Source organism: Chelonia mydas, chromosome 13, assembly GCF_015237465.2.
Source record: "Chelonia mydas isolate rCheMyd1 chromosome 13, rCheMyd1.pri.v2, whole genome shotgun sequence".
In the NCBI taxonomy this organism is placed as follows: domain Eukaryota; kingdom Metazoa; phylum Chordata; order Testudines; family Cheloniidae; genus Chelonia; species Chelonia mydas.
Genome location: NC_051253.2, coordinates 4985895 through 5056038, shown reverse-complemented (window position 1 = coordinate 5056038; position 70144 = coordinate 4985895). Strand labels below are relative to the sequence as shown.

Here is a 70144-nt window from a genome sequence, read left to right as displayed (position 1 = left end):
ATAGAGAAGGGGTGAAAATGAAGATTATAATGGAACCTCAGTTGCAATCTTAACAATGGAGATATGGCTATTTCTCCATAGTGCCTTCTCTAAGAGGGTTTGTCTACACTGGGGCTGGAGATTTAATTTCCAGCTCAGGTAGACATACCCCTGCTAGATTGATCAGCAGAAGCAGTGGCATGGGCTAGCCATGCTGAGTACAGTGGCCACCTGAGATGCTAAATACACAGTCAGACAGCTGGCCTATCCCACTGCTTGTGCCATTGTGGCTACACTGCTGATTTTATCGTGCTAGCTCAATTAGAAATTACACCTCCAGCTCCAGTGTAGACATAACCCATATACAGCTTTAACCACTAAAATGAGCCTGTTTTCTCTTCTGTGGTCCCTGTGATGCTCCATTACATTCAAGTGCAGGAGAACATACATTTAGGATCCATTTGCAAAATGAAAACAATCCTTTTGCTGAATTTTTGACCAGGACCTCTAGAATTGTGCGTGCATGTGTTTGCGTGCCGAGTTTTAAAATAAACCTACCACAGTTGTGTGTGAAGTCATGACAACTGTGAATGCAAATAACCAGCTGTTCCTCTAGCTGATTATTTGCTTGTGTAGTTTCCACTTGTGCATGCAACCATGAAATTTGTCTGCACAATTGTCTTTCTAATTGTCATTAGAAGATTCTAACTCTTAGAAGGAGGAGGTTTTATGTGTTGCTCCATATAGCAAACTGGTGTTGGAAAAGATCATGTCAGCACACGGTCATTCATTAAGGATGGCATTTGCGAAGTGCCCAAGTGATTTAGGAGCACACGCACCATTGAAAGTCAATAAGGCTTTTTGCGCCTAACTCACTTGGGTGCTTTTGAAAATCCTGTCCTAAAAGCTCAGCATACCAGCCAACACATCTCATCTTATCAAGTGCACTAAAGTAACCCTTCCAGTTTACAACTGCAGACTGGAGTTTCTCTGTTTATTCCCTATGAGAAAACCAATTCTGGAAAAGTTGCTTATTTTAGACCCTACAGCCTCAAGGAAGATATTTTCCCCTAATCCCAAACTAAATGATATCATACTTGGCTAGCACTGTAACCATGGTATTAAAGTTATTTATGACTCTGAAATTAATATATGCTATAGTTAGCAACAGTGGAACAGGGTTTCTTCTATACTACTGTCCAACTGCCTCTCTCCCCCAACCCCAGGCTACTCTGGAAAGCAAGACAGACTGTCTCCAGAGGCTCTTTAGTTTGCAGTAACCGATGTAAGTTTTTGCTGATTTCCAAAACTTGGCAACACACGACTGAATATGTGCAAAGATCAATCTTCTAAAATAAGACAGTGCTTTGCCGTCTTTTTATTGATCTTCATTCTGCTGGGAGATTTGTTTGCTTTAGTTTAGATTTTTTTTTAAAGTGAATTTTAGTGTCCATGAATGACCCGGGAATGATGGGACACAACAAGGACTGGCAGCAGCTGGGCAAGCTTTCCTACACACTGCTCTTCTACCCTGACCTGGAGGGACCTCCAGCAGGGTGGAAAATGGAGTTCAATCTTTGTATCTGGGACACTCTGCTAAAGCTGCCTACAAGGGATCCATTCGGAGTGAGGTCATCTGAGAACTGGACCAATATTTCCCAAATTGATTCCTCTGCAGAGGCACCAGACAAGTCCAAAGAGAACACAGCAAAGTGGAGAGGAGCAGAGAAAGCTGCACGATCCTAAATCCCCCTCTGGACATATGCTACTGATGGAGGTCAGGCAGCTCCCTGCTTCCACTGTGACCCCTACAGCAGACAGCCAGGAGAACAGCTCATGTTCAGATCTGCAATATTCAGGCACAGCCCATTGGCCCAAGCCACTTCACTCTGCTCCTATGGCTCTCAGCTCAGCAGGAGTAGCTCATAGGGTGTGCAGCCTTCTCCTGGGGGAGAGAATGAGGAGGGGGGGTCACAAAATGAGGAGGAATATCAAACAATGGAAAGAGCAACAGAAGGGAAAGTCAAGGAAAAAGAGAGAAGGAAAACAAGATTCGAGGGAAAAACAAAAGAGAGAGAGAGAAAAGGAAAGGGCAGAGAAATTGGGCAGCACAAAGGAGCCATGATGGAACACTTTGCTGGGGTACATTATGTGGGGCACAAGGGCTGCCCAGTTCCTCTGTCCTCTCCTTATGGGGCAGTTTGAGCAGTCTTAGGGGTTACCTGTAACAAAGTGGGCAAGACACCCACTGTTCTCAAGGACAGTTTTTGGATCATGATCTGATTGGACGTAGCTGATCATTTTTCAATACGCACTCCATGTACACACTTTCATTCGTCGTAGCACTCTCATTTCATTGCAGTTCCATAGCACGATAAACCTTTTAATGCCTTTCATTGTAATTTCTAAAAGCCTGTCTATAGAGCAGTAGGATTCTGCTAGCCAAAGTAAATCACTTCCCATATTTTGGGGCTTTTCAACCAGGCTGGTTTTGGGCCCAGACCTACTTCCACTTGAAGTCAATAGAAAGACTCTCTGAGACTTCAATGGGAGTTAGATCAGGCTTTCTAAAAAACCAGAACCATAAAAAGATTTTTTGAGGGGGGATATGGCAGGTATTGTGAGGTTTATTTGTTTGTTTGTTTAATTTAGATTTGTTTTACAGTCTGAAGATCAGTTTTCTTAACCCCCAGGGACAGATTCATCCCGTTGACTTCACAGCAATTACCCCACAGATTTATTTGGCCCATTTTGGTCTAACGTGATTGCTTTCTTTATCCTTTGGTCTTTTGGGCTTTATTTGTTTTTCACCATAGGCTCAGGAAATAAACCATCTGATATCCTGCCAGAAAACTGCCAGAGGCGCTGTGAGACTGGAGGTGTTTCTCCCACCCCGAAAGAACATTCAGAAACTAGCAGATAACTTGGACAGAGTTCAGGTATGTCTGAGCACATACCAGCAGTTAAACTGATTTCTTTTACTATCTTATCTGCCCATTTCTAGTTTTAAAGGAGAGGAGGGCTTAGCAGGCAAGTTACTCTTGGAATGTGCTCAGTAACCCATGGCCAGTTGAACTGTAGATCATAAACAGCAATAGCCAGAGGCATATACATATTATTTAACTAAATTTAGCACCAAATAAATTATATTGGTTAGAGCAGGGAACTTGGAGTCAGGATATCTGGGTTCTGTTCTTAGCTTTACAAATGTCTTAATATGTGACCCAGGGTAAGTCACTTAACCGCTCTTTGTCTCAGTTTCCCCACATGCAAAATGCCTATTTCACAGCTGTCCCAGGCACATGAACTGAGTTCCATGGAACTCTCCATCTCAAAGTCTCTCGGATGAAAATTTAAAACTTAGGTCCTGTCTGCTCTCTTTAACACCAGTGATCTCTGTGCACGTTTCATAGAACTCAGCAGGCTTTGGTTCGCTGTCCTTGGCTAGAATGCTCTCTCTGATCTCCCACACAACTGGTTTTCCGTGCACTAAGCACCACTTGTTTGCCTGACTACACATTCCACCCTAGGGATGGGTGCAGCTTAGGTGGGTATATATAGGTCATGAAACACTTTGGGATCCCCGGGGAGGCAAGGTGCTATATTAATGTTACTCATGGCAATATATATAATACATTACAGTTCTGCATAAAAATAGCTATCGGACACATTAATGATAAATGATCTTTGCCCAGTTCCCGACTAATAATTGTGGCAAAGGCATTGGAAAACTGAGCAAAGTGGATTTGCTGCTTGCTGTCTGTGGCTGTTTATTAAAGACCATTTCCTTTAGAGTGACAGCTAAAATACAGGCTCTTACACTGGATTTGCCTCTGACTTTCCTGCCTGCACTCCCCTCCCCCCTCCGCCAGCATGTGTAAACATGTCTTTCTGCTTTACTCCTGACTGCCTTGAGCAGATTCCTGGGATGTTAATGCCAGATACAGCAGAGGCCTTGGAGTGCTGAGAAGGGCAGATAGTCCCACAGCTGTAGCAAGATGGAACTGGATTACAGCACAGAGAGCATGTGAACCTAATGGAATAGTCTGCTAGAAAAGCCCACCCCAACCTTTCCAGGCAACTGTACCAATTCATTAGGCTGACCTTAGCCATCCCGGATAGTACCTACCACCTCTCATTCAATTAGGAGCAGCAGCCTGCAGTAATAAGACTGAGTTTTTTTTAAAAACCCCGGCTCCCTTGCAGGCTGGAGTAGACACAACTGAACGGGAGATTGGTAGCATTGATGCACTGGGGTCAAGTACAAAAGGGAATTAATGCTGGGAGGAGAAACCTGGAGTAACAAACACAAAAGCATGAAGTACTGTACAGAGCTAGAATTTGTATGTGTACCAGGGAACCACAGTCTGAGAGCATTCTGGATCAATGTAACTGCTGCATAAAAACAGGAAACTGCCCCTCCCTTCGTCAGAATAGAGGAAGAGGCTGCATGCCCACATCTGTGTCAGAACTGTGTCTGAAACTGGGTTCCAAGCACCAAGCAAAGGGGCTGGGGTAAGAGCAAATTAGTCATTTCACCTTCACCTGAAACATGCAGCTGAAGAAGTGATAGTATGGTTCTGACAGTTTTTACAAGAGCACCATCTCTAGGAACATTTAAAACTAGCCCGGACAAAGCTCTCAAAAAATAGATTGCTAAGAGATTCCTGCACTGGCAGAGGGATGGACCACATCACCTAAAACATTTTTTCCATCTCTAATTTCTGAGTGTGAGGTCCTGGCCCCACTGAAGTCAATGGGAATTTTGCCATTGGCTTCAAAGGGGGCCACGATTTCACCCTATGATTCTATGGAATGCAGGCACTTCCACTCTAGGTCAGTGGTCTGAATTCAGCTCAGGCTGGTAGCAACTGACACTAGTTGCCATCTCATAGCCATTCAGTGATCGACAGGAAATGAGTTCCCACACACCTCTCCTCCACATTCACTCCTTCATTGGCAGTGGCAGCAGGGAAGCCTAGGATTAAAACTGTTGAGATTGAACAACTTTGGGCTAGAAATGGTTCCTCCAGAAAAGGGTTGAGGCACTTTGGTGGGATAGTGAAGGGAGCATTCATTGTTATTGTCTCAATTTGACTTTTTCTGTGGATATAGAGAGGACGTCTACTGACAGAATAACCCCTTCTAAGCATTACATCCATTACAAATAGATAGAAATGAAGTGTCTGTATTTTTCTATTAGCTTCTCTCCTCGCCACCCCAATCTGGCATTTCTCTCGCTTGCAGGTGTAACTTTTGAAATAGCATTTGATCACATATTTCTGCAGTGGACAGCTTTATGCTATTGTTCAGTCTTTCAGCTTCTTTTTGTCTTTGTTTTACAGAGGAGTAGAGTTGAAGCGATACTAGAAGATGAAAATGGCGAAATATTCATTAGAAGAACCTGAAACCTTGGAGGAGCTAGTTAGAAAAATGTACCATAGTGACTGAACCGGGAGTGAGCCCCTAGGAGAGCCATAGGTTGTCTCAGCTACTGATAATTACTGTTAAATAAACTACTCCAGTTTCTTCTCATGGGCATCCAAAGATGTGCAACAATTTAACCTATGACAGGCAGATCCACAGAACTTACCAAGGAATGGAAGATTCAGCATGGTGGGCCAGATTCTAACTTCTCTTACACAGATATAAATCCAGAATTACTTGATTGACTTCATTCTGCTTACTCTGGATTTACCCCAGCATTTCTGAGGTCAGAATTTGACCCTGCAGCCTTCCTCAGTAAGGTACTCACTTGATTAGTTGGAAATAGGGACCCTTTAGTGTTAAGCCAAATTGTATGTATAACAATGACTTTCAGCCTTTACTATACATGGGTGAGAAACATCAGTGCCATTACCAACATTTTCTTGTGGTCTGTCCTTGGCCTTGTAATATTAAAACTGTGAAGTATTGAAATGCTTGCTTGCTTACATAGTCATGCCTGTAATGTCCTTTAGTCTGATGCCTCCACAACTTATAGACAGCAGGACACCCCTGCATGTTTTGAGGTGTGTCAAATATTACCCTGTAAAAACCCTGCAATAAAGGTAACAATGGATGCAACAAAGGAGATGTGATTTCATAATTACTGCTGTAAACTGAGATCCATGTGTGAAAAGTAATGCTAGCTTAGAAAAAGCCTCATTTCAATACAAGTGAAGGAATGAAAAGACTGCAGTTAGTAACATTTACCATCAAACAGGGATGGATTTTTTTAGAGAAATAAAAGTCATCAGATTGAACAAAGTGACTAAAGATGAGGAAGTGATGGACAGAGATTTTCTTTTCATTGAAGTAGAATAAAAATCAAAGCATATTGCAATAAGTTATGTGTTAGCTGATTTATACAACCAGGCCTTTCTGCTCCCTCCCTGCTTGTGCCGGAGAATTCCCTCTCTCGAAATCTTTGATGGGCTCCTTTCTCTGATTCCTCAGAAGACCTTCACCCAAGATAGATCCCCCCCACACCAATATTTCATGTGATTGCTTCCTCCCACTGAGACCTTTGATACTCTCCTTTTCCCTCCTACATACCCACTGGGGCCATTTCACCTGCAGGGAGACACTAGCTGAAGATACCATACCTTACTTCAGAAACCAAACCAAAAATCCCCTCATCTGTATGAGTGATACAACTCCCAGAGCAGCTTTCCTCTCTTCATCCAGTTGTGCGGGTCAGCAAGGTGATTTCGGGCCAGCAGGGAGCTGTTACAGCTGACATAGGTTAGAGCAGCTGTGAAGTCTCCCCATATTTTGCCAGGGGTTGAACTGGTCCCTATCTGCTTCAAAGATTGGAGAAGCACAAAAAGTTGTCTTTAAGCCACCTCCCCTGGCTGGGGTCCCGCTCAAAGAGCAGCTTCGCCACACTCAAAGATCTGGCCCCTGCGTTCTATCCCCACCTCTGCGATTCCCAGCCTCATTTATTCCCCATTCCCTGTGTCATCTTGGTTCAATCACTTAAACTCTGTGCTTTGATCGCTCCAGCTGTAAAACCATGCTAAGAACACCTACCTTTGTAAATTCCTTTGAGATCCTCAGGTGAAAGATACTGTGGACGTGCAGAGCATTATTCACTACTGCCATTGCTAGCAATAAAATCAATTAAATTCTGAAAAGTAATACTGTGATCTGGAAGAAGGCTTTTGCCCTGCTTCTTTTTCTGACTTGCACTGACCAGTGTTATTTCGGTTTGATTTTGTTTTGCAAACAGAATACATTTTGGAAGCTCCCCAACACAGAAAGCAATTCTTAGGCAAGTCACAATATATAAATAATTCTCTTGAGAACATAGCATGGGCTTGATTGTGCTACTGCTCAGCAGAGCCGATAATCTTGTTTCTGCCATGCCAAACACAGGACTTTGGGGCCACAGCCCTACAGTCTGTTCTTAACCCCATTCCTGGCACACAATGACCAGCCCTTTCTTCTCTCTGCAACTTTTGCTATACGTATTTTTTGCAAGACTCAGAAAAAATCGGAGAAAAAAAAATCTTGTCACTGTTTGTAAGTCTCCACTGGACTTATTAGAGGCCCCCAGAGACAAAGCCCGCATTTAATCCTCTTTCTTCTATGGCCTATGTGAGATCTGCACTCCAGAGCTCCAAACTGTGGCATTATCTATGTGTTTGAGGTCCTGAGGACAATCTCTGCACCAAATTTCAGCTCTGCTCCTATGATGGCATCCTGGGAAAAGGATTGTCCTGAGCCATATGTTATCTGTGTCTGTGTTGAAAGGAGACAAAAAGGGGGGATGAGGCCTGGCCAAACCTGGGTGCAAACATCCAACACTGAGTCACATCAGAGCATCAGGAAAAGGCAGACAGAAGGAATCCATCTGAGTATGTGTAAGTGTCAACCTTTGCTGGAATAACTCTGCTCCTCAGCATTCACACGAGTAGTCGCCAGGGAGTTGCCTGGTTACATATGTTTTTATCCATCAGACGGCTAAATCAGAACCCCAAATGCCCAACATAGCACGCAGAAGCTTTCTGTTGGTTTCTGATACTCCCTAGCGGACACTTGAGCCATAAACAAGGAATGGGTTACAAGGAGACGTACAGATAGTCTCCTCCCAAGAAATGGCTAGTCAGGTAGTCTGCAAAGATGCTCCCCCTGCACTGAGTGGATCTCAGACACAGGAGAGAATCTGACTCCCAATGGCTGTCTCTGAGACCTAATCTACCATTTAATTATTTTAACATGTTATGAAAAACCTATGCACACTTCTCCAGGCCTTTCTATAACTTCCACTATCATTGCATTAACTCAAATGAGGTGCTACCATCAAAGGGCCAAATCCTGAAGCCCTTATTCAATTTTTTTTCTCAGGTCTTATCTCAGGCCAAACTTCCATTGGCTTCCGTCTGAGTAAGGAGTATGCAGACTTTGTCTAAATGAGGGATCTTTCCTCTCAAGGTGATAAGAGCATCCATCCCCCACAGGCATGCAGTCAGCAGGAAAAATCTTACTGGATCATCCAGGTAGGATGTGTAAATGTAAGTGGAGGGAGGGTTTTTCAATAAATACCTTCCAGAGCAGAGCAAAAGCACTCTGTGTAATTAACTGTTTAATCCTTGTGGGTGCACAACCTAGAAACAAATGGATAGCAATTTGGAGATGTTTGTTCCTTTAGCATCTCTGGTGAGGGTGATATCGCAGTGCTTCTCCTGGAGATGTATCTGGAGCAACCATTCTAGGGCTTCTTTCTCCATCACACGGTTTGCAGATGACAGGTGGGAAAGGATTCAATAGGGAGTGGCGCCATGTAATTCAGCCTTGAGACTGGCTGAGTCTGTTCTCAGGTATTCATTGAAAGAGGCTTCCCTTCCCATAGACATTCTGCTTGGAATTACTGGAGTTCTTTCTATATATGGAGAAGTCAAAGGTTCAGATGCTCTTTCTGTGAGTTGTTATTGTTATGATAACATGGTGTGCTTCTCTAGCACGCCTGTCTCTCAGGATCTCAAAGCATCTCAAAGGTCAGGTTCCACCCTCAGTTTAAAAAAACCCAGTGTGATTCTGGAGTGGCTCCAGGAACACTCCACTAAATAAGAGTGACTGAGGCCAAAATTAGACCCTGCTGGAGGCCTCCCAACACTCCTGTGGGGGAGATAAGAGATTTCTTTCGATGGCAAGTCCCTCATGGGGCACAGACTGTCCCTTCTTCAATGTCTACAGAGTGCCTAGAACATTGTGGCTGCAACACAAATAATAACAGGCTCCCTTCCCCCACCATGGAAATGCAGCTGGCTCTGGGGCGGGTATCTATAGCTATTAACAGGAACAGCAACACTGCTCATCACCTTCGCTTTCCCCAGCTGTTCCGTGAAAGCCTTTGTTTCCCTTTGCCTTTCCCTAGGCAAGGTCATGGGGGTCTATGGCCCTGGCACAAGGGCCTGCAAGAGGGCAGAATCTAAACAATGCCACCTGCGACCCAGGCTGAGGCTATGTTGTTTTACTGAACATCGAAGTCTTACCAATCGTTATATATTCGAAAGGGCCAGCTAGCCAGCATGGCCTGGAGATGCGGTGCAGAGCTGTAATCTCCAGCGGCATCGGGGGAATCCCTCGCAGGGATCACTCTCTTGGCTGAGACAATGGAAGACTCGTCTCGTGGTGGAGTTGGGCGACACCTACTGGATGAACTCGGTATTACCGCCCACAGCCAACCGAGCCTGGAATGAACGCGTCCCGCGGCGCACATGGTGTGGGGTGTGGACCGCGGTGGGTATTTAATCCCGTGACTGTGCAGTTCCTCACCTGAGCCCCCAGGTAAGCCAAATGCATTGAGAAACTCTGTTGCGGGACGATGACAGACTCGTGGCTAAAAATACTGCACTGGTAACAAAAGGAGGGCTTGTTTTTAGGTCTTTACACTTGATCTGTGTAAAATTCGCCACCTGAGAAGGTTTGTTGGTAGACCCATCAAAAGCTGAGCAGATGGAGTTGGTCGCTACTTGAGTCTTTAGATGCGTCTAAACTACAGTAAACTATTATAACCAGCCGCCAAACCTGCCCCGGTGAGATTTCCCGTTCCTTCCGTGACTCCCTTTCAAAACCCTGCCCAGGTGAAGTTTGGCCGCCCCAGAATTTGCTCCCAAATGCTCGAATTGGCGCCGTGCCCTTCTAAGGGGAGGGAAATGCGCGTTACTCCGTTACAGCTCGGGGCGGGGGGCGGGAAAGGGTTGGCAAAACATCTAAACCGAATCCGCTCCGGGCTCCCGGTTATCCAACGTGGCGCTTGTAACTTCACGAAGACACTTTCCTTCCCCAGACTCTATCTGCGTTCGGGAGGGAGATAAGCGGGGCTCGCTGCCTGGAGCAGAAACGCGTCAGCTCTTCAGACACAGGGCTCCATTGTCCGGAATTTGGGAGCCCGTCCGATCGTCTGTCTAGAGCGAGCGCTTGCCTTTAAAAACATATGATTTTTAAGCCAAATGTTATTGTTCCTTTTATCAATAATTCAACTGGGGGGGGGCGTCGAGGGAGGAGCTGCCCCCGGCAAAGCAACACAAACAAGCCCTGAAGCTGCCAGCAGAGCCCTGGACCAGACTTGTCAGAGCTTCCAATTAAATCCCAAAGCAAATCCAGCGACTGGGAATTGAATGGCAGGGCTGGGGGGCGGGGAGGGGGGCAGGGAACACACAGGCTGACAGCTGCATCATTGAAAGCGGGGGGGGGGGTGCTTTGTCGATTTGGGAAAGTTTATCTGGAAGGGCCCGATCCTGCCCCCATTGAGGTGGGGAGGGGGGGCTTTGCGACTGATTGCAGACTCGGGCCCTAAGGGAGCAAAGATTCCCCCGGTGCCACGAGGAGGGGTGCGAGCGGATGGGTGAAAGGGGGACCGGGTCGATTCTGCTGGGAACGCTCCGTCGAGAATATCCAGAGGCCTTGTGTTTGGTACATCGGGTCTGAGTGGCTAGTGCCTGCGTGTGACCGGGGGGTCCTGCTCCTCAACCGAGGGGGGTGGGGGGTCGCGTTGGGTTTTCACTGAACCAGGCACATCCCGGCCTGTTCGAAACGTCTCCTGGCACGTGCGGAGTCTGTACGTAGCTTCCCCCAGGGAAATGGGTTTAAAGCAACCAAAGGGGACCATTCCTCCCGCTGGAGAGGATGCAGTTTTGATGCACGCTTTTTCCCCCGGGAGTTTTATTGTCTCGTTTTTAGTGACAAATACTCCCCCTTAAACGAACAACCCTCCTGATACGGAGAAAGCCCTCTTCCTCGCCGCCCCCCTCCGCCCCCCACTTCCAGCCAATGCTGCCCCAAAGACATGCCGGCTGATCACAACCTTTGCACTTGCAAAGCGTGCAAGGAAGGAAGGATGCGCTCTCCCGCCCGGACAGCCAAGGCAAACATCAAATTAATGCATCTCTCGCCGAGGGACAGAGGCAGCGTGGTCCAGCCGGAGGTTAGTTGCCAAAGTGGCTTGCAATGCAACCCTGGAGCAGCGAGGGAGGGAGGCGCAAACTTCGGGCAGAAGGTGCCCCGGCCCGTGGCTTGGTTTTGCAGAGGAAGAGGCAGTGGCGGAGGCTGGTTCAGGGGCCGGTTGCAGAAGGCGCAGGAGCGGCGCTTGCCCCTGCCCCAGGCAGTGCCCGGGCGGCTGCTTTTTGCCGTGAGGAAGTGCAAAAACGGCATGCAGTTGCTTTAGGAAGTCAATCGCAGGGGCCGGGGGACGCGTGCGCAGTGCAGCCCCTGCCAGCCTCTCCAAGCTCGTCTCTCTAAGGGTGTCGATTCTGGAGCTAAAAAAAAGGGGGGACGGGGACGGATGTGCCTCAGCAAAGGGAAGGAGGGCTGCGCTGCTGCGGGGGACTCGGATGCACAGCTCGTGAGTAAACGCCTCCCCCCCCTTTGCACCCTGGCTCTGCAGCCAGGCTCCCCCCACCCGCCACGGCCCGCACTGCTGCTAGAAATGTGCGAGCATTGATGCAAAAATCTTCTTGCTTCCCTTTTGTGTGAGTGGGGAGCGAGCGGGCCAGCACCGTTTGTGCAAGAGCCGGGGAAGAAAGGGGTTTCCTCTAAGGAGAAAACACAGCCCAGCTGCAGATGGGGGGGAGGGAGCGACCCCAACCTTGCAATTCCCCCAGCCCCCCGCTCGCTTTGAATTGCAAATCCTCCATTCCCAGTGCATTGCTTGGGATTGTATCTCCTGGGAGGGGGACACTAAACCCGCCCCCCCGTTGGCTCCCAGCCTTGTATTCAGTGGGGTGGGCTCCCGCTGGCTGCCGCCGCCCCTTTTTATCCCCCCCCCCCAATGCATCAAGTGCTGCTGGTAGCCTTGTAAACCGCTGCTGAGGGAGGGAGTGTGGCTGTCTATTGGGGAGGGGGAAGAGAGGCGTAAGCCCCCGAGAGCCGCTCAGCTTCCTGGGCAGCATGAATTCCAGCTGAGCTCCTTTGCATTTGCATCCTTTCTAATGAAACCCATGTGCAATGGATTGCAACTGATTAGAGGGAGCGGGGGGGTGTGTGTGTGTGCGGAAGATGCAGATAGGAGATACGGATGCGGGGGTTGTTACTGAATTGCATGCCGACTAATGGGGTGGGGGAAGCCCCAGGGAGGAGGAAGAGCTCGCGGGGGAGGCGCTGCCCCCTCCCTCCCCCATGCCTTTGCTGTCTGTCTGACCCGGGGATTTGCCTTGCATGTCGCGTGGCAGCGCTGTCAGCTCGCACGAGGCGGGGAGAGGCCGGGCCCCTGGCAGCTGCAGCTGGCTCTGCTGGGGGCGTGCAGAGGCTGCCTCGGGAGGAGGCTCTGCTGCCCTTCAGCCATGCAAAGCCAAGGGGGGAGTGGGGAAAAGGATCCTCCTCCCCGCCTTGCTGGTAGGAGGATTCCCCATGGAGCAGGCTGTGACAGCCTCTGGCAGTGCTCGGAGGAGGGGAGAGGTCTCCCAGTGACCAACCTCCCACCCACCCCCAAAGGTAACCCTGTGAGTCAGGACTCCTGGGTTCCCTTCCTGCTGATTCGCTGTATGACCTTTGTGTAAATCAGGTACATGCTCTGTGACTCAGTTTCCCCATGTATCAAGCAGGGGTAAGGATACCTGGGGAGTGTGTGTTGGGGGGGAATAATAGACTGGGGCCCTGACCTTTGAGGGGTCTCGGCCCTACAGGAGTGTAAATAATATTTCAAGGAGCTGTGTAGATCTCAGATGGGGTAGAGAAGTGCGGGCAGTTCTTGTGGCTTCATCCCTTCGAGCATCACCTGCGGAGGTGCCTTGGGAATGGGCAGGTTCCTCTAGGAAGCTCTGATGTCTTGGGAAGCTTCCTCGGGCGGGCTGTTGGTTTGGCACAGAGCCGGGGCCTTTTAAAAGAAACTAAACAAAAAGTGTTCAAAGTGAGTGGGAGGGATTTCCCAGCTTGTAGGGGAGTTCATTTCCCTCTCTGAATACAAGGCAGTCAGCTCTCTCCGAATGATTCTTAATCACCATCGAATGTGTGAAGAGCCGGATGCTGCTGCTTTCCGCCTTGGGAGTGCGGTGCACCGAATGGCAGGTATTTCCAGGCTGTTTTACTGGGGGCGGATGCCACTTCAGATTCCCCTACAGGACGTTTTGCCCACCAGCCCTCCCCACAAATGACCGGAGCTGCATGCTAATAAAAAAGAGTGCATTGCTCTGCAGTAACTGACCGAACTCCTTGTTCCTGTAAGAGGCAGTGAGCAGGGTGGTCTCTGTAATATAGTTCAGTAAAGGCCTGCCTGTTTCCATATTATGGCACCAAAGCAGGCCTGGAGAGGGTGGGAGTGAAAAATATAATGAGGCAGTCACTTACAATAAGGCCTGTCACAGGTGCAGGGCTAGCTGCGCCTCTCTCCCCTCCTGGCCTCTGAGGGCACCCCCGTGGGTATAAGGCCTTGTGTCTTTGCCTATCCCGGGACGCAGCTGCACCATTCTCCCTTACTGAGACCAAGCCTGGGCTAGGGTCCTCTGCGTATCAATTGTGCTTACGCAGCAGATCCAACTGAGTTTGGGTCCCAGTGGTTCTTTCCTGTGGGAGTCTGGGACCAGTGGTATTCAGTGACCAAAACAGCCTTCTTAAAACCCCAGCGGTGTTTGTTTTGACAACAGGAACAAAGCAGTTAGAGAAACAGGATTTTGATACAACGGGTGGTGTACACACGTCTGTCGTACTGAGAGGTGTACTGTCCCTGGTGGCAGCCTAGACAGGCCTAATTTCTTCAGAACCCCCTTTCCCCCTCCTGCCCCGGTGGCTGCTCCCTGAACAACTCCCCCTTCTCTTGAGAGAAACCCGTTTTAAACTGCCAGAATTGTTCGGTTCGTCTGCATTTCCGGGCTTGGGCCCTTTGGAACAAAACTAGTTTTGCAGGTTGGCTGAGAAGGGGTTAAAATCTTCAAAGCTGACAGTCTGGGCCTTGTTCCTTCACTTTCAGATGTTTGCTGAGGAGCCCTGATCTTGAGTCATTCTCTTACTTCCTGCTTGTTTTTCCTATTAAGCTAAACCAATGTGTGAGTGTCCACATGCCAATAACCAGGTCAACATACACTATTCATAAATTATTACAGAGCAGCTCAAGATCTGTCACAAGGCCTACGAAGAGGGAAGCGGGAGGCAATTCAGTTTTATTGTTGCCTTTGCACTCGGTTTCCCCTGGGGTTCAGGGCATCTTTCCACCCTGCTGTAACCCTGTATGCTCCAGAGTTTACTCTTGGTCCACAAGGCTTCCTTCCACTTGTTTGGTTCGTTACTTGGCTTTGCATAGGCACTTGCATTCTTAGAGTTTACAGGAAGTATTTTAAAGCGAGTGATTTAGATACTTCAGTAAACAATTTTTTTTTTTTAAATTTTGGATGGTACCAGTAATTACTGAGAAACAGGGTGAGGAAGAGGATAAACGGGGGTGGGGATCCCCCAAACATTTCATGGTGGTGTAAAATTGGAAGCTGGGTTGTGCACCAAGTAACTTTATAGGAATTCTAGCAAGCTTTCAGAAGTTATTGGTGGCCAGTTACCAGGAAACTTGAAGTGTGAAATATCTTAACCTGCTCAGGATAATTATAATTGTCATCACCCCACCCTTGCCAAAGACTTCTTAAAAATTCTGATCTGCAGAGTGTCCTCTTTAAGATCAAGCTGCATGCACAATTGTAACCATTGTGAAGATACCAGGGCCCCTCCTAGTTCTAGATACATGCTTAATTTATTCGTCGCAGCCAATCAAATTATTTCCCTGATTGCTTAGTGCTCTCCACCACGGTTTCGTCACTGCTTTGTATTTCATTCCAGTCCATTCTGCTTCCGCCTTTTCTCTTCTGAGTGGCGACAGAAGTATTTTATTTTGCTCATTTTTGTCAGTTCTTTCTTAATTCTTTAAATCCAAGCCAGGCAGGCCCTGGGAAGTTCTTGTGCTTTTGCTAGGGCTCAGTACCAGCGCTGGGTGTCACTAGAAAGCTGGCTGCAGAGTGTGTAATTAAATGCCGAGTTCCTAGAGGCATCATGCCATGTGCTATGGTTCACCCTGGTAGCTGCTGCATTCTGAAGAATCTTGTACACAAATCTCCGCCATAGTGTTTCACTAGCAATAAGTAATGAGGCAGAGTTGCAGGAAAGAGATCTTTATTGAGCATGCAGAGAGGCCACAGTTATATGCTGATGCTCTGGAGTTTGGGAGCTAGCAGTCTGGGCTCTGTTTGTTACTGAGCTCCTGGAGGACACCTAAGTAGGTTCCTCCAGAAACCTGACCTTCTTTCTCCAGTTCTGTTTAACATACTACAATGCTATATGACTTCCCGCGCTCCCCCCCAGCCCGGAATTGTCACACTTTTGGGAAGCCAACTTTTGCTGTAAAAACATAGGGAAATGATGATACGGACATCATGGACAAAGCAGTTTTAACATTCAGGGCCCATTTCTCCTTGAAACTGGTACTGACATACTGTGAAAACGGGACCATGGAAGTGGGACCAATTGCCAATTAAGAATGAAAAGCAACAATTCTGAACATTTCAAATTCACTATGAATAACATGCATTTCTACGATGCCATCTTATTGAATCATACAATCATAGGACTGGAAGGGACCTCGAGAGGTCATCTAGTCTAGAGCCCTGCACTCATGGCAGGACTAAGGATTATCTAGACCATCCCTGACAGGTGTTTGTCTAACCTGCTCTTAAAAATCTCTCATGGTGGAGATTCCACAACCTCCCTAGGCAATTTATTCTAGTGCTTAACCACCCTGACAGTTAGGAAGTTCTTTCTACTGTCCAACCTAAACTGCCCTTGCTGCAATTTAAGCCCATTGCTTCTTGTCCTATCCTCAGAGGTTAAGAAGAACAATTTTTCTTCCTCCTTCTTGTAACGACCTTTATGTACTTGAAAACTATTATCATGTCCCCTCTCAGTCTTCTCTTCTCCAGACTAAATGGAAAATGCCCTGACCCTGCAAAGACTTATACATACACGTAACCTTTTTGCATGCGAGTAATCCCGTTGAAATCAATTATGCATGCGCTTAAATTTTTGCAAGCTCAGGGCGTTAATGTGGAAGCCAAACATGCTCATGCCACTCCTAAAGCTATTCGTGAGTTAGCTACATTTGATAACACAAGCTATCAATACTGTGTCAGATTCAGTAGTATATAGTCAAATGGGACTGGGGATAAAACTGTGCTTATGAAAAACGTTTGGTAATTAAAACACTCCACAGCTTGCAGTCAATAAAAAGCCGTCTCTGAACTTGGGCTCAGTCTGCTACCTTTCTCGATTCCCATGGAGTGATGGGAGATAGATCTTTTCTCCGCTTGTGTTCAGCTAGAAATCCATAGTTTCCCCTCTTCCTCCTGCTTCAGGAAAGAGAGGTAGAAACACGTCAAATGTGGTAGCGGGATTTCGCGTCCTCCTGGCTGTATATGAAAAAGAAGGCCTTATTGTTCGGTAGATTGTTTATGTGGCTGCAAAACACAAATCTGATTCAAGAAGAGGCATCTTCCTCCACAGGTGTGTCTGGGAAAGACCGAGCAGAACTGTGATCCTACTGGCACTGTGAAGTGAGAATGTTAAGCCTTTCTGAAGCTTGTTTTTAGGTGCTTTCTGCCTCCCCCAATCTCTGCAGGAGCTGCCTCCAGCTTCTGGGCTTGTATGGTAGGGATGCTTCACAGCTGGACTGTTATTTCAGTGGAGCACTGACTCTGCCGCTGTCTAAGGGTTACGGGCGTTCCGGAGAGTGAAACCTCACTCAGTGTGATTGGCTCATAGTAAACGAGTCCTGTCATGGTTACTGACAGTAATGGGTTCAGCCCTAAATTGCAGGGAACTGTTTGAGTCCTCACCTGCCCCTGCCAAGCCTCTGCCTTTGGACATTTTGTGAAATCAAGGGATTTAGCTTGAACAAAAAATGTTATTAGGACCATTAGAAATGAAAAAGGGGTTTCCTGACCTTGGGAAACTGTGTATTAGGGGTTTGGGTTATATAACAACTCGCCTGTCCAATTCTCCAGCCATCCTCCTCCTTCTGACAAGAGTTTGAAAGGTGTGGTTTGACCCTTGGAAGGTGCTTCATTAACATACCACGGGCTTTTGTGTGTTTTTAAAAGTTTGTTGCACAGAATAAGTCACGCAAAATTTTAAAATACAAACTTTTCTCCTTTGCAACGGTGCTGAAAGTTTGCCGTACTGGTACCGTATTGTGAGTGGGAAGTCAAAGACTGAGACCCCCCTTCTTGCTGTGTGGGGCTGCAAAATCTATGTCAATGATGATAGCTCTGAGGAAAGAAAAGCAGCTGGCCAGCTTGTGTTAGCGAGGCTTGTGTAGACAGCCTGCTCTGTGGGAGCTGTGCCTTGCTGTTAACGTGGTGTATCAGAAGGGAAGTCAGATAGCCAACAAGAAGGGTTTCTTTTCCCCTTCTGTGTCTCATGCACAGACACGAGACTGACTAGTTCTTGAACAATTTCCTCCAGCGGAAAGCAAATGTCCAAGCACTGTTTTGGATATAGGTGCAGAGAGGAGCCAATGGGTACGAAGCAAGGAAAGCTTGAAGCTAGCTCTCTGAAAAAGAACTCTGTGATACGGATGCAGCTTCCAAGGCAGAGAAAGTTCTTTTGCTTGCTGTGAGTGACTTTAGTGCTAGCGAGAGGTATTTTAGTGACAGTGCTGCAAACTGAACTCCTCTATCCTCAGAACTGGTGCAGCCCCAGCTCCTCAAGACCACTCTGCCAGCCAGCCTCCAGCCTGACCTAGCCCTTCTTAGTTCTTTGTGAAGAGCCCTTCGCAGCCTATCAAATCCTGGGTCTCTACTGAGGCTGCCAGCAAGGCTGTGAACCCCCCGGGAACATGGGCTGAGACCTATGCAATTCATTGTGTTGACTGTTGGTGATACTGACCCCATTTCCCCACATCGTCTTGCTCAGGCCTGTAGCAAGTAACAACTTCCAGACGTTATCGACGTGAGGTAGTGCGCGACGGATGACGCTCCGGGTCGAAAGCTCTCTGTGCCGTTAATCCCCTGTCCCCCAAGCCATCCACTTTCACATTTGCAAAAAGAGTCAAGATCGGGGGAAAGGGAGTGACCAGAGGCCATTTCTCACCCACTTGCCTGCTTTTTCATGGCCTTCGGGTAGACTTTTGAGCGACATGACCGGAGCAGCATTCCCCTTCCGGAGTCTGGTGCCTTTGTAGCATTCCCAGCTCCTGCTACCAGGGCAGCAGCTGAACCGCGGTGCCTCTTCCCATGACAGTACTAGCCTTTTAAACGCAGTGTCGTGTATGACGACCTGCCTAGCTCAGAGGTGCAAGCGGAGGGCAGGGCTCTCAGTTACCCATGGGTATGTGTTTGTGGGCTAAGCAGGAGGAGGCAGAGATGGTCTTGCTCACTCTCAGTACTCGGGAGGGGCGCAGAAACCATGGTGATATGGAGGGCATGTGATCAGTCTGGATAGATGGTCTTGTGTGGAGAGACTGGCACCATAAAACACGAGGAAGAATGGTCTTGTTTTCTGGCTCTGCCACAGCACCTGTGGGAGTATGGGCAAGTCACCGGGTCTCTGTACATTGCTTTCCTCACCTGTAAAATGTGAATAATCCTTCCCTACCTCATGTGCTCTGGTGGTAGGCGCCCCCCTGTACGTGTCTAGGTAAAAATGAATGAGGATAGAGATGGAGTGGGGAGCTGGGTGTTGGGTTAATTGGCTTGCTGTTTCATTGGTTTCTAGGGGTTGTGGTTCGCAGGAGGTTAACTCTCACATCCTCACGACACCCGTGTGTTAAACTCCTGTGTGCAGCCTTCAGAGAACCAAGAGACTACCCCATAGCAAATAACGCATTAAGCCAGTTGAGCTTTTCTTTCTAGGAATGTAGCAATTGCCGGGCTGGATCAGACCCAAGTTCCGTCTTGCTCAGTGTCCTTTCTCTGACAGTGGCTAGCACCAGCTGCTTTGGAGGAAGAAGTCTTGCAGATGAGATGACCCTAGGAGATAATCTTCCTCTGAATCCCAGGAGCTAGAAGTTGGTTTATGCCCTGAGTGTGGGGTTTTATAGAACTTCGAAAACTCTTGCTTGTTTCATTAGTATTTGCTATGAACTCTGGGTACTCTTGCTATGCATATAAATGTCTAGTCTTTTCCTGAAATCTGCTGAGCTCTTGGCCTCAGACAACTTGTGACAGGGAGTTTCACAGGCTAATTTTGTGTTGATTGGGAAACTGTCTCCTTTTATCAGTTATGAATTTGCCACCTTTTAATGAACAATCTGCCGTCTCTAAACCGTTCGTTACATTGTGATTGGACTGATTATCATTGAGAACTATTTTTTTTCCTGGTGTGCATTCTGACACAAGTTCAATTCACTTTGCTTGTATTCACTTTAAACTTGTTCTGCCTGTGAATGTTCCTAACGGTTCGTTTGCTAGAAAATGCACAGACAGCAATCACAAGAGGAAAAGGTGTGGTGTGCTGGAGACTAATGAGCTGGGCATTAATTTAGAACAAGATTTGGGATGGAGGATGGCCCAACAGTCACATGCTCTATTTAAAACTTGACCTCCCTTGTAGAGAGAGCTTTTTCTCTAGCCAGTGCTCAAAGCTTTTCATGAGACCTGATTCCTTCTCCTTTGCAAGGAGTTTGGGGTTGCCACCTGGTCCGTTTTGTCTTGTTTTTTTTCAAACTGGCTCAGTGGTTTGCTTAGGGTTTTTTTTGTTATCAGAAAGCCTTTGAAATGCTAAACAGACCCAAGTGTTTTTAACTAGGTTACTCCTCATATGATTAAACATGGAGGATGCTTTCCTGGATGTTTACAGAAAGTTTCCAGAACAGTTGCCATGTGTTAGTCAAAGGGAACGTAACTAGAATTTTCCATGGAAAGCACCATGTCCGCAGAGGAGGTCGGGTTTAATAACATGTCGCACGGCAGTGTACAAAGAGTGGCTGCCCAGGAGTCCTCCTTCCATCCCACCCAGGGCTCGAACTTCTTACAAGAGGACAAGTGGCATAAGATTGCTTCCCCCACCTTCAGTTCTGCACAGAAGGATGTTGCGTGATTCTAGAAAGGTTCTTATTTCATCCTTGCCCTTGGGAGTTGGACTGATACCTGCGTGTGCTGGTGATAGTGAAGAGGCCCTAGTGCTGTGATTGGTGAGCCTAGCAGTGGCTCGCATCCAGGCCTTTGGGTTAATTGAGAGAGGTACGAGCATAGGCCACGCATTTCCAACTGTGTGTGAGAGAAGGAAAGGCCATTTGGACGGCTTGGGGTGCCTTTTGAAGGCGTGGTCCTTAAGCCTGTGGCTGACAGTTCTAATTTCTCTTCATCCTTGTGCTGATTGTAAGGGAACCACTCTGAGCCTCATCTCCTGAGATGAAGTCTTGAGGCTGAGAGGTGTTGCAGGTTGCCTTCGCTTCCTTAGCATATGGGTCCAGGTCTTACCTTTCTGTACACCTCTGCACCCCCTTTGAAGACTGGAGGGCAGATCCTCAGAGTCTGCAGACATGGCCAGGTGTAAACGGAAGCCAGAATTCCCCCCGGGGTATTGACTGGTGCTAGTGCTACCAGGACTCAGATGGGGAAGAGATGCAGAAGGGCGTGCTGATGCTAACTGCTGTGGAAACTCTCACTTAGTCTTGGAATGGTGGTGTTGCAAGGGCTGCTGGATGCAGCAGTGGCTCACAGGGAGTCGACTTGGAGTATTTTGTGTAGTTTATTCCCATAAGTGAGAGGGTTGGATTCGCTTAACACCACTAGTGAATTGAAAGGCAGACTCTGAGTGGAGAGCAATGGAGAAAAAAGCCAAATGATGGAGATTGGACCTGTTGATTCAGGTTCAGCAAGGTTCTCTGGAGCATGCGTATAGTATTAGGCTCTTGCAAATTTGGTGCTAACCACAACCCTTTAACAGAGTAGCTGATATCTCCTGGGAAAGAATGCTGTGGAGTCCAGAGCCGTTATGCCCTTGCAGGGCATGGTCTCATCTTCTGTGCTTTGCTTTGCTTGTTCCTAGTTATGAAGAATTAGTTAATCGGTTTCCACTGCTCAAAGTTATAATCCCTTTGTTTCAGACATTGCTGCTGCTTTCTGTGGAGGTCACAGTGATGGCAAAAGCAGAGAATTAGACTTCAGGTGGGGAATGAGCAGATGAACTTCTCTCCACCATTCTTATTTGTATGCACCTCCCCTGAGCAGCACATGCTGAGAGAAGAGAAAAGAAAAAACAAAAATAATCTGCCTCTTCCCACGGGAATAAAATCGCCTCCATTCTTCTTTCTACCCCACCGGCATGGAATCATAGCAATGCAGGACTGGAAGGGACCTTGAGAGGCCACGTAGTTCAGCCTCCAGCACTGAGGCAGGACCAAGTAAATCTAGACCATCCCTGACAGGTGTCTGTCCAACCTGTTCTTAAAACCCTCCCAGGACGGGGATTCCCACAACCTCCCTTGGAATCCAGTTCCAGAGCTGAACTGTCCTTAATAGTTAGAAAGATTTTCCCAGTATCTAACTTAAATCTTCCTGGCTGCAGATGAAGCCCATTGCTTCTTGTCCTATCCTCAGTGGACATGGAGAACAATCGAACACCATTCTCTTTATAACAGCCCTTAACGTATTTTAAGACTGTTATCGGGTCCCTCCTCAGTCATCTTTTCTCAAGACTGAACGTGCCCAGGTTTTAAAACCTTTCCTCCCAGGTCAGGCTTTCCAAACCGTTTATGATTTTTATAGCTCTCCTCTGGATTCTTCCCAGTGTGTCCAGTATTGGACACAGGACTCCAGCTGAGGCCTCCCCAGTAGAGCAGGACAGTTACCTCCCGTGTCTGACATACGACACTCCTGTTAACACACCCCAGGATGATGTTCGCCATCTATAGTCCTGAACTGTTTGTACATCTGTAAGCTAGGAGCATAAGGTAACTGTAAATAACCCATTTAGCCTGCATCTTTCTTGGAAGTTTCCAAGCGTCTCTTGCTTCTGGAGAGAGTTTGGCTTGACCGCTCCTTCCCGACCTGAGCTGCCCCCTGGACCTCTTTTTTTTTTTTTTTTTTTTTTAACAGTCAGGGAAACCCTCTCTTGGAGACTTCCGCTGTCTGATGACAGAGGGGAGAGCTCTGATGCCTGCAGCAAGAATACACCTTGTGGAGTACGAGGGCACCTGGGAAAAACCGGTCTGTCAGTTCTCCCTCTGACTTCCCCTGCTGAAAACTGAGCAAGTGCCGTGGTTAGGAAACACGGGCTCAGGGAATAAGGATGGGTGCTGGCAGGTGAAAACATCAGTGACAAAAGAGGAGACTTGAGATGTTAGGGCAAAAGATCTCCTGTGCCAGGCTGCAGTAGCTTGAAGCTAAGCAGATAGCTTTAACCATATGTGTTAGGAGCTGATGGGGGATATTTTATTTGGTTATTATGTGTGTTACCATAGCACCTAGGAGCCCCATATGTGGACCAGAACCCCATTGTGCTAGGTGCTGTATAAACACAGAACCAAATGACAGTCCGCGCCCCAAAGAGCTGACAGTTGAAGTTCAGGTTCTCATTGGTCTGGAGAGAATAATGGGATAGCCTTGTTTAATCAGAGATTTGGGGCAGTGTTCTTCAGTTAAGTTTAAAGAGTTCCCGTTTGTCTGCTGTTGGGATGTGTTTGTTTTTGTGGTTGTTTTTTTCATTTTAGCCTATTAAATGAAATCTTCCCATGCTTGGACACAGTCACTGATTGCATGCCTGTGCAATGCCCCTCTGTGATGGGTTGTCCCCCTGGGGTGCAGTCTGGGAGTCGGGAGAAACCACTGTGCCCCTCTAAAACACACAGCTGGGTTGGGGACTCATCCAGCCTCACCCAGTTGTGTGTCTTAGAGCTCCCAGACTGCACCCCAGGGTGTGACAATGCGTCACACCCTCCTTTCGGTCCCCTGTGTTCTGCATGCATTCCGTGTCCCCTTGCTTTCATTGCTGAGAATTCCTTACTGCCGCAGTGAAGAGTCATGGCAGCGGGGCTGCAGAAGGAGTCACCTACACAAATCCCGCAGCTTTTCCAGCTTCCCTGCAGGATTAATTTATTGCATGTCACCCAGGGTGGGTGTGTCACACACCGGCCATGCTTGGGCTCTAGCAGGCTGAGGAGTGTAGTCATCAGAGACACACTGGGCAAAGGAGCTTTGTCACCTCAGGCTAATCCCGTTCTCTGCACTGCCCAAGGATGGGGCATACAAGTTATGTTTTATATATTGCTGCCTTCTGCATGAAGCAAGTGCGAGTGGTGTCAGGGACTGGGCTGCCTAACGTAACCCCTGGAATGCACCTGTAAACCCAGTTAAAATACATTAAAAACCACACGCCCCTCTGTGTTTAGGGCCAGTGCTTTACATCTCTGCCACCTCCTACTGACGGTAGCTGGAGAAAGTGCACTTGACTCCCCTTGTGAGGGGAGGGAGCGCCTCTTTGCTCAACAGCGACCCCTCTGGCTGATCAAGGTAGGGAAGACAGGCTTCCACCCACTGCAAAGCCAGCATCCTGCCGAGCCATGTGAGGAGAAGAGGAAATGAAGGGCTGGTCAGGGCTGTGCTAGGGATGCGGTGGGTGGGGGGCATGCCATTACGGAAGCCTCTGGGGGCATGGACAGGCTTTAAAACAACTGAATGTGTTCAAACCAAAGAGTCCCTGAAGAAATGACCGCATCCGCTAATGTGTTCGGAGAAGGGGGAATTGCCCTAGTGTTTCAATAACACACAGCATCATTTGCTAACATGCTTTGCAAGCTGCTTAGAGCAGGCGTTCCAAGCAGCAAGCAGGGCTGAATTCTGCTGTCAGGCCCATGGCACTGACACATTGGGTGTATTCCATGTTTCTTCCTCTTGCGGAGCACCCAATAGTGACGGCTGGGAATTCTGCCCCTTGGAAAGGGGGCAGAGTGGAGAGGGGCGGCGTGGCTCTGAGGACAGACAGTTGCTCGCTAGGTACTGGAAGTGTTGTATAAGGCGCTCCCTCCGGAGCGAGTGCTCACTGCAAACGGTTTTGAATTTGCACTGCCCTCCTTGGAGGAGGGATTAGGGTTCCCGGAGGCTCTTCATTAAGCGTTTTTCATCGTTGTGTGACTTCCTTCTAAAGGCCAGACTGGCGCTGTTTTGTGCATGTTTAAAAAATAAAAGACCCTCTTAGAATTAATAAGAGCAGGCCCCTGTTCAAAGCCCCTTGCCCCTCTCCAACCTCTAGGTAGACCGGAAAGGACCATTAGGTCATCTCATCTGACTCCCTGTAGAACACAGGCCACAGGATTTCTTCCAATTATTCCTATCTTGAGCCCAGTAACAAGCATTTGACTAAAGCATATCTTCCCAAAAGGCATCCAGTGTTGCTATGAAGACTTCAAGTATGCTCTCTTGGGTGCTACAAATCCTGGGTTAAACTGGATGGGAAACCTCTTTAATTGGCAAAAGCATCTAAAGGAGTTGGGCCCTCAAACACCCCTGGGCAATTCAATGAGAATCAGGTGTCTCAACCCCTTAGGCTTCTTTAAGTATCCCAGCTGAGACAACCAGCACGTTTTCCAAGGAAATAATCACCTAAAAGGGACTCAGCCCCACATACATGTTAAAAGAAAGAAAATGAATGTTGCTTATCTCAGAGAGAGTGCAAGCCCACTGTTATTCCAGCAAAAAAAGACTTGATCAAACTCGCTTACTTGGATAACAACAGCTTAGCCAAAATGTCAGTGGTTTCTGGCATTCTTGCCTGATGTCAGCATTGCTCAGTTGCATGTGAGGTTTGCTTTTCTAAACGTTCATATGGGTTGAGTCTCCCTGTCACTGGTGGCTCATTTCCTTGGAAGATGTGCTTAGTCACCTTCTTGTCTTTAACTCTGAGTTCAGATGACAAAAACCGTTCTTAATGATTTGTTCCCCCTCCTGGTTGTTGTGGTCAGGGGGTGTATTTAAAGTGGCAATGTCAGATCCATTTCTTGCCCCGAATAATAATAATTGTAACCAACGTTGAGAATGTTATAATTGGCAATGCATGTCTGGGTCCACCCCCAAAATATTAATTCCAGGACTGGAAGAATTGAATAAAAACATGGGTCTCCTTCATTTTTCAAAGAGATGCCCAGGATTTAACAGGCCAATTGGGGCTGCGGGAAGAGCGGCCAGCATGTCCCTTGGCCCGCGCCTCTTCCCACAGCCCCCATTGGCCTGGAGCGGCGAACCGCAGCCAGTGGGAGCTGCGATCGGCCAAAACCGCGGACGCGGCAGGTAAACAAACCGGTGCGGTGCGCCAGGGGCTTTCCCTGAATAAGGGGCAGACCGGCTTTGAGAACCACTGTCCTAACTGGATCCAAATTTATCTGTTTTTTTCATTTTTTCTCCCTTCTCTCTTTCTGTGGACCACCGTGTTGGTTGATGGTGCCATGCCTTTCAAAGAGAGTTCAAGTATGCCTTCAGTTCAGTTGTAAGCAGATGCTAAACAAATAATTATTGATTGTTAGACATCTTTTATGGAGCATCAACGACTGTTTAATAGCTGCCTGTGTATCACAGTGGTATTAATCCTCCTATAAATATGCTCTTTAAACTCCACTACTTGTCTTTTAAAATTTTCAGTCAGGGTTGGTTATTGTGTGTGCTGCTTTTACTCTACTTAGTAATTACTTACGTTTTTATGGAAGTGTGAGGCTAAGGCAAGGTGCTGTAACAGCCATGTATGGATTGCATTGTTAGACTGCAGTACAGGTTTTTCTAATGAACGCTGAACACACTGCAACTCCGTTAGGAGACTCCCATTAGATATGTGTAGGGAAATGAATTTATAACATAACCTACTTCTTTGGGTGACTGTGTTCACTTCACTTCCCATCTGTGCCCTGAGTTGGATGGAGCTCATCAAACTCTAGGGATGTCACAGCTTTCTGGACAGTGTTAAGCAGGGGTATCAAAATACCTTTGGAGACCCTGTGCAATTAATAAATATATAACCTAATATGTGTGTGCCTCCTAGAATTTCACTGCTGCTGAGGAAACTCAACAGGTCCCTCGAGGAAAACAAATTCCGCAGTGCTGAGACATGTTTATGGCTGAGACCTTTCAGCTAAGACAGATCTTTTGATTCGGAAGTTCTGTATGCCTCCTCTTGTTTGATCAGTCTTCGCTGGTTCAGGGGACAGGATCACGGTGAAATTTGGCCCCCCCCAGCTGAAACAGTTTTGCAAGACATTAACCACACTTGTAGCTCTTCACGCCTTACAAGATTCTGCTAGATTTTAAAGAGAGCCATTCCCTTTCCCTGCCTGCTACCCTTAGCAGTTTGGTGCTTCTGTTCTGTTGCTACTGTAGCTAAAAAGGGCTCAGATATGTGGCATTTTATATAACCCTGTATGGCTGTGGACAGATTTAGGACAAGGCAGTCAAGTACAACTTGGTCCCCCCCCATTTCGTTCATACAGAGGTTCGGTTGCATGCTGATAGTTCACAAGCTGTTTTTACAAGTTGCTGATGAGCAGACTGCGGCTGATTCTGTTCCTTTTTATTCTGAAGGAGTTCAAAGTGGGATGAGTAAAACATGCTACTAAATTCCCACCACTCCAATGCATACAAAATATATTTGGACCTCCTCAGCTGGGGTAGTTTGTCACAGCTCTGGTAAAGTCAATGGAGTTGTGGCAATGGACACTAGCTGAGAAAATGCCCCCTTATGTGGTTTGAAATATACTCCATTATCCTGTGCTTTCGATCAGCGTAGGTGGAATCTCAGGGACAGTTGCTACAGATTAGGGTGAGAGATGGGTTTTGCCCTCACATCAGAACACAAGCTAGGCAAATTGGTTTCAGGCTTTTAACCATTTAAGTGCTGCCTATTGTGGGATGTGGGGTAAAGCACCCCAGGTAGGTCTGTCTGCTTTGCAGCACTCTGCGTGGTGGAGCTATGAACATAGGGAAGAGTTGTCATGCTGCACTATCGTCACACAGAGACTGTGCTAGCAAACAGCAAGCGAAGGGTTAACAGAGGCCAGGTTAGGGTTAGTGTGTTGGACTGTTCCCACAGCCATGTGCCCTCTACAAATCCAGTGGGTGAAAATGGCTGGGAACCCTGGAGCAATCTGATCGTTATCAGCAGACCAAACGTAGAAATTAGGGTTGGGAAAGATGGATCCGATGATAAAGCGCTGTCCCCTCCCCGCCCCCCGCGGCATGAGGGTTCCGAATGGTGAACGGCTGGAAGGAAGACGCATTTCTCGCTCCTGTTTAAAATCATTGGCCACTGGCTGTTGAGCTACATTGTTGATAAGGAGATACCTGAGTAGGAAGAGAGGAGCTTTTAACAGCTCTGCCGGGATCTGTCTGCTGCCGGCCAAAGGAGGGGCCTGGTTTTCCAGCAGGCAGGTAGTCTGGCAGCAGTTGTAAACCCTACCCAGTGAGCCTGTGCGTGTCTCTCTCTCTCTCTCTCTCTCCCCTCCATAGGGTTTGTTGGTTTTAACACAGATCCGGTTGCCTGAGCCCCTGGGCTCATATTCCTCCTGGATCCAGCCATCCCTATGGTTTTTGTGCTGAGGAAGAGGCCTGCAGCAATTCTTAGGGCTGCCTAGTTACGGGATGAGTCTGCAGTTGAGTCCTACGGGTTGCCCTGGCCTATGGTGTTCCCTGCTGCCATCTCTTAATTTCTCATATTCCATTGTGCTGAAGCCTTGATCCAACAACGAACAGGAACACACATCAGTAAGAACTAAACCCGGGGGGGAAACTGTGCTGAAAATTGAAAATCTGATGTGGAGATGGCAGCCACAGAAGAAGTGGAGCTGCGGGTAATGCTGCCAGGTCCGGGGAATGACTAGGGCTAGTGAGAAGATGGTCACTGAAGGTGCAAAAGTTCTCTACCTGCTTCAGCCAGGGCAGAATGCTGCAAACTCAGTTACCTGGCTAGAATCAGTGAACAAGTAGGAGATGTCTTGGCTTTCTAGGTGAACTAACAAGCCAGGAGGGTGTTTAGACAGGTGGAAGGGAGGTGAACAAATAACTTGCAACATGTAACCTCTTGGACAGACTGTTGAGCATCAATCTCTACTGCCTTGCAATTTGGTTAGTCGCTTAAACCTGTGCAAAGCAGGTGTTGAACATTGCCTGTGGTATAGAATCCTGATCTGATAGTGTTTGATGTCCCTCTTCACAGGCTTGTATGACAATGCTTGGTGTGGTGGAAAATTGAGACCTCTCCCTGTTTATTTCTGTTCACAAAGAGGTGTCCAAATTCTTGAATATTTTGGCGGCTTTACGTTGTTCAGATTCACAGTCTGCAGGTCACTTATGGGCAGTCTGTTGTGAAATATAAAAATTTAGGGCTGGAAGGGACCTTGTGAGGTCATCATGTCCAGCCCCCTGCACTGAAGCAGGATCAAATAAAGCTAGACCATCCCTGACAGGTGTCTGTCCAACCTGTTCTTAAAAACCTTCAATGATGGAGATTCCACAACCTCCCTTGGAAGCCAACTCCAGAGTGTAACTACCCTTGTAATTAGCAAGGTTTTCCTAATATCTAACCTAATATCTCCCTGGCTGTAGATTAAGCCCATTTCTTGTCCTGCCTTTAATGAACGTGGAAAACAATTGATCACCGTCCTCTGTATAACAGCCCTTAACAGATTTGAAGACTGTTATCAGGTCCCCACTCGGTCTTCTTTTCTTAGGACTGAACATGCCTTTTCTCATAGGTCAGGTTCTCTAAACCTTGTATTATTTTTGTTACTCTCCTCTGGATGTTCGCAGTCCCTGTTGTGTTGATTAGTTACGTAGTTTTGACCAGTATTCTTGCTTAAATTGCGTTTAACACAAGTGTTCACCGCTGAGAAAGCTCTAGTTCTGATGAGAAAGTGAAAGGGTTTTAGAGTCGTGACCCAATCAAAATTTACTCTCAGATGTGAGTGAATATTCATGGGGAAACGTGTTCCACTGTTGGCTCAGCTCTGATGCCACGTGCCCGTTTTGGGTAGGATTGGCCTTCTTGGCTCCCCCTTCTCCTAAAGCAAGCTCTGTCCCAGTGCCTGGTTCATTGGGTGAAAAGAGGGGGCAGCAGGAGAGGCTGGAGGTACAGTGGGAAATAACACCCATTCTTTATCACCAGCGATGACTGGAAATAGCTTGGTCCGCTCCTTCTTTTCTGGTTAAGGCCTAGGCCTCCCTCCCAACCCTGAGTCTAAAATAAGTGTCTGGCTTTTAGTTTCTGTTCTGGGATGCCAGCACAATTGTTGGATGGTAAAAAGATCCCATAAAAGTGTGTCTCCTCTCCCACCAGCTGCACAGACTCATCTGCATTTGTTGCTGGAAGCTGAATTTATAAAAGTGATGAAATGCAGCAGGGAAATTAACAATACTTTGCTTTGCACTCCAGTAGCACTGATCATCTGGGGATCTCAAAGGATCTCACAGACCCTAAGGAGCTAGCCCTCGCTGCCCAACTTGTGAGGTAGGGATGCATTACTCCCCCCTAAGAAATGGGGGGAGGTGGAGGCTCGGAGAATTTACATGATTGCGAAGGGTCAGAAACTTGAGCAAGGCTTCATGAGGCAGGGGGCAGAATGGTGGTTGGGGGCTTGCATGGCTCACTGACAAGCTACTATTGACTTTGCTCCCAAGGAATTTATGGTGGAGGTAGCTGGAAAATGAGGTTTTGTTCTGAGGAAAACTTTCCTTTTGAGGGGGGCGGGGGGGGGGCGAGATGAAAACCAAAATATTTGGGGTTTTCTGAAACGCTGCTGTGGTGCCTCCTGGGAGCTGTAGTTCAGATACCTCATACTCCCTATTGTGTCTGTCGCCAGGTTTGACTGCATCTCGCATGACGCGCCATGGGCTCCCCTCTTGGTGAGGGGAGGTGGTGTATTATGGCAGGTGTGTGGTTGTGGTGCATCCTGGGAGATGTAGTCCAGCTGGGGAGCCTGGCCCAGAGAGGAGAATGGGAGCATGAGGCACCTGAACGGCAACTCTCATGAGACAGTATGGTGGCATTTCAGAATTGAAATGTTTTCATTTCTAGGCATTGATTTTAGACCAAAAAATCAATTTTTTTCCCCAAGTAAAGTAGATGCTTTGTGTGTGAGAGAGAAAATGTTCAACCACCCCTAGTTAATTGATCCAGGAAATCATATGTTAGCAGCACGTGAAGTAAATGGCCCTGCCTCTATCCAGGGTGAGGACACCCCCCCCCCACACACACACACACCTCTTTTGCCAGCAGTGACAGATTTCCCCACTGGCGAGGGCCTGCTGCTCCTCACAGAGAGAGGGGCTTTGCACTGGGACTGCTGGTTTTACCATAGAGAGCTCTCCTGAGCTGCTGTCGCTTCCACTGGTTTGATCCCTGCCTCCCATTTGCTCCCTGAAGAGGTGGAGAACAAGTAGAGGGCCACTGAGTGTTTAGCTGATGAGGGGGAAAGGAAAGCACTAGCTGGCACCTGCCAGCCGAGGCCAGCATTAAAGTTTAGTCTGTTTCCCTTGTCACCTTGAGGTGATGGATTCTCAGCATTATCTCGGTGTTGGGTGTTGATGGGCTTGGATTTGGATGGAGCAAGTTTCGAAGTCATTGCACTCGTCTCTGGGAGGGCTCGCGTCCCTGAGAGACTCCACATGGGTAGCTCCATTGTTCTTCAGGTGCACGGCTGTCATGGCTGTGGAGGGAGAGACAGCCCCTTGAGTAGCCTGGTCCCCATTCATGGTGGGCTTTGAAGATCAGGGCCTGGCCCTTGGACTGGTTCAGGTATTAGTTGGGGAACCCTTGCAACGACAGTAGCGTGGCAATGATCGGTTCCTATTCTGGGCTGTTAGTTGGAGCTCCTGTTTGCTAAGGATTGGAGGAGAACAGCGAGACCCAATGGCAGCACCGTTGCCCCAAGCAGCCAAGATGGTGGAGCCCTCTGGGTTTCTCTCTTGGGGGCTGGCGTCCATGGCTTGTAACTGTCTGATATGTTTTCAAGCCCCACCTTCTATTCTTTTTTTAAACTACATTGCTAAAGAAAAATACCAACCCTAATAATAGCTCGTACAACTTCCTGTACCGCTGCCAGGTAGCAAGTGCAGGCTGCCGAGGCTGTGAGACAGCCGTCGCGGTGCGGGGTGCCGTCGTCTGCGTAGGCAGAGTGTTGTTCGCTGCGCTGAGACGTGCCAGGTGTTTCGGAGAGCAGCTTTGGGAGTCCCTCTGGAGCAGTGATTCTCAATCTATTTACCACTGTGGGACGCATATGCAGCTCTCTGTGTGTTATGTGGGCCTCATCCACACAATGTGTACACTACTTGTATGTCTCCGAGGATGTCACGTGGGCCGCACGTGTGCTGATTGGGCCGCACGTTGAGAACCACTGCTCTAGAGCCTGGAGCATTCGAACTGCTGCATCCTGTCCCACAGCAAACGGGCGTCACCAGCATGAATTTTGTCATCAGATGGGATTTCTTCTCCATCCCCATCCCTTATATTGACTCACTCAGTTTCCAAGCACTGTGGCTTCTCTGTCTCTAAAGCATCAAGTCCAGTCCCAATGTAGTGTTACAAAATAACGTAGGGCTGAGTCCGCGAACTTCTGCCTGCTCCATTAATTTCACAGTGGGACCGCTCTCTGAGCGCCTGGAAGATCGGCCCTTGTAGTGTTGCTGAGCTCCTAGTAATCTGACTGCTGCGAGGGGAATGGGCAGGGGATCGGAGGAGCAGTACAGTTCCTGTGCAAACGGCAAGAGCACACGGGGCTGATCTGAGGAGCGAATGCTGCGTTTTCCTGCCTATAGGGGCAGGGTGGGGGAACTGAATAAAGCTGTCCTGAGTGCACATGGGGTGCAGAAATGTCTCTCAGCCTGGTTATGTTACCTGATGCCATGAGTTAGCGAGTAAGCAAACAGACATTCTGCCTGGAGTGTCGAGAACTCTTCTCCTTAAGGGATGGCATTAACCCCCGCCCCCCTCCATGCACACACACACACACACACCCCTTGATTGTACAGTGCAAATTGGTGTGAAGAGCATAGCTGAATGTCGTTGAAATCCTGCGTGGGAGGCTGTTCAGTGGTCAGAGTAGAGAAGTCTTGGGGAAACCCTGCTACTAACTTGTGTGACTTGGGGCCTGTCTATGAGCCTCTGCTGCCCAGTCTGTGTGCTGGGGACATTTCCAGCCCCTTTGGCAAAGTGCACTGAGATCCTTGGATTGAGAGCCCTGGACTGCAAGAATGCACTCTGCTTGGGGACTGCATTTCAGTCCCATTCAAAACCATGAGCCAGTATCATAGAATCATTGGGTTAGACGGGACCGCCAGGGTCATCTGGCTAGTCTAACCCCCTGCCAAGATGCAGGATTTGTTGTGTCTAAAAATATATAGACTGCAGCTGCCCAGCTTACATAGCAATTTAATGGTGGTGCATAATACACCTGTGCTTTGTAATCTGCAAGGGCTTCCTACTCAGTTCTGGGTGAAATTCAAGAAGCTGATTTTGCCTTATAAAGGTCTAAACTGTTTGGGTCCAGGTTGCCATAGAAACTGGTGGTTCCCCTCGTGTTCCGGCCCCACACGCAGTGGGGGAAGACCCTCTGTTCTAGAATTTCCCCTGACTTGATCTAAAAGAGTCCAGATTTGCTGATGTTCCGGGCACCTCGAGAAGCTTATTCGCTCAGGCTCTTCCTAGGGGCCATCGGGTAAAAGAGGAAGGTTTTTTTTTTTTGTTGCAGGGAGGACGAATCTTCTAGTGGTATTGGCATTTTGTCAGCATGATGTTTGTTTCTCCCTCCTCTGTTAGTGTGTGTTCAGAACGCACTTAGCAAGAGCCCTAGGTGCAATATGTAAAACTGAAAACATTTCAGAGTGGTCGTCCGGGCTCTTCAGTGTAACCGTCCTTGGAACTGTTGTGAGTTGCTGTTTCTTTCATGTGACTGCAAGGGTTTGCGGATTGCCACAGTGTGAACTTGTGAAGTCTGACTGTCCAGCTGTTTGCCACTTATGGTGTTTCCTTTGTTAGCACTAAAGGTGTCAGTGTTTTGAATCAGAGACTTCCACCCACGCGTGTAGTTTCAACTTTTCCTGCATCCTGCAGTGAGTCTGGTGTTGACCTCAGTCCTTTCTAGCTCTGTAAAAGGTCAATACAGACCAAGGCTTCCTCCCTTTGTGGCGGGAGCCAATAAATGCTCTTATTTGGACCACCTTAAGACTGAAGGAGGTTATAGAACAATACAGCTTCAATTGCTTTAATGTAGTAACTGACTTCAGATGGAGTTAGAACTAGACTTCAGATTGGGCTGTAATGGGTGGAAAGGAAAGGCTGTGTCCTGCGTGGATCCTGTTGGCAGAGATAATAGTCTGGGATAGTTGGGGGCGGTGCCTGTGGGCGAGAGCCGCGCAGAGCTGCTTGCATGCCTCCGCCTAGGAGCCAGACCTGCTTGCCACTTCTGGGGTGCAGCGCGGTCCGCAGTGCCAGGACAGGAGGGAAGCCTGTCTCTGCACCCCGGCTGCGCTGCTGACCGGGAGCCGCCGGAGGTAAACCCATGTCCCAATCCCATGCCCCAATCCCCTGCCCCAACCCTGAGCCCCCCCAACCCTCCAACACCCCTTCCCACACCCCCAGCCCAGAGCCCTGACCCCCCGTACACCTCAATCCCCTGCCCCAGCCCTGCGCCCCCCGCAAATCCAGAGCCCCCTCATCCTTGGCCTCATCCCAGAGCCTGCACCCCCAGCCCAGAGCCCTGACTCCTTCCTGCACCCCAACCCTCTGCCCTAGCCCAGAGCCCCCTCCCACACCCTGAACCCCTCATTCCCAGCCCCACCCCGCAGCCCTTACCCCCGCACCCCAACCCTCTGCTCCAGCCCTGAGCCCCCTCCCAGACCCCAAGCCACTCATCCCCAGCTCTACTGGGTTGCGGGAACCAACAATTTTCTTCAATTGGGTCACCAGAAAAAAAGTTTGAAAACCACTGCTCTAAATGGATGTCTCTGATGATTAGCAGAAACAGCCAAGGAAGTCCTGGAAACCCACGTGAAAGGCCAATTAGATTCATGCTTATGATACACTGGCAAAAAGATAGGTGTCCTCTAGGAGAAATCCTTCTTTAAACACTGCCGCTTTCCTCTGCTGGGGGACAGTGGTTCACCTGGTCCCTCCCCTGTGTAAAGAGCAGCTGGTGATGTATGAAGTGGTCTCTGCTGGCTTGAACTGGGGGAGCCACTGTTACAACTTCCCAGGCACGTTCTCTGGAGCTCCGCTCCCCTGTGTTGTGTCTCATCCATTGTTCCTGTGTTTTACACCGTGTGGTCTGTGTGACTGGGCTGGGAAATTCAGTTACCTCCTCCCCCCCCCCCCCCCTTGCAGACACAGCTAAGTTGATGGACGAATGCTTCTGTCAGCCTAGCTACCGTTGCTCAGGGAGGTAAAGTTCCTACACTGACGGAAAAACCCCTTCTGTGTACATTACGTCTACATGATGGAGTTAAGCCAGCATAACCACGGCGATGTAGCAGTGCTGGTGTAGTCTCTGTACTGTAGACAAGTCTCCATACTGTAGACATATGCTGAGTGGCATCTCTTTGGGAAGAGAGGCAGGAGCATACTTGCCTTAAGGGGCAAGGACAGGCAGAGCCCTCCTGGGGGATGGGTGCGGTGCTTTATGACCATGGGAAGGGAGGTGCCTTCTTGGCAAATTGAGAAGCGGGTGGGCCTAACCAGAAAGCTGTCACACTGAAAAGGGGAACCCCTGGTTTTCCGGCACAGTGAAAGAGAATGACTTTGCAAAAGGAACCCTTTCTCTGAACCACTTGCCTGGGCTGAGCCATGGGATGGCTGCTGTCAAGCTGGTTTGGGTTTTAAGTATGTGGGTGTGTCATGGAGTAGAAGGGAGATAACTGGTCATTGTGCCCCCTCGCCCCCTTTCGAAGCTGAAGAAAACAGCTGGTGTTGGGCCTTGCACTTGACTGATAACCCAATGCTTCAGCTGGGGGAGGTGCTCTCCAAGCACAGGCACCTGGAAATCTGAAAAATCAGCTCAGTTTTTCTTTGGCTATTCAGATCAGGACACCCACCCCACGGCACACTCCCCGCCCTGTTGATCTCATCGCTCAGGGGCCCCTACCCCAGCGAAGCTGTAGAAATAACATGTCCCATGCGCTTTCCTGCTCACAAACCTCTGTGTCATTCACTTTAATTTGAATCCCGTTTTTGCCCGTCATGCTATGGGATTGCTTTTTTCCAGTATTAACTGAAAATTGGGATTTTGATTGGTGCTGGCATTTCAGGGTCTCCCTCTGGCTATGCCTCCCCCTCTGGAAAATGCTGGAATTGGTGACATCAGCAGAGTAGGGGAAGCCCAGGCATGGCAATCTCAAATCAGTTTTCACTTTGCTTCAGTCTTGGGTTAACACTCCAGGTGCAGAGCTCTCAGCCGGTGACAGTGCGTGGAGCATTTCATTGAAAAAAGGAAACTGAGGTTGCATTTCTGATTGTGTTTTTCTTTGAGTAACTTGTGGCCAGAAAACCCAAAAGAACCACCCTTACTTTGTGTGTAAAGCGGGAACGGCTCCTCCTTGGTTATACACCGGTAACAATTTGTAACTCAGCACTCAGATCAGTATGGGATGAATCAGAAAGTGACGGCCCTTTGCGTAGGCTGAGAACAAACTTCTTTCACTCTTGTTGGTAACCGGTGCTTTATGTGAAAGGCCCTTGATTCCTGACTGCGGCTTTGAGTGATGGAAAGTTAGAAGCAGTATTGCACGCCTAGCTGTTAGGCGTGCTGCTTGTGGAAGGGACAAGCAATGTATACGTAATGTATGAGGTATGTTCGGGCTGAAAATTTGGCTCTTATGAGTTACCCTGGCTTGTTACTGGGAAAGTGGCCGTGGGACTACCAGAGACCTGTGCGGATCATTCAATAATGCCCATTCCAGGAGAGGAAAATCAGCATATCATTAACCGTATTAATACTGGTGCATCCTCAGCAGCTGTTTTGCTGTAGTAAATCAGTTTAACCAGCAGGAATGCCAGGACATTCCAGGTATTTCCAGCAAGCACTAAACTCGTGCGTCTGTGGGTCAGATCAGGTGGGGGCAGCTTCTTGGTTTCCAGTTGTTGGGGGCGTTAAGCTCTCAGGCATAATGCCTTGCTTTTAGCTTAATGGCGGAAACTCTTGGGAAGTTGCTTGTGTCTCACAGGATGTTGTTATCTCAGAGTATCTGTCTTTGTAGCTATGCCCATAGCTGGCTGTGTGGTGACAGTCTGTATTGTACATGGGAGCGCAAACTACAGCCTTCCGAGGCACTTGAAGTGGGCAGAAAAGATGATTGTGAAGTAAGTGGAGTAAGTTTTGCACCATTCCTGTCCTTGACTTTGATCAGCGCTGTTTTGTTTTGTTTTGTTTTGTTTTTAAACATCATCCTTCCTAGGAAAAGCGAAAACTCAGGCAGTAATTCCGTCGGGGTATATATCTTTCCACTCCCCAGTAAAACATTGGTCTAGTAAATGTGTGAAACACAAGCTCTGAGTTTCCTGGACCACGTCAACACAGATGGGAGCAATCCGGGGACGGGCCTGTCAGCTTTCACTCTGCACAGGAAGGCACACCGGAGAGGAGAACTCATTGATGGTGCTTTCCCAAAAAAGGTCTGAACTCTTCATTTGATTCTGCCACTTCCCTTGCCACTCCCTTTCCTGTTAGAGGAGGTACTCAGTTTTTTATTCCTTTCTTCAGATCTGCACGTCTGTTTAAATGCTTCACGTAAACTGAGATGCCGTATCAAGAGCTATAGCTGGGTTGCTGCTGGAGGGGCACGCAGAATGGCTAGATTGAAGGTTTCCATCCACAGAACAGGTACAGCAGTGGTACAGGCCTCTCCTTTGCTGCTTTGCTGAATTGACTCAAAACACCCGCCCAGAATCTCTGGTCTGGGCGAGCTGCGATCAGCACAGGATCCAAGAGGAGCGGGGGAAGGTAGCTTTATGTCCTCTTTGAAGCTCCCCACTCCTGGCTAACATAATTTAGAACAGTGACAGGCCTGCTCTCATGTTCTTAGCTGTAGGTGACGTGTGTGTGTTGTTTAATAAGACTGGGACTTTCTTTTCCAAGCTGAAGACCACTAAGCAGGGATAGGATTGAGGTCTATAAAATCATGCCTGGTATGGAGAAAGTAAATAAGGAAGTGTTATTTACTCCTTCTCATAACACAAGAACTAGGGGTCACCAAATGAAATTAATAGGCAGCAGGTTTAAAACAAACCAAAGGCAGTATTTCTTCACACAACGCACTGTCAGCCTGTGGAGTTCTTTGCCAGAGAATGTTGTGAAGGCCAAGATTATAACAGGGTTTGAAAAAGAGCTAGAGAAGTTCATGGAGCAGCCGTGCTGCTTTAGCATGTGTGCTAAAGGCCACGGGTATACCTAGTGTCCTAGGTTCCCAGCTGGGGTCAGGGCAGCCGGCTGGCCCCCGGGATCCGGGGGCAGCGGCCCGGGCAGCGGGGGTCCAGGGTCGGGGTCCGGGCTGCCCCTGCCCTGCCACCTGGCCCCCATGGCCCAGGTTACACATTGTGGACCGCATATGTGGCCCACAATGTGTAATATGTTAAGAACCACTGTCATGGAGGATAGGTCCGTCAATGGCTATCAGCCAGGGTGGACTGGGATGGTGTCCCTCTGTTTGCCAGAAGCTGGGAATGGGCAACAGGGGATGGATCACTTGATGATTACTTGTTCTGTTCATTCCCTCTGGGGCACCTGGCATTGGCCACTGTTGGAAAACAGGATACTGGGCTAGATGGACCTTTGGTCTGACCCAGTATGGCTGTTCTTATGTCATGACTGTGTTGGGAGGTGGCCCTAGATCACTGCGATTTAAAGGGGCAGCCCTCAAGAAGCCAACTTCCCAGCTGCTTTGCACAAAGAGACTGAGAATCAGACCTAATCACCTCTAGCAACAAGGAGGGTACAAATCACTCTCTGCCCATCCAAATCTTGGTGCCTTCAAAGATGCCAAGCTTATTTCAGATAGAGCACAGAGCAGCTAGCAGCTTGTAATGATTTGCACTCAGAACTCAGCAGGGGCTGAGGTTTGAACCAGCAACCTGGGGGGCGGGGAAAGGGCTGTTTGATTTCATGACTGCTCTTTGGAAGCACCCAGTCCCTCCTCTAGATCGTTTAGAATTAAGTGTGCTCTCTCTCTTGTCTCGGGCAGTACTGCAGGAGCCCGGGATGTGCAGGACTCTCTCTCTTAAAATGTCACTTTATTAGAGATTTCGCATGTGATAACTCCCCGTATGGCCTGTGCTCATATGAAATCCCTGCCTAGCAGATAAAGTCAGTCCAAAACTTTTCAACTCAGCTACCTCTCGGTTCCCTCTTGCTAACACCCTAAGTTCTCATACTCTCTCTGTTCATGTGATAGCTCTAAAGTGATACTTCGTTCCACTTCTGTTCTAATTGTAGTTTCTCCCTTCCTACTTAACTTGGTGGACTGATTGTTAGTCTCTATCAATCCAGGATTGTGAACGTTGTAGATAGCAACTCTGTGCTCTTTGGTACCAATGTAGGAGTCTACTCCAAGTCATAAAATATAGATGGAGGGTGTGTGGGTGCCATATTAAGTGTATTTCAGTCTATAGTTACCACCTTTGTCATTTTCTCTGGGGCAAACGGATGTCATGATTGCACTGACACCTTACAGAGTGATGTTTCAGTGTATCAAAACATCAGTGTGTTGTAAAATAATGGTGACTTTGAAGGAAAATTTGCATCCTGCCAATGATGTTTGTAGCTATATCCTGTTAAACAGGACAAACAGATCTTCGAACTGACATACTCCCCACTTGGGACACCTGACTTAGCGGTAGTCTGCTATGTGAATTTACAGGAAAACGCTCTATGAGAGGGAAGAACTCTGTTCTCATTTATCTGCTTCTCGTTTAAAAAAAACCACAACTTTTCTATACAGGTTTTTTTTCTTTGTATTGTTCAAAAGTACAGTTTTCTCTCCTGATGAAATTGAAATTTTGGCTGTCTGTGTCTGTACCCCAGACTCTTCTGTGTTAGAGATAGGAATGCGCACACATGTGGCATCAGTGTTAATTGCTGGGGAAGCTCACACACTGTATTTGTATCCCAGGGAAAACTGTGGCTCTTGGAGAGGAATAGTATTTCTCAGTGGTAGCGGTCGACTTTGAACTTTTAAATTGTAAAGACCTGCCCTCTCCAGGCTTTAAAAATGGCGAGGAGTCAGTGTCAAGGTCCTGTGTGCACCCAGAGTTTATTAAAAACATTTTCCATCTATGACCCCTATATTCCCTTTTATTACTGATGACCAAGACACACACATTTTGAAATACAGACCCAGATATCCCAGTTCAGGTGCACAGTTGCTGTGACTACCAATGCAGGATGTGTAGTTGTTCATACAAAGTGTATCTAACTAGCCACTTGGCTGCACACTAATGTGTGCGTGGTAACAGCTCACCAATTCAGCATGCAATTATATGCGGGCCTTGCAAAGACAGTTACATGCCTAAGTCCCATGCTGTTATGTTTTAAATGTACTTTGTACACCCAGAGCTGTGGGTGGGGGCATGCTTTGGTGAGGACTTTTGAAGACCAAACCCAAAATTCATAAACTCCTGAAAATCTATCCCAGAACCATGAATATATGCACGCTGTTCTCCTCCTCTTCACACTCCAGAATTTCTGGCATCAGAACTGGGCCCTCAGCAGTGAATTCTGATGCTCAGAGTCACTAGATTCTGACATCGCTGAGACAAGGGGACCATGGCAAAGCAAGGGTAAGAGGCAGAAGTGGTGCTTTACAAACACACGGCTGGGTAGTTAGCACTGCTGGGAAAAGGCTAGTTATGTTGGGCTTTGGGAAGCTTTGTCAGAAATGAACAAGGGCCCCTTTAAGGGAGATTTTATTCTGGCTGCTTGGGAAATCTCCCCTGTTCAAGTCTTCCTCTTTTTCAGAATTATCTCTCTCTGTCTCTTGCACACAGTCTTCCCTCTCCTAGGCTCTTGAGACAAAGTATTTCAACTCCAACCGCTGGTATCAGCTATCCTAGCTGAACTTCCTTCTGTGTGCTGTAGTGCGGCCTCTCTCTATGAATTGCACTAGTATCTCTATGCACTGCCTAATATTCTGCTTTTTGCCAGCTATGTGTAATACGTCCATAAACACCCTATAAAACATATGCCGGCAATTGCTGTGAGAGGAGTTAACTCTCCAGCTGCATTGCAAAGCAAGGTCCCTCCCTTTCCCTCCGACCCCCTCACCAGTCAGGAGCTAGCCAGGTACACCAGGGTGCACCGATCAACATCACAGCCTGCTCCATGTGATTCCAGATGCTACACCGCTACCCTTTCTAGTTCCATGTGATGGGGACAGGAGGGAATCTGGTTTGTTACGATGTGAACTGACATCTGTAGTGTGCTTTTTTCCTCCTCCAGGCCTTATACGAATCCTGCATTTTCTCTTGTCTTTATGCCCCATGCCACTGAGGCCCTTCCTAGCAACCATTATTCTTCCGCCCCGGGGTGGGACTGTAGCAGGGCTCCTCTGAGAGTGAGTCAGTGCTGCCTCTGCAGTTGGCTTGAGGGGTTTCTTCTGAGCCGCCTAATGAAAGCAAATGGTCTTCTGCCCTCCGTGTGCAGCACGGCGTGACACAGGTCTGGAAAGAGTCTTCCGTGGGCGTGAGCATTGCACAGGGCCACCAAACGAACCCTGTAACCCTGCCTCGTTGTACAAGCGTATGGGCTCCCTGATGCCCACAGAGGGGTTCCCAAAGACTTGTGCTCCCTTGCGGATTACTCCGTTACAAACTGACCCGTTCACTCCTGCACCTGCTTTCACTTTCTAGGAACGTGGGGGTCTTGCAGGTGAACATACTGCCAACAGCCCACCCTGTAGGCGCCCGGGAGTAAAGCTAGTCCAAACCCCCCCACCAAACCGTACACTCGCCCCGCCTTTATTCATGAAAGAACGTTGAAATCTTTTGGATGAAGGCATCCAGCAAGAACCACATGTTTGTAGCTGGTGGGAGCTTGGAACCAGGGTGGACCAGCAGCCCCCCTATCAGCTCCCCGATGGTCATGGCAGTCCAGCATTAGTCTGTCTCTTGTTGCTACTCGACCTTTTTAGCCAATGCACGTTCTAATCTGACTTCTTCCAGAGTACCAAAGTCCAGAGTCCTTCCCATTTTTTTCCTGACTCTGGGCCCTGTGGTTCTTTCATCCTCTCATCCCAGGGCCTCAAAAGTCCTTATCCCCGTATATCAGGGGAGTTCATGCCACATTCCCCCGTGGCTGGCAGGGGAACCAGGCCCTCCCACTACTCTGGGAGGCCAAAGACCCTTTACTGAGCAGCTATGGTCTGCACCGCCAGACTCCTTGCTGCTGCCTCCTTTGACCCCCTCTTCCTACCAGCCATATCCCCCACCTGAGGGCTCCTGTGAGCCGGTCCCTGGCTGCATTCCATCCCAGTCCTTCCATCTGGGAGTCCTACCCTTGCTCGGCTCCCGCCAGGGTCTCCCCCTGCTCCTGGGCTCAGTCTCTCCCTGCTTCTCCCAGACCCTCCTTCCAGGCCTGACGCAGGAGCCTGATCTGCTTTCTGTAATCCCCGGAGAAACTGCCACCACAGCTTCCCCTCAAGCTTCAGTTCAAATGCCCCTTAGGCGCATGCTTCTTTCTGCCTTTCACCCAAGAGAGGACACTGCCAGATGCTTCTCCCCTGGCTCTTCTCAGCTTTCCTGCCCACTGCCTGGTGCTCCTCCCCAGCCAGGTCTGATCATCATTTATACTCACCACCCTTGGACTCAGATTCTGGTTAACCAGTGCAGGGTTTCTACAGCTCTCCCCCCACACACACACTCCTGCGTGCCTCTCTGGTTCTACGTGACTCATCTCATTCACGAGCCCGAGAAGAGGGATCTCGTGCGTGCCCTGAATCCGAGAAGGGGGAGCCGATGAAGGAATGGCATGTGATTGCCCAGAGTTCAGTTCATTGGTAGCTTCGGTTATTGCAAGTGTAAACAGAGGCCTACACTAAAAACCACTGGCTTGAGTTAGCCCAGGAGCACCTGCCCAGAAGGCTCAAATGCTGTCTTCCCCTCACTCTTCTTCCCAGCAGCTCTCCCCTTCATATGCTCTCCAGCTACGGCGCTCTCCTTTCTGCACCCTGCTCTCTGACACACCCACACACCTCTGGGCCCACTGCAGAGTGGAGCTGGGCAGAGATATAGCTGAGTAAACCCTTTTTAGGATTAAAGGGGAAGCTTTCCAAGCACCTGGGCTAGCCGGGTTTCCTGGTGTTTACACTGTTCCTGTGCATCATCCCGTTTTACTGTAATTAGAGGCTCTGAGCGCTGCATTCCTGCTGGGAGCCGCTACCCTGTTGGGAAGCAAGGATTTGTATTAGTGGATAATTACTTTTCTACATCGTGTTGAAACCTTGGTTTAGTTAGCGCATGTACCAAGGACAGGAGACCTGAGCAAGGCTGTCTATAAGGCCGTACCCTATTTCCATTTGTTCGTGGTTAGCCACTTCCTTTTCCTTGGAACAAGCAGGTTTCAAGAGTAGGGTCAGGGAGCTGTTCTTGGTAAAGCTTGGAGAGTGATTGAGGCTGGGTTGCTGCTTGGATTTAGGTGTTTGCAGCTCGAGTTCACTGTAAAATGAAACAGCAGCCAACGCAATAGGAAAGGTTCAGTCGATAAGAAGCAAACCAAAAAGAGAACGGCTTTCAAAGGTTGCCTGACTGCAAAGCCCCCTTAAAGAGAAGCCAAGATTACTGCAAAGCAGGTTAACAAGGTCGCAGGCACTCTGCCAGCATTTGAAATCTAAAAATAGGGACATTTGAGGAGAGAAATAGAGACGCTCCCTTTTAGCTCCAGTGAGATGTATCGGACAGTGGAGTTTCTTCAAAGGGCCGGGAGAGAAATGTGTAAATATTGCTGCTAAAAATCAAATCAAACAAAATTTGTGACTGAACCTTGTAAAGGAGGATTGCTGCATTGTGTTTCCTGGGGCATACAGAGTGCCTCGCACAATTTGTCTAGATATGCGTGAACACACAAATTACACTCCGTATTAACGCCCTGCTAGAACATTTAGCTGGGGCATGTATACAGGGTAACAGTCCAGTGCAGCCGGCTGCCGTAAAGCACCATAACAGTGACAGGTCTGAAAAAATGGCCTCATGTAACATCCCAATTCACAAGCAATTCTCATTATAACGGGGTGTCTCCCAAAGTGCAAAAGAGTGGACACACCACCAAGCTCACTCTCCACCTCCCATTCTTGCAGTCGTCTTCCTGCCTTTCCACGTGGTCCACAGTCATCAGTGATGAGACAATTTCTCTGTCCAGTCCTTTCTGAATCCTGGAGGCAGCCTTGCGTGAAGTAGAGTGAAGGGAGTATAGAGAGACAATCTAGACTAGTGGATAGCATGCACTGGGCTGGGAGTCAGGAGATCTGGATTCTATTCCCAGCGTTATCACTACTCTGTCATGTGATATGGGCAAGTAACTTTGGCTCTCTGCTCCTGTTTCTCATCCTTCCCTTTGCCTATCTTGTCAGACTGTTAAGATCTTTGTGGCAGGAACTGTCACTTGCTATTTGTTTGTACAGCTCCTAGCACAATGATTCCTGATCTCGGTGGCATCCTCCGTGAATTATGCACCAGCCTGACAGGTTTGTGGCAAGCACCAAATGATTTTAAAAGTGTGGTTATTGACTAGGAAATTGACTAACCAAACCAAACTATTTTCTGCTGCCTCCCAGTGTTCAGTTCACCATGCTGCGGATTTTGTACGGGCAGCACAGAACTGTGTTGTAGGAGTTATCAGAGGGGTGGGGAACTGGAGGCTTCGACACACAAGTGGTGAAAACATGGGGCATTGGTGCCCAGCGAATCTGCTGGTTTGAGCACCAAGCAGCAGAGTTGAGGGTTATCCTTTTGGGGAGAAGTTTTTGCTTTTACCTTCATGTAATAGGCAGTGGCAGAAGTGATGTATAATTTTGGGTGAAGGGCATCAACACTTAGTTCCTCATCCTTGACAGCAACCACCCTCCTCACTGCCGCAATATCCACTGCTGCATCCAAAAATGATGGTTTAAGCATGCTAGCTGGATGTTTCTGCTAAAATGCTCAGCAGTGAAAAAATTCATTATTGTGACATTTTAATTGTTGTCATTATGATCCAGAGTCAACAGGGATGCGTTACAGCTCTTGGAACTATTGTTTCAGGCTGTCTTATTTGCAAATGCAGGCAGCCAGGCATGGCTGAATTGGGTGTACATTATGAAGATTCTTTTTGCAATCATGGTGTTTAATTTTTATTAAAGCTTAAATTTTGGAGCATAATTGTGCCGTAAACTTTTCAGTTGGGAAGTTGTGGAAGACATTAGTCTGGATGGAACGTGGCCCTAAAATGAGGTACCATGATACAAAGTTGAAGTAAAAGCAGCAACAGCTGTAAATAAGCATTGAACAGCTGGTGTCTTGATCATCAAGGTAACAAGGTCAGAGTAGCCATAACAGTGAGATGACCCAAGGATAGTTGTTTAACCAGTGTTACCGTTCAGGATTGACTGTACAGCGTGGGATGGGGTTGCCGTGCAGCCTTTGAACGATGCTGTGGGTAAGCAGGGGTGGGGGTAAATGTAGCGTTATAAGATAATAGTCTTTGAATTAGAGTAGGGCTGCCTGGCTAGAAGGTGTCAGGTAAATTTTGCCTGGAAAGATTCCAGCCCCAGAGTAGGTTGGATTTATTTAAACATGATTTAAATCCCCAAATTGAAAGCCTTGATTTCAACTTTTTTCCATTTGTACTTCTGTAATTGCTACCCAGGAGGATATGCTATTCTAGCTATATACATCTATTTAAGCAGTTATGTAGCTTAATATTTTCAGATTTGTATTATCTGTACCATTTTAGTATGATAGAACATGGTGAAGGATCTATTGCTTTTTTACTAGCTAATTAATTTTTGTTCATGATTTGTGTCAAGTTGCATTAGGATGGTAACTGAAATTTAATTAAACACACAAACAGCATATACAATTTATTTTTATTAAACAAAACGAGCCGTTAATACAATACGTGACCTAGTGTGCCATATTTATAAAGCTTGACCTCAAAAGCTAGATGTTTTTCCCCAGATTCTTTCTTTATATAGAAAAGCAGCCTTTAACTCAAAGTTTTTGCTAGAGACTCAGGGATTCAGCATATTTTCAAATTTGTTTTAAAAGAGCCTAATAAGTTTAGGCCTTAACATATTTTGTATTAAATTCAAATTGCACTTCAAGCTGGTTTATTTTTAAAAAGAAAAACTTATTATAATTTAACAGAAAAAAATCTCACTTCCCCTGCCACTCCTCCAAAAAACCCATCAGTTTTTATCCACCCTGGCCCAAGGGCTTGTACTGAGCCCAGAAATGACCTGGGAGCCTATGGAAGGTGCGTTCTCTGTGACTTTTCCTGCTAAAGAAGTGGGCTGCAAAATTCTTCCCACATTGAAGTTTCCGTGTTGCCCCATCATCAGCCCAAGATACAGTGACTCCAGTAAGGAGATGCTCAGTGCATGAATCATTGTGGCTAGATTCCCATCTGAGAGGATGGGGCATAGTTCTCTGCCACGCTGAAGCTGCTTCTCACCATCCTTCCTATTGAGGAAGACTGCCTCCCGCCCCAACTTGAGGCTACTTTGATAAATGGAGGGGAAAGGTTGATGTCGTGGCTGGATCCACTTCAGTCTTGCTTCAGCTCCCTTTGACCTAGCTGTTCTCTTCATTGAGGGGCTAACCTTAGGCAGGCATTGTTCTTGTTTATGATTTGTATTGCATTAGTGCTTAGAGACCCCCATCATGGCCCCAGGGTGCTGGGCATTGTACAAACACGCAGCAAAGAGACAGTCCCTGTGCCAAACTGGTTGCCATCCAAGTCGGTTATTGCGCTCTCTTGGTTGCTGAGAAGGAGCTGTGCAGCTGGGTGCTGTCAGTGTGTTGTAGCTTCTCCCAGCCTCTCTGGTGGAGTTACTGGTAGATTTTAAAGAGGAGGGAGGATTGTATGGATTCCTGCAGAACTCAAGACTCTTGGGGATGCAGGGCAGCTGCTTAATCACATCGTTACCTAGGTCTGGTGTGAGCTGCTGTAGGGCTGCTCCATCCACTCCAGCAGTAAAATGGGGGTAACAGCACTGCTTACCTCCCAGCGGTGTTGTGAGGATAAATACGTATGTTAAAGATTGTGGGGGGATCAGGTACCAGGATGTTGGGGGTATAAAAGTACCGACGCTCACAAGGTTTGGTAAGTGGGTGGGCAGCACCTCTGGGAGCGGCTGAGTAGTATAAACGTGACAGGTTGGCATGCCTCCGTCGCCATCCATTTAGAACTGTGGTCACGGCCTGGTAATTGTCTTCTGTTCTGCCAGGGGGGTCCTTCCCCCAGCCAGTGAAACGTCTTCCAAACGGGCTGAGAGCTCTTTGCCACGCCGGGGGCTTGGGCGGGCCCTCTGGCTTGCGCAGCCCAGATCAATGAGCCACTTTGCTGTCTGGCACAGGTTCTTTCTGCTCTGATTCTGCCGCGGCTGTGGTGGAAGAGGAAGAGGAGGTGTGTTTGCCTCCATCACTTCATGAGTGTATTGTGTCTTCAGAGCCCCTCCGGCCTTTAGAGCAGCCGTCCGAAATGCTTCTCTGTACCTGTGCCGTTGACTCGCGCCTCTTAGCAAATGAAAACTGTAAGAAAACGTCCCTTTCCCATCTCCCTGTGCACAGATGGCACTATTTAACTCTCCCTTGGCCTCTCTAGTGCAGTCCCATCCTGCATCACTGGACTTGCCTCTGGCTCCTGAGTCGGTCGACTCCCCTTACACGTACTGGGCTTCCCAGGAGGGAAGTAGATGCAGCTGTGTCTTAATGTCACGATGGAGCTCGCCCGGGGAGGCAGTAAATTCCATGGCTGCGGAGAGCACGGATTGCGCAACAGAATTCCAAGCAGAGCCTTGGATCATAATATTTGGTATAACATGCCTGTTTCCCCTGCCTGTGAGGCTCTCGCATCCAAACAAGAGGCCCTCCCCAGGAAGACTGTTCGGGGCTCTTGCCTCATAGATAAGGACGGGTTTAATGGGATGTTTGGGGGATTTGTTTGATCTGCCTTCCAGGTGGAAGTCAGAGATCTCCCAGCCAGAAATCCTACTCTCAACAAAGCACTTTGTGGGAGGTATTTCTGAGCATGTCCTAGGGGCTGTGTTTCACTTAGTGAGGGCCTGCTTCCCTGCTTGGTGAAATGCTGTGCAGGTGTTTGGGGTACCGGAGGCCAGAGCTGTCCCTTGGGTACGGCGAATCGGGGCAACTACCGCGGGCAGAGAGGTCAGGCGAGAGAACGGGGTGAGAAGGCGATCGGGGAGGCGAGCAGGGGGTGGGCGAGGAGGAGCTCCCCTACCAGAACCTCCCCCTCTTCCCCAGCTCCTGCCTGCCGGCGCACCCCACCAATCAGTGTCTCCCCCTCCCTCCCAGCACCGACCACGCAGCGCACTTGGGGAGGGGGCGGAACTGGGTGGGAAAGAGGCGTGGCAGGGGTGGGGCCTTGGGGGAAGGGGTGGAGTGAGGGCGGGGCTTGGGTGGAGCCAGGGGGAGTACCCCCCCGGCAGATTAGAAACTCGGCGCCTATGCCCCGGGCTCTGCCCCCCCAAGGGACGGCCCTGCCAGAGGCTCTCAGTAAAACTCAACTCTCTACTATGAAGATGGCTCTGTGGGGGGCTTGAACCGTGCCCTGTCCCCTCCCATGCGAGCAGAGGCGCAAACTGCTTCGACTGCAAAGCTGGTCTTCGCATAGCGCTCGCCATGCGCCCGTGGTTCTGGGTGACTGTAGGGCACAGATTCTCTCCATCCTGTCCATAGCAGGACAAGACACTTTCCAGGGTAGCTCCTATCCATCCATCCGCATTGGCCATTCCTACCCTTTCTTGTCCCTCTGGCTGAGGAGGGGTTAGAACCTCCCCAGGACAGGGTGTGCCTCTGTTAATCAAATCCATGTTCCTCCTGGATCATTACCAAGGAGCCTGTAACAGTTCTTTATTTGTCCGGGCCCAAGTAGTACATACAGGCAGAAGCTCGGCTCTTGCCTTATCCAGTTCCAGAGAAATCTAAGGGAAAATTACCACCAGTGAGAGCTGTCGAGTAGGCAGGGCAGGGCTGGATGACCCCAGGGCCTTGTCTACAGTAGGGCTCCCACCAGAGCACATGAATCCCTGGCAGAACGTAGTGTGGGCAAACACCTGTAATGCGGTGATGGCGCTCTGAGCTGGGGAGCGGAGCACAGGGCGCAGTGATGCATTAGCAATGAGCACTGCAGAAGGGGCTGCTTGGATAGACACTCCCAAATGAGCAGCACTTTCTCGTTCCCACTTTATTTCCTTCCTTGTATCCTTTGTTTTCGTGCCCCTCTCCTGCTGTCAAGAGTGCTCCATTGGCTCCAGTCCTGGAGATGAGCCCTTGCTAACTTTGAGCACCGCCCTTCTCAGTGGCTCTTTCCTGCCTAAATGTCCCCAGCCTGCAGGAGAGGGGGGTCCCTGTTTTGGCCTGCCGGTGGATTTAGCTTAAGGAATGCTTCTCTGTTCTCATAGGCACCATCCAGTAGGCTGCAAAGGCCCTAGGGGGGCGTGTCGACAGTACAGGCCACCCGCACCTGGGAGGACAGGCAAGCAGAGGTGGGCCAGCAGGGAACATACAAGCTGCCCATGCCGACCGTGTATGAAGCTGGGAAGCAGGTGAGCTGGAGACCTGACCTGTTGGGGGACAGGAGATGAAATAACCATCGTAAAGGGAAATCCTTGGACGGCCTGGCCGGGGGAGAGCCTTAAAGAAATCCCAGTGAGCCACTGGGTGAGTGGGCAGGTAGCAGGGCAAGTGCAGGAACTACCGCCCAAGGCTTGGCATTCTGTGCAGCCAGATTCCTGTCTGTGCTTTTGCATTCTGGGGGCAGAAAGAGCCCTCGCCCCAGTAAGTAAGAGGGCGAGGTGTTTTCCTCTCTTGCCCAGCTGCTAACTGCCCAGGTTGTACGGGTGCCTGGTTGTTACATGGTAGAGACTCCTAACCGTCCCTCATTCTGTCCAGCGGGTGTCTGAGCGCTCTGGTGCTGCTGGCAACCAGTGCTAAGCAGAGGGGGGGAATCTGGGGTTCCAGGAAGTGGGACGGAGTGGGGGGGTGGGGGGGAGTTGAGCTGGGAGCGGCTCGTTTATCTCTCTGTGCTCTTCTCTTCCAGTACACGGGACCTGAGTCCACAGAGAGACCCCTTTCGATGTCCCGGCATGAGACCTCTCCGACGACGGTGCAGCCGGCTGGCAACGGCCGCCCCAACGCCTGCTGCTTCTGCTGGTGCTGCTGCTGCAGCTGCTCGTGGTACGTCCTGTGCCCGGCTCAGCACCCGAGGCGTTAAAGAAGCCCCCTCCCCCTCCCGCTCACCCGCCGCTGCCGGCTACCGATATGCCCGTGTCTCGGGGCCGAGGCCCGGTGGGGAGAGTGGCACCCGTGCCACCATTCTGGCACCGTTGTTGGATCCCTGCGTGCGTCCTGTTCCCAAATCTCCCCCATCGGCTCCATATTGCTCAAACGCCTGGCGCATTGTGCGTGGGGGGGGGGGGCCCTTCGGTTCCCGTTGGCATGGGGGTGAATTTAGCAGCGACCATGAGAAACAGAAGGCACGAGCACCAGTTGATTTTTGTCCTTTGCTTAGACTGTAAGATCTCTGAGGCAGGGACCATCTTGCGGCCTGTGTCTGTGCAGCGCGGTCCTGGCCCATGATGATACAGCCAAGCTAGCACAGGAGTGCTGGTTCGTCTGCACAGCTCTGCCAATGCCCCACGGCGCTGAGCTCACTAGCACCCCTTTGGGGGAGACGTCTGCAGGCTCTTCCAGCTGGGTGTTACGCTGGTCCAGGCCTCCGAAAACGCAGAGCTGCCTTTTCTTAATCTGCCACTAGACGCTTGTTGAGCATGTGTGGGAACAGCCTCCCCCACCCGCCTCCAGGGCATTTGTGTATTTGCGCTTGGTTTATAGTTGAAGGCTAATTGGTGCAGTGTTTAAAAACTGACTGTAAACACCATTTTGAGCAGATGGCCCCAGTGTTTGTGCTGAGGGTTGATCTGAGCCCCATGGAGCACGCTCTGCATGCGTGTGTTTTCACTCTCATCCACGCAAGGAATTTGTAGATTTTTGTCCTGATTCTGAACATAGTAAATGGACAAAAGGGCTGAGTTTTCTGAAATGAACAGAGTGTAAAGCAACTTGCGGTCGGGGAACCCTTGAGGCAGGGCCTATTAATTGCTCTTTGAAAACTCATTAAATCCAGCACAGCACGGAGAAGTGTGAGTAACACTTTTGGGGCAAAACCTGGTTCCTGTTTCAGGGGGGCACAGAAATCCCATGCAGGTGATAAGGCTCTCGGACCCCCAGATCTAGTGCTGATAGTCTATTTCAAATGGACCTAAAATAGTCCACAATCTTCTTTTGATTCAGAGGCCGGAGCCCCTGCCTGGCTAGTACCAGCACAGATTCATGAGGTGATGTATTTGCTTCTCTGGTGCCCGTCACACTAAATACCCAGGCCTGGATTTCTGAGCCATCAGGTGGGGAATCTTGTTGTTTGGTTATTCCCATGTCTGCACACAACCTGCTCGGGATTAGGATGCCCAGTGCAGGTTGATTGTATTTTATTTAGCCAGGTCAAGGGGGCAGAAATGGTTCTTCCTGGTTAGAATCTCTCTCGCTTTCGTGCTGGGAACTGCTTAAAACCATGTAAACACATCTGTAAGAGCAGCTGGCAGCAGCTGCCGCACAGTTCAGTGGTACAGTGTCTCTGCCCAAGCAAGATGCCCCGAGTTTTCAGTGTCAAACAGCATTTGCGCTCTGAACAGCTGGCACAGAATCAGTCCCTCTCCCAAGGAGGCTGTAGGATGCTGGTGGATTGTAGGAAACCATTCCGGTGGGCTGGACACATTTGTTCTGTGACCTGTATTATGGGAGGGGGAATTAATGGTGGGGGGGGGGTGCGTCTGTGACCTTTGGAAGCCCAACCTCTCACGAAGGAGGATCCCACAAATACCCACCGGGCAGTGGTTGCATGGGAACTTGTGTGTGCAAATGGGCAGTTCGCTGCACGGTTCCCCCCTGTGCCTCCTTTGACAGCTTGCCCCTCACCATGTCTCCTGTCCATGTCTGCCGTGCGTCTGGGAGGGATTCATAGAACCTATTGCGCTGTTTGAGGATCTGTCTAGGGTGATTTGGCCAGCGTTCCCGCTTCCGCTGGCCCTGGCTGCATCTGAGCCTTCGCTGGCTCCCCAGACTCTGCACTGTTACTCTCCAGCTCATCAGAGCAAAATCGCCCCTGCTGCGAGATCAGTGCAGCTGGCGGCTAATTCCAGGGATGAGTCTGGCCTGCTGTGGTCTAGGGATGTCGTGGCTAGCAAGATGCTGAGTAAACCCACAATTGGTTGTATCAGCCCCTCCCCTTACAGGCAGACACGAGATGCTATCTCAGGTACTGTCTCCCCTCCGGGCCTCACTGTCTGATGGTCCCTGTACTGTGCTTGGTCCCCTTCTGCACAGCCAGGGGTGGAGAATGAAGTACTCCCACAAAGCCACCTTCCGCCCAAGGGAGAGTCCACAGATCCGTCGCAGCAGGTCTCTCCCGTCTGTGCAGCTTCCTGCAGGCAGAAACCAGACCTGTTGATCCAGGCAGACTGGCTGTGGGTGGACCCTCGGAGACCCCTTTGCAGAGCAGCTGTCCCCACACCTCACCCCCAGGGTTGCAGAGGAATCTGATAATGGCTGAGGAGGCGGAGGCAATGTGACTACTGCTGTCCAGTTGTTACCTTCTGCTGGAAATCCCTGCTCAGCCCCCGTCCCCAGTGTGTACGTACATGTGTGTACACACAGACACGCACGTTTTCCAGAACCTGGGTAACCGTGCTGAGACGGCCCAAACTCGCTACACAGACCCTTGCTTTATCCCCTGGCACTTTTGGCCTTGTTGATTCGTACAGCTAATAGTTTTTTCTTGCAATAAACTTCCCAGTTGAAAACAACAAGAGCACAGCGTACGCTTCCCCTAGCCACAGAAACTTTCTGCTGTGGCCTTTGCAGACCTTGCAAGCTAAGCAATATTGGGCTGTGACCGTGCTTGCACGGGGGACTTTTAAGGAACATGTTGTAAGTGCAGGAGAGGGTATCTGTGACTCAGTAGGGGACACTCTTTCCTCCAGTCAGGACCGGAGCAGCACTCCTGCATAGTGCTAGAAGTGCTCTTGTCCGGATGAGACCCTGTGGCACTATCTCTACAAGTAAGGGGGTTATGGCCAGAGTCCACTTGGGCTGATCACATTTTGCTGCTTTGAATTTCCCCTTCACGTTTTGCTTCGCCATCTGTCCTAAACAGCTGCAGGGTACTGATGCAACAGCTAAGCTTCACCCCAGAAGTGGTTACATTTCAGACTTAGGAAGCGGGGCCCTGGAGTACCTCGCTGAAAGGTTGTGAGAATTAACGAATGGCTGTAAAGCCCTCGGCAATCCACCCATGGGACGAGCACTTTGAAGCACAAACCATTTGTTATGTGTCCAAAAAAAAGGAAAACCCAGTACAAAATAACTTAAAAGAGAGTGGGGAGTGAACCCTTGCTAAGCTGTGAATGTCACGGGGGTGGCAGGTGCACCGGGCTGCAGAAAGTACGGGCCTGAGCAGTACGTAGGAGAGCAGGTAGCTGTAAACCAGGTGACAGCCACCCCCATGGCAGAGCTGCCAGAGCCCGTCCTGGCTCTCACGCCGCCTTGGCGCCCTTCTACAAAGGGACCCTGGAGGAAGTGAGAGGTTGCCCTTGTTCTTTTCTCAGCCCCTCCCTGCTGTGCAGACTTTGCCTTGCAAAGGAAGACGTTTCTGTCTTAATCTGGTAAAAGCAGAGAAGGGACAATGTCGCAAACAGGAAGTGCTGCTCCTGTTGCGGTTTTCCACGCATGCGAAATTCAAGAGGCCCAAGGGAAGTTGCCTGCCTGCGTGCTGCTTTCCGATTGCACAGCACCCTTCCTGGCGAGAGAGGGGAGACAAGGGTTTCACTTGGGGGGCTTTAAAAAAAAAAAAAAAACCCCAACCGAACCCCTTGGAGCAAAACCTCCCAGGGGAACGAGGCCCTGCTCCTGCCATCTCAGCGGCATGGATTCCACAGGCAGTAGCTTCCAGAGAGCAGGCCCCTTGCAGCTCTCAGTGGCAAAGACTGGCCTGCAAATTCCCAGCCAGGGGTAGGACCTACGCTCTCCTAGCTCTCGCGTAGCGCTTTGCATCCGTAGATCTCACGGCTGTAGCTTTAAGCTTCTCTTCATATGGCTGTGGCTAGGGCGGGGCTTCCACAGTATTCAGATTTGGGTAGTGTTCATTTTATTGTGGGGAAGCTGATCGTCCTGTGGAGAAGTAAAAGGGTGTAGCGGTTAAAGTGCAGAACTAGGAGTCAGGAGTCCAGGCTTCAGTCCTAGCTCAGCTTCCTGTGTGATCTAGGGCAAGCCATAGAGCATTTGTGCCTCAGTTTCTCCATCTGCAAAATGGAGATGATCCTCCTGTACTAACTCCCAAGAAGTTTTAAGAGTTAATTCATCAGTGTTAGCTGCTGTCCTTAGCGCTATGGACGTGCAAAGCATTACCATGAAATCTGCCCAAGAAGCTCCTTTTCATTAGCCAGCCGCCTGTTTTCGAGGCCATTCCAAAGGAGCCCCATGCAGACAGACTCAATTCTGCTCCAGTTTCATTCGCCCAGCTCAGCTAAGGAGGTGATTTTTGTCCCTCCAGTTGTCGTTTCCGGATGGAAGTTGTTGCCTTTCCTACGAGCTCGAAGGGCTAGGGGAACCTGTGATGCCTCCTGCCCCTGCTGCCGGATGCTACAGCAGACGTCCGCCAGCTGGTAGTGCTCGAGGTGTGAGTGCTCATCCCAGCCCCCTTCATGGAGGGCAGCCAGGACTTCTCAGCACCGGACCTAGGGAGTAGGCCCTTGAAAGACATCGCAGTACCTATAGCCCCCATGGTACCCCCTTTCTCACTCAGACCAGTTTGGCTCGCTCCAGTGAAAATTTGGGGGTGATGAGACAGCAGAAAATCCAACTGTGGTTTTCCCTGCTGCAGCCATCAGACATTGATGCAGGCATTTGCTTCTCTCTGACTCTGTCTAGGGCAACATACCCCCTCCCATCAGTGTCTCAGGGGCCTTTATTAAATAGGAGACTGCACTGGCTGCCGTCAGAGGTTACCCCGCTCTCAGTTCGCTTGGGGCTTCCAGGAAGTAGATTCATCGGAAATTAGATTACTGCAAAGCAGTCCTTTCTAAGGAGCTCCCTTTGCCCGAGCCACTGACTGCAGAGCCGAGCCAGCCTAGAAACAGGGCACCAGCCGGCCGCTCAGCTCACTTCACAGCGTGGTCTGGATTCATTTTTTAGTTATTCTTGTAAGTGGTTCCTGTTGCCTTCATGTCGCCTCTGTTGCTGTTGGCCTGGGGCAGCAGCGACCTCTACTGGCTGGTTCCAGTAATTGCCACTTTGAATTTTCCATCTGTTGGCGAGGGAACTTCAGGTCAAGAAGAGCTCTGGGTAGCCCAAAAGCTTGGGTCTCACCAACAGGAGTTGGGTGCAGTCAAAGCTAATTCCCTCACCCACTTTGTCTTTCTAATAGCCTGGGACCAACACGGCTACAACAATACTGCGTGCCTCGATCTTAGCATTTATACTGCTCTCGCCCGTGAGTTGAACTCCAAATTGAGTGCTATCCTGTATCTCCGAGGCTTGGATTTTAGAGTTGGGGAGACAGTGGGGTCTAATAGCTCGGGCGCTGTGTGACCGAGGGCAGGTCTCTGTGCCTCTGTCTCATCTGGTCAAGGTGTAAGTTCTCTGGGGCGGGGACCGTCTCTCACTGTGTGTGTGCGTGTGTGTGTCTATAGCGCCTAGCGGAATGGGGCCCCTACCGTAGTATAATAATAACAACAGTCGGAACCAGGCATCGAAAAAAGGTTCTTCTCAGTTAAAAACACATCAGGACACCCAGTGCTGTTGGTGCATGACTTCGAAGCAGGGAGGGAAGAGCCCAGCAAGAGCGCTGAAGTGTTTCTGTTTATTGAGCTGCCGTGCTCATGGCTGGCAGAGAGCAAAGTGATCATGGACCGCTGGCAGGAGAGAGTGGCAGGGGCTGACTTTGCCTCCTAGCAGCTGTCTCGCATAGCACGGGGTAATGGTGTTTGGAATTAACTTGGCCAGTAGATGATGCAGCAATTAATGTTTCTGTATTTGGGGGTAGGGGGGAGGGAACAGAGACAGACATGGCCCTGCAACTCCCCCAAAACAGAGACCTCTTGCAGCCCTCGTTATTGTCTGACTGCCCGCAGTCCGCTGTGCCTGGCACGAAGTGGTGGAAGCAGGGGACGTGCACTCGCCTTTCTCCACGGGACACCATCCCGTTGAGGGGGCACAATCAGGAAGTGGGTTTGGAGGGTGCCTTCCAGTCCTGGTTAGTGCTCGCAGCCACCAGAAACGGGATTCACTGGAGCTACTCTGGAGAACCGTGCCTGGGGCCAGAATAGCCACAGTGCTGCAAGTCGGGACTGAAGCAGCTGGCTGAGCTGTGGTGGGAGTTCTCCCATGGCTCGGCTCTGCTCCAGGCTGTGCTAGGACTTGCGGTCTCTCCCGATTCACGTTAAACTCACTCAAAGTCCACAAGAAAAAAGAACCCCAGCTGGGCATGCAGTGTTATGTGAATGTGTAAATCCCCCTCCAGTCTGTGTCACTGCCCATCTATAATCTGCTACCTGCACGGAGTTATAACGTAAGGGAGAGGCACTTGAAAACAGATGGTGTTCCAGCAACTTGCTTTCATCCTGATTTGCATCTGCCATCAAGGGTCTCCATCCTTGTTAGCTGCTTACCAGAAACAGGGGACCCCAGAAAGCAGGAATGCATCTTGAGCCAGCCTCCACCAGTCCGACCCAGTGGAACCTCTTGTCAAGGAGGCCCAAGTATAAAGACTTGGCTTAAAAACACACAGCATTCAACACCATGCGCAGTCCGTAGAGCGAGGGAGAGGGGCTGGAGAAATCCAAATAGGCCAGGGGCTTCAGTTTCGCACTGGGGCCAGGCTGGAGCAGAGGTGGGGGCAGCTTACGGTTCTGATGCTTTGGGGGAGCTGGGTGAGGAAGCAGCCAGGTACACGACAGGTAGCTGCTGGCTCTGGAGGGCTCTGCATGTGTAACATAGCAAGAAGCGATTCAGAAGCCTGAACTAATTGGGGCTGAGTCACACCTGTTGGGATGAAGTGACCTTTTCCCCAGGGGCTTTGCTGAAAAGCAAATGCTAAGTGGGGGTGGTAGGTAAACGGTTTACGGACTAATCAAGGTGACTCCTGAGGATTTGAGTATTCTGTAAAGCCAGGTAGTGACCGGACAAGGATGTGAACTGAGGAAGGGCTGCAGCATCTGTGCAAAAGATCCAGAGAGAGTGAGAGACCCAATCAGTTGCACCGGGCTCCGACAGAGAGCGAGCGTTCAGGATCGTTTTAAAAGGCCAGCCTGACCCTTGCTGCACAGGGTGGATCTGTCTGGGTGCACTGCTCGCATCAAGCCTGGCTCTCTAGTGCCGTTGTGGAAAGGTGCAGCAGCGGCTTGGCCGCTGGGCCACAAGCGCGTGGGCCTCTGCTGGCAGCTGTTCCCTCTGAGCGCCATTTACTACCTTTCCATCTCCTTGTTAGGAACGAAGATCGGGAGCGAGCGTGGCGGGCGTCCCGAGACACCAAACTGGAGACCATTCCAAACTGTGAAGCTTGGTGAGTGGCTCTGACCCTTTATGTGAATGGCTAGTGGGCTGGCAGCTGCCTGCAGCCATAGGTGGGCTGCTCGATAGGCCCTTCTGCTGTCTGCTGAGCAGCCCCTGCCGCTCAGAGCAGACTCTGCCCCATCCCCCGACGCATCGCACATGCTGCCTTTGCACGGGCACGCACACACCCCTGTATGGTCATGCTGATCTGCACTGGTTCAAGCGCAGGGGCGTAGCAGCTAGAACTGGGGACAGGGAGTCAGGACTCCGGGGTTCTGTTCCCTGCCCTGCCACTGGCTTGCAACTTTCACAGCTTCTCCTTTCTGTGCCTCAGTTTCCCCCAAATGGGGACATTGTAATACGTCCTTAACTTGTGACGGTGCTCGTGAGACTGAATGTGAAGGTTTGAAGGTGCCAAGGAGTGTTTAAATGCCGGGCTGGGGGAAAGTATTATTTCATACCCAGCCGTGGGTGTGTTCCCCTCGCCCCTCCTTTGCTGCCTGTCGTGTGCTGTCTCTCTTGCACTGGCTGGGCTTTGGCTTATTTGCTCCCCCTTGTTACGTTTTGTTTTAAGCTTTCCTGTTGCCGCTGCGCAGTCCGTCCGGTCTGAAGAGGCTGCCAGCCGCAATGGACTGAAACGTCCCGTGGCGAGGCGCACCCCCCTTCCCTTGCAGCGTGCGGCTCAGGTGTCAGGGCTTGAGGGGGCAGGTCAGAGGGGCGGTTTATGAACAAAAATTGAAAAAGTGGGGGAAGGAATAATGATTGGCGCGGCCAGTGCTCCCTGGCCCTACCTCGCAGCCTCAGACACCAGCACCACTTGCTGCTTGGGCTTTACCCAGCCCCTCCTGCTGAAGTAAGCATCCTTTTCTAGTACCTACCACCCGAGCATCTTGGTGCTTTACACACACGGGTGCTGCTGCTGGTGATCATTCCCCTTTAACCAGAGAAACAGAGGCACAAAGAGAGGCTAAGTGGCCTGTCAGGGACTGTTGCCTGTGGCCACAAGCCAAGTGGCTGTCAGAGGCAGGAATCAGACCCCATTCCTCCTGGTTCCCAGGCCTGTGCTTCAAGCACTAGCTAATACTTTCCCTGCTACAGGAGACCAAGTCAGCAGGAGTCCTGTTATCATGGGAGGAGAGGTTATAAGGGTGAAGGTACCAGCTTACCTAGGCCCTGGCTGTGCCCTTCCCCACTAGATTGGCACGCTCATGGCAGTGGTACCCTACTGCTATTCCAGGCCTGTTTTTCCCACACTGAAACTAACAGCTAAACGTAGCCAGCAGTGATCTAAATATACCTCGGGCCATAAGGTCACGGAATACCAAGGCTGAAGGGGGGTGGCCGGCCCGGCTGCTGTGGGAGCCTTTGCCATATAAGGCTTTTATAATTAGTCAAGGGACTGCTCTGTTCCGTTGGCAAAACGAGGCTCCATTTGCCTCGGGAACCCCAGCGGGTGGGTGAGGCATGGACCTGCTGTCGGCCGGCTCCTGCTTCTCTCTATTTCCCCCCTCTCAAGGCCAGGGGGGAGATAGACCTGTCTAGAGGGGCAGGCATCCCTTTGCAGCATGCTTGGCTATGGAGTTTGCATGAAAACCCCAGTGCTTCCTCCAGGCAGCATGAGAGAGCCGGGCTTTATAGTCTTACATTGCCTTGCTCCTGCTGGAAGAACAGACCAAGCTCCTGGAGATAGTCCAATGACTTGAACTAATAACTGAAATCTGGGAGCTAAAATTAGGAATTTGCTAAACCTGCATCTGCTTGTCGCCCAGTGTGCTCCAGTCCTGGGTTTGTACAGCGCCAAGCACAGTGGGGTCCTGGCCCATGACTGGGGAGCCAGGGGGCTAATGCAATGGAAACACAATAATAAGTGGCTTTCTCGCGCTGCCCTTTAGAAGGTGGCGAAGAACACGTGGTGATATCGTAGACCCGCTTCTTTTCTTGAGCTCTGGGGCTTTGATTGTTTCCATGTCTCCAAAACAAATCCCTAAGCCCACCACCATAAAGGCTGTAGAGGAGATAGGGAGTAGAACAGAAGGGGTGCTGTGGTTACAGCTCAAAGGTGCTGGGCTGGCAGTCTCACACACACAGGGGATTCGCTCCAAAGTCGTCCATTTTGCAGTCCGAAAAGGAAACCAATAATAAATGCAGCTTTCCGTTTTTGTGCTAAACTGACATTCTGCAGAAGCAGCTCTGTGTTTTTTTTTTTTTTTTCCCCCAGAGCTTACAAAACAGAGTAGCACTCAGGGCCAGGAGATTTTGCTCTCTTCAAAATCCTTTTGTTGCAACAGTAAAATAAGGATGGGGGGCGGGAGGAGGCGTTTGTGGTGGTTCTTTCGTTCCCTTTTTGACTGCTTGCTGGAATGCTGCGAAGTTGCTGCCCTGCAGTGAAATGGTGTGTCTCAAACTGAAATTCAGTTGAGATCAAGAACAGCCTCTTGACTGGTCAAATGGACAGTTAAACAAACCGAAAATGCCTGTGTGAGCATTTCAGGAAAGCTACCAAAGGTGCGACTAGTATTAATAGTACATTATAGCACTACCAGGAAAGCGTTAGACTCCTCAAGGTCCAGATCCTACAAAGTATTTAGGAAAATCATTGAAATCAGTGGAAGTTGGGAGCCTAAATACCTCTGAGGACCTGGCCAGAGCACCTTACTCTATATTACCCTTTCTTTTCCACCGTGCTTCTCGTGTCAGTCAATCCCAGAATGCTGGGCAGATTGAAGAGCTGATCAAGCTGGAGAATTAAATGCAACAATTGCAGTATGGTTCCTAAATTCTATAGTCCAGGTGCATGAGGGAGAGCTGTGGGCAGGCTTTCTAACAGGTGCAGACGAGCCGCTGGTAGATGGGTCACAGGGTAACAGTTTCAAGCCTCTCCCAGCCTGCCATGACTGCATACTGGAGGGTGCTGGCTCGGAGCAGGCAGGTGGCTCAGGCTCACAATAATCCTGTTTTGTTCCCTCCTGTCCCTTTCTTTCTTTCTTGTGACTCCCCTTGTATTTTGGTGTCGCTGGGGCCCGACCAGCCTCAAGCCAACTCCCGACGAAGTGCAGGGCTGGGCCCAGTCATTCGACAAGCTGATGAAGAACCCAGCGGGCAGGAACGTGTTCCGGGAATTCTTACGGACTGAGTACAGCGAGGAGAACATGCTCTTTTGGTTAGCATGTGAGGAACTCAAAAACGAGTGCAACAAGCACACCATCGACGAGAAGGCCAGGATGATCTACGAGGACTACATCTCCATCCTCTCGCCCAAGGAGGTACTGAGCCCCCTCCCCGCATGCTGGCAGGCCAGGCTGGTGTGATTCCCAAGCCCCTGTGCTCTTGGGAACTCCAGGCTGCTCGGTAGCCATGCTCCGACTGGTGCGGGCTTCCCTGTCGAGGCAGTGAGGGAAAGCGAGTCCGCCCGCTCACATAATTCAGCCTTGGCTGGCCCCACTGGGGCAAAGGTGGTGATAGGTCCAAAAAAAAATAGCTGCTTCCCCATTTGCAACTCAGAACAGAACAACCTTGGCCATCGCTGAAGCAGTGTCCCTGCTGAAATCCGTTCAGGACCCGTTGTCCTCACATACAGCCTCAAACCTCCGGCGGGAGCTGGAACGGGGACTAGTTGGGGAGTGAATGCACCCAAAGGATGGAAGTTGTTTGACATCCTTCCTCCCTGACTTTGTAATGCCATCTTGAGCCTAGAGAAGGTTAAGGGGCAATCTCTGTCAGGCTAGAAGCACCTATATGAGAGCAAATACTTGAGAGTGGGCTCTCCGCTCTGTCAGACAACCGTATAGCAAGAGCCAGTGGCTGGAAGTTGAAGCTAGACAAATTCAGACTGGAAATAAGGTGTAGGTTTTTAAGAGGGAAGATAATTAACCCTTGTGGATTTTCCATCACTGGCCATTTTTAAATCAAGATGGGGTCTTTTTCTGGAAGCTCTGTGCTAGTTCACTCAGGTATTGTTCCATGGAAGTTCTATGGCCTGTGTGATACAGGAGGTCAAACTAGGGGTATGTCTACACTGCAGTGAGACACCTGTGGCTGGCCCATGCTAGCTGCCGCAGGGGCCGCAAGGGACTCGGACTGATAGCAGGGTAGATGTTTGGGATCAGGAGGGAGCTGGGCTCTAGGACCCTGTGAGGTGGGGCTCCTAGAGCTCTGGCTCCCGCCCAAAACATCTACGCCAATTAAACAGCCCCATAGTCCATGCCCTGCAAGCCTGAATCAGCAGGCATGGGCTAGCCATGGGTTTTTAATTGCAGTGTAGACATGACCATAGAGGTGCTTCTGGCCTTGAAATCCATGAATCCGTTAAAAGAGAGGGTAGGTTAAAATGTTCTGAGGATTGGACTGGGAGCCAGGAATCTCCACTTTCTCAGCCTGCCTTTGACACTGATTTCCTCTGGGATTTTAGGTAGGTCACTCAAACCATTATTTTTTAAAATTTGATGCTTAAAATAAGGACTCTAACTCCACATCTGGGCATCTAATGCGGAAGCCTGATAATTCAGAGGTGCTAAGCTCTTTCAGCTCCAGAAAGGTCCAATCCGATCCAATGGCTAGAAGTTGAAGCTAGACCAGGGGTCGGCAACCTTTCAGAAGTGGTGTGCCGAGTCTTCATTTATTCACTCTAATTTAAGGTTTCGCGGGCCAGGAATACATTTTAACGTTTTTAGAAGGTCTCCTTCTATAAGTCTATAATATATAACTAAACTGTTGTTGTATGTAAAGTAAATAAGGTTTTTAAAATGTTTAAGAAGCTTCATTTAAAATTAAATTAAAATGCAGAGCCCCCCAGACCGGTGGCCAGAACCCGGGCAGTGTGAGTGCCACTGAAATCAGCAAGGCGGCACGCGTGCCATAGGTTGCCTACCCCTGAGCTAGATTCATTCAGACTGGAAATAAGACTTGACAGTGAGAGTAATTAACCACTGGAACAATTTACCAAGGGTTGTGGTGGATTCTCCATCACTGGCAACTGTTTAATCAAGATTGGCTGAGTTTCTAAAAGCTCTGCTCCAGGAATTGCTTTGGGGCAGTTCTCTGGCCTGTGTGATACTGGAGGTCAAACTGGATGATCACAATGGTCCCTTCTGGCCTTGGAATCTGTGAATAGCTGCAGTGAGCTTCGACGTCAGGGGGAGTTGCAGGCTTGCACCCCTGAAAACTGGGCTTCTTAATTAGCGGCCTAAATGTGGAGTTAGCCCCACATCTTGCTAGCACTTGTGTGCTTAAGTGTCTGCAGGATCAGGCCTTCCGAGGCCTCCCTCTAGGTGGCCAGATCGGAGGACACTGGTCTCCATCTTCCCCACCGGTAAAAAGTGGCTGGCGATAAAATGGGGATGCCAAGAGTACCCCCGTAAGGCAGAGGCATGCTGAGCACTAACGGATGCCTGTTTTCAAAGTGCTGGTCGAACGTGAAGTATCAGTTTTCAGTCAGTTGTCCGTAGCTTTCCTCACTCATTTGGGGTGAAACTGTCTTGTAGCAGAGTTGCTCTGCCTTCTCCCGCCCCGTCCTTAGTCCCAGCCGCAGCTGGCTGTAGTGCTGTTGTCACTAGGGCCCGGGTAGCATGGCAAGTCCACACCTTGGGTTTCTGGTCGTTAGACTCCTCCGACCTCTAAAACACCCTCTGCAGGCTGGAGCTGGGCTTGGCCCAGATCCTCGTCTTCACTCTTCAGCCCGCCCTGTGTTTGCTCCTGGTGTTGGCTTTTAAAGCTCAGGGCACAAGAGACATTTATCACCCAAACCCTGCAGCCAGCTCGTGTGTATAGCGGATACTGTGGAATGTAGGTGTAATTCAAGCCTTTGTTCCTTGGGTCAGGGAGACACAAAAGCCAGAGAGTAAAGGTAAAGGACAGATCCCTGGTATGCCTGACTTGGGGTACTCAGATACTGGGGCCGCTGCCCAATAAAGCAGAAGCCATGTATCTAGGGGGCGTGTGGAACTTGCCCAGAGACAATACTGAATACAGCCGCAGCTGTATCAGGCATTGGCTTGTGACCTTCTTGAGGTGAGGAGAGAAACATGCCGAGTGCATGGATGAGAGATGGGGTGTGTTACTGGCTTAACCCTCAAGAGGGCACCAGAAAGCCACAAAAGCCGCCTACTCCCCTCAGGAGTTGCAGGAGCATCTGCCCGGGCGGCTGGAGGGTTTTGTGGCGTCTCTGCTCTGCTTCCCCCCAGCTGGTTTCCCAGAGGCCTGTGGGCCCCTTGGATCGGCACACAGCTGCTCCCAGAGCCCCACGCGACAGCACAGAGCCACAGGGGCAGGAATCCTCCTGTTACCGGCCCAGTCGTGCTCACGGCCCACAGCGGGGGCTAGTCACTTATGGTACATCTGCACTGCAATTCAAAGCCTGGGGCTGGGCCGGGCCAGCTGACTTTGGCTAAGGGGCTCAGGGGTTGTTTAACTGCAGTGCAGACATTCTGGCTCAGCTCTGGGACCCTCCCACCTCATGTTTTGAGATCCCAGGCACTGCAGTTAACAGTCTATGGGCCCAAATCAGCTGGCACGGGCCAGCTGCGGGTTTTGAACTGCAGTGTAGACAGACCCATTTTAGAGCCGCTAACTCTGCCGGCCTAGGGGAAGGCCCCGCCTCTGGGGAGAGCAGGGCTTTCCCCAGAACGCTCTCCCAGCAGGCAGAGCAGCCAGGCCTGGCAAATGCAGCCACGGGTCCAGTTGTTTCCTGCTCCCTTTGCCCCATCCTCTTGGCCACCCCCACTGCACTTCACCCACCTGACTCTGCGAGCTCAGATTTGGGCTGAGGCCAAGGGGTCAGATCCAGTTCAGCCCTGACCTCGGCAGGGGCTGCTCCCTTTGGCACCCCGTCAGTGGGGTTATCCCAGGGCTCGAGTCTGCCCATCATGCATCCAGTCTCTGGGGGTGCTGCTGCACATCTCAGCCTCCTCTTCGGCCAGCGCGGCCTTGTGCCCGGAGCCCAGGAGGGCCGTGGCGTGGTGCAGCCCACGGTGAGGCCCCATTGGCTCCTGGAGCGCAGCTGTGCCCCACCGTCTCCTGTCGGAGCCTCATCTGGGGAAAGCACCTTCTCCTTCTCAGCCAAGACTGGCCTGTGCAGTCTGGGGGCCGGGGGCAAGGGGGGCTGTTCTGAAAACCTCACGGCCTCTCTCTTGTGCCCGTTGCAAGCCTGGGCCTGCACCGTGCAGGGGAGTCTGGCAGAAGGGGGGAGTGAGGCTGGGCCTTGCTGCTCTGGGTGCGGGGCCCCAGCACTGCCCTTTCCCTCCCCTAACGGCCTTGTCTCCTCCCCTCCTCCTCCTCAGGTGAGCCTGGATTCCCGGGTGCGCGAAGTCATCAACAAGAAGATGCAGGAGCCCTCGACGCACACCTTCGACGACGCGCAGCTACAGATCTACACCCTCATGCACAGAGACTCCTATCCCCGCTTCCTGAACTCTGCCATATACAAGGCACTGCTGCAGAGCATCTCGCGGTCGTCCTCGGAGTCCTAAGCGCCTGCCAGCCTCGGCCCGTGGCAATGCCACAAACAGTTCTTTTTGTACACCGGTGTCGGGGGCGATCCCCGAGCTCTGGCTCTGTCTGGGGCAGGTGGGAAGGCCTCTGGGGCCAGGGGGCTGGAGCTCCCGCTCCGCTCACACCCCCGCCCGCCACCATCCACCTCCACTTCTTAGCTTTAGCAATGAGCGTCAGCCAGGTTCCCCGGCCACTGGAAAACACTGTCACCCCTCAGCCCTGCACCATGTCCCCCCTGCTGCTCCCCCACCGCCGCCGGTGCCCCCTGTGGGCGCTGCTGAATCAGACCGGGCTGGCGCTGCCGTTCGATCGTCACACTCAGGCCTCTCTTACTACTGAACCCCGTCGTCGTCGGGAGCAAGTGAGGGGGGTGGAGATTGCTGGGGGGAAGGGGAGCCCCACGTGGCTGGACTTTGCTCCCCCCCCCTTTTGAAGAGGTCACTTTATCCCCTCTCTGCTGCGCCTAGGGTCACAGCCGGGTCCTGTCTCTCTGCCTCCCAGCAGTCTTTCTGACGTTTTTATTTTAAATGCTTTTTGTTGGCTTGGGGGGGGGGATTTCACAAAGCTTGCGCATCCGTGTAAACACAGCCCAGGGTCAGGGTTACATTGCCCTGCCTGTTAAACATCCCGAGGGTTCGACCGGGGCCAGGCCCTCTGTTTGCAGCCATTCGATATTAGCACCTGAATCAGCCTGCAGGAACCAGAGCTGGCAGCCTCCTGTCAGCACACTGGGCAGGGAGTGTCCTGAGAGGGAGCAGGGGCTCTGCGCCCCTCCCGGTCTCCCTCCCCCCGACCTAGTCGTGTTCATGACTTGTTCCTGGGTAGGGTGACCAGAAAGCAAGTGTGAAAAATCAGGATAGGGGATGGGGGGGGGTGTCATAGGAGCCTATATAAGAAAAAGACCCCAAAATCGGGACTATCCTTATAAAATCGGGACATCTGGTCACCCTATTCCTGAGGCTGCCACCAGGCCCTGAGAGCAGAGCAGGCCACCTGGCTCCTGCCCCACCAAGCCGCCTCCTGAGGTCACAACCCAACGTGGTGGTTCCCAGCCGGCGGGGGCGCCTCGTTTTCAGCCCCTGCTGGAAACCAGGGCTTGCCTGCCTGTGGGCCGGGGCTCAGGGCAGCTCGGGAGCCTGGGGAAATGGCCCTGTGGAATGTCGGCTCAGTCTTTGCAGAACAAAATGTCCGAGGTTTGAAGTTTTTCTGGAAATTTTAAAATGTTGATTTCCCCCCCCACACCCCATTCAGAACAAACTTTTTTTTTTTTAATTTTGTATTTTCCCGGGGCACGGGAATTGCAGGAGCCGAGTGGCTCTATTGGGGATACGGAAAATGATGTGGGGAAGCCCCACCCCTTTTCCTCTCATCCCCCGGGGGCCTGGGCTCAAGCTACAGGAGGAGAACGGTGCACTGCGAAGGGGGGGTGGGGGGGTGTAAAGGAGATGAGGAGTGGACAGGAGGGAGCTGAGATGTCCTAGCCCCAAAGAAGCCAGCACAGCTTACTAGGTTCAACTGGCTTCTCCTTTGGGCTTGGATCTCTTCTCCCTCCCTTCTCCTCCCGCCATCCTGGCTCTGCGTGGCCCCTCTGCTTCCTGGCTCAGAGGGCCTGAGGCAGGCGAGGGGGAAAGGGGAAGAGAAATGCAGCGCTGTGTAGAAGCGAGACGCACAGGCAGCTCCCTCGGGACACTGGACAAGCCGGGCCTGGGGCACGTGCACTGATCTTGCCAGCAGAGGCTGTCGGTGTTTGGGGCAGTGGCCAGAGAACAGCTTTGTGTCCCTGGGCCCAAAAGAGCCTGTCTGGGGGAAGCTGTTGTCTCCTCCATAGGCTCCTTCAAGGCTGGCCCTAGAGTTCCAGGCTGTCTCCAGGGCACGCGGTACTGAGCTTGGGCGGCAAGGGTGAGCAATGGGTAAACAAGAGGGAAGAAGACCACTGTGCCTTGGAGACCTAGCCTGAAGAGCTTGGGTGCCATCTCAGCTGTGGCCCATCGCGTGATCATGGAAGACGCAGATGGAAACATCACCTGAGGGGTGGGGATCTGGCTGCAGCCCGCTGTTCCAGCATCATCCCAGCTCTCCACTGGTCAGGGCCAGATATTTCCAAGGGCAAAAAGCAGCCGGAGAGTCTTTATACAACATAAAGGAGCAGCCAGCAGGGCAAACACAGTTCATGCCCCACAAGAGATGGCTGCTTGTAGGGGACTCTGCCAACATCTGTTCCTCGCTCTAGTTGCCCTCCTCTCTGAGACACCCATCCCCCTGACCCAGGGGCCATTCGCTTCTCGGCTCATGTGGTTGATTTCTCATGAAACGATTGATTTTAGGGCTCATGAAAGCACTGGCTGGGGTTGATGCTTAGTGAGACCGCCCCAGTGTGAGCATCCTCCAGGTAGCTTTGCCAGTGCACTTTGCTCCCCTCCCCAGCATCAGCCGCTGTGTGGGGCCTTTCTCATGGGAACCACTGCAAGTGTCACGGTGGAGCTGTGAGGCGGCCAAGTCCTCGAAGGATGAGGCTGCATGTTGTCGCTGCTGTTTGTCTCCTGATCCAGATTCAAACAGATCTGAGGCCTTGGTCTGCAGTTCTACCCATGCCCTGTGCCAGGGCTCGGGGATACATTTCTCTTCTTGCCTTATGCAGTCCCTGGGCCCGGAGCAGAGCCAGCTGTAAAGAATGAGACACGGGGTCTAGTAGGTATCTGGTAGCCAGGCATCCCCACCGTATCCACTCCACTCCGTTTCCCTGGGCCACTTCCAAACCAACAGCAGTTCCTGATGCTGCACCTTACTGCCTCTGAACGTGCTCTTGCAGCTGTATGCCAGGAGCCTGGCTACGTGATCCATGCTGCAAATCAGAGGTCACTGCAGTGAAATCCAATCTCTGCCCTGCCCTGCCCTGGGGAATCACGGGTCTGGATTGAACACCAGACAGAACAAACAAACCGATCCACCTCTTTGGATGCTCCCTTGGATTAATTTGTAAGGAAACTTGCAGGCATCCCTTATGAAAAGATACTCCAGTACGCTGGCCCCATGCACACCTTGGGCCTGGACTGAACAGCAGCGTATCTTTGTAAATAAAGGGATTTCCTTCCAGAGAGGAATGATTCAGTGTTGCGTGTACAACAGCGATCTTTCTCCAGGGGGCTGCTTGCTTGGGATGGGCAATGCCTTTGGTGGAGCGTATATCTGTATATTTTTGTAACGCATGAGGAATGGTGTGTTTGAGCTGCCAGCTGTGGCTCCCATATTTAGAATAGTGTGCCGACAGCCCTTGCCCCTCAGTAGGAAATGAACCAGACACCACGCCACAGCCAGCTGTGTAGCCCCCCACACACACACACCCCCGGCTTTTGTATCTTCAGATCATTTTGAAACTCTGTGTCCCAGTGTAAAAGGATGCTGATTAGTCTTGACTGTCTGTATGTTTGACCAAAAACAGCCCACGGTTTTAATATTTATCCCCCCACCCTCCTGAAAGAAGAAATTTAGAAACGGTTCTTTTTATTGAAGATATTTTTTAAACAAACAAACAAATTCTCCTCTTGTATTTTTTTGTTTCCTTGCAGGCGGTTGCAGTTGTGTGGAAAGTCATGTTTCAGTAGCTGGAAATTTGGTTGTATTTGCCAAATGGGAAATTCAATCTTCCGTCTCCCACTGCCGCCCCCCCTCTCCCCCCCAAGGTGAGAGAAACTAGAGAGTGCTCATTTATTAAGGCATGGGCTTATCTTAATTAGCTGGTTGCTCATGCACCTGTGTTTACTGCCTCCTAGCAATGGATTGATTGCATCTTCTTTGGAAGGAGGTACAGAACTGCAACATATAGAGAGAGAACCTTTAACGACAGGGCCAAATCCAGCTGGTAACTTGTGCCATCAGACCTGCGCCTCTGGCTGACTCCAGTGTGAGTTGCCTGCAGGCGGCATGGTGCATGTGTCAATCAGTACACATCCGGCCTTCCGCCTTCAGGTGAGAGGGGTGGGTTTTGAAAGGTGTTTGTGTGCACCAGATTTTCACATGCAGATTTGCACTGCTTAGCTCACACCCAGGCACATGGACATGGAAGCGGGGGTTGTGTGTGCAAACCCCAGCTTGCACACACACGCACAAGCGATTTGGGAGTGCACAGGCCAAGCCGATTAAAATTGCATACCCTAACATAACAATGCTCTCATTTTTCAAGGCCAGGCCAGTCACCCACAGGTGTCTCCGAAGACAACTCTAATGATTGTGAAAAACAGTTCAGCGCTTACAGGAGTGCTTGGTTCTCACTGTGAGCGCTTTGCCTGAGCGAAATGGAGGCAGCTTTCTTTTAACTCGGAATGAGCTCAAGCTGCAAAATTCAGATCCCTCCCCTAAATTTAGGAGGTTTTTTTCAGCACTGGGGTTTTGGTTTGGCCTGTTGTTATGGCCCCAAATTTAGGGATGGTTTGCACAATCCCAAGCCAGTGCTTGGATTCTGGGCACCCCCTAAGCTGCAGGATGGTGAGATGCAGTCTTGGTTGGGCCCCTCTCAAGCACCCGTCTGTCTGACGTGTAGCAGGGGGTATCTGAAAAGGGTGATTTTGGTGATTTGTGTAGGAATGAGGCTATGTGCCTTGTAAGTGGAGTGTGCAATTGCTACTAAGCGAATGATAGAACGGTTGAGAATGACGATCCAGGAAGCTCAGTGACTTTTATCACCAGGGACTCCCCATAAAGTAACGGTAGAATTAATTACGTCTTGACCCACCAACCACTTCTGCACATGCTTCGCTCTAAATGTGCTGTCAATGGAGCTACTTGTGAGCTTAACATCAAACGTGCATAAGTGCGTGCAAGACCAGAGCCCGTATGACAGAGTAATGATATACACCATGCAAAAGCGGCATCTTCCCCCAGCCTGAATTCTGCCCTAAGAGAGGGGTCTGTTGGTAAACTGAGCCAGAACTATCCTGGGCAGAGACTATCCTGCTTTCACTCCCTCCTGGAGGTTCTGGGCCAAAGCCATGCCCACGAAGTCCCAGGAAGTCTAAAACAAAGCCCCCCAGAGCTGTTGGAGAAAGTAAAAGCGCTGCAGTGGTGGCATTTTGGGGCATGGCCGTGTAAGCTCCGTATGGGGCAGCATGACTGGAGGGGAGCTGAGAACATATGTGGCTTCCCCAAGCCCCGCCTGTTGGGCGGGACTAGAGCATGTCAGGATATTCTGTAACCAGGGGTGGCTTTCGAGTCTGAGTTCAGAGGCAGGAGCCTTAGATGGCAACTGAGCTGGCTGCCCTAATCCACCAGTTTCTAGGTGTCTCCAAAACACTTTGCGAATTGGAATTCTACTGTGCAGTGAAGATTGTGATTGTAGGGCTTCAGAAAGCACAGAAGCCCAAGCAGTCACTGTCCGGGTTGTGCTCCAGACTGACATGCTTACTGCAGCGGTTCTGGTCCACTTGTCACCTGCTGGTACAGCCCCCATTACAACCAGGTA

General features: G+C 50.1%; 2 protein-coding genes across 7 annotated transcripts in view; both read left to right on the top strand.

The window, feature by feature from the left end:
• LKAAEAR1 (LKAAEAR motif containing 1) overlaps window positions 1–6049 on the top strand; it is a 15920-nt gene extending 9871 nt beyond the window's left edge. Inside the window, 2 exon segments of the mRNA XM_043527187.1 lie at window positions 2796–2918; window positions 5325–6049. Of these exon segments, the coding sequence (XP_043383122.1) occupies window positions 2796–2918; window positions 5325–5387 (186 nt within the window). The 3' untranslated portion in view covers window positions 5388–6049.
• A 3597-nt stretch (window positions 6050–9646) lies between these two features.
• On the top strand, window positions 9647–68211 carry RGS19 (regulator of G protein signaling 19). Of its 6 annotated transcripts, XM_043526769.1 has the most exons (8): window positions 33614–33896; window positions 36792–37008; window positions 37097–37216; window positions 49002–49145; window positions 49640–49776; window positions 57140–57214; window positions 60233–60467; window positions 64479–68161. In XM_043526769.1, the coding sequence occupies exons 4-8, from the start codon at window positions 49116–49118 to the stop codon at window positions 64665–64667; spliced, it is 666 nt and encodes a 221-aa protein (XP_043382704.1). In that variant the 5' UTR covers window positions 33614–33896; window positions 36792–37008; window positions 37097–37216; window positions 49002–49115; the 3' UTR covers window positions 64668–68161. The 6 variants fall into 6 exon arrangements, with proteins under 6 accessions (XP_043382703.1, XP_043382702.1, XP_043382701.1 ...); XM_037915819.2 differs by lacking the exon at window positions 33614–33896 and having other exon boundaries at window positions 36249–37008; XM_043526768.1 differs by lacking the exons at window positions 33614–33896; window positions 36792–37008; window positions 37097–37216 and adding an exon at window positions 9647–9753.
• Window positions 68212–70144: the final 1933 nt, after the last annotated feature.

Bases quoted from the DNA above. Each gene is read 5' to 3' on its own strand.
- RGS19 (XM_043526768.1), top strand. From the start codon at position 49,116: ATGCCGACCGTGTATGAAGCTGGGAAGCAG. The intron at 57,215-60,232 runs GTGAGTGGCTCT...GGGCCCGACCAG, and splicing joins ATTCCAAACTGTGAAGCTTG to CCTCAAGCCAACTCCCGACG. The intron at 60,468-64,478 runs GTACTGAGCCCC...CCTCCTCCTCAG, and splicing joins CCATCCTCTCGCCCAAGGAG to GTGAGCCTGGATTCCCGGGT.